Consider the following 64,739-nt stretch of genomic DNA (forward strand, 5'->3'; position numbering starts at 1 on the left):
CATTTTTTGTAAAGGGAGACCTTTCAATGCTTCTTTAAACTTTTCTAACAGATCTGATGCTCTTGATCGTCCCAGAAAAGAGGAATTGAAGTTTCTGTAATATTTTAAAAACTTAGTAAGTAAGAACCGAATGGGATAAATTAGAATATTTAATGATATAAATTTACCGATTAACAACTGTAGTCTTATTCTTATCTTCATCAATGAAACGAATTATGATATCCATTTGCCCTTTTTGTGCGATTTTATTGTGAGCCTCGTCGAAGGCTACAACGAAAGCCAAACATTTCTGTAAAATTTCTTTTCAAGATTGTCTTGAAAATATGGCGCTAACCCATAATGGATGAGATAAGCCATCTTATCAGACCCCAAAGAGAACGTCTGGGTAATGTCGCTGTCTGGAAACATCAATTTAAAAAGAGCACCTTCATTAGCTGCCGAATTCATCGAACGATGGCTGTCCACCAACTTTAGGGCCCAAAGGAGTTCTGACTTTGACACGTCTTTTGAGATAGCACGTAACGAAGGTGTTTGTCGTTGTTGGGCTTGCGGCACATTGACTGTGGTATTGCCGTTCACAACAGGATCACTGGCCGATGTATTGTCGTTGTGGTTTTGATCAGGTTGAGGAACAGTAGCAACGGCCGTTGTTTCAGGAGCATTGACAAAAGTCGTAATAGATGGTAAACTGAGGCTTGCGATTTTCTCTTTGTGTTTTTTTCCACTTGCATGACTATTTAGAGCTCCAATTCCCATATTGCTTAGTTCTTTGTTCACACAACACAATCGACATACAAATCTCTCGTTTGATTTGGGATCTTTTTCCAATCATGGTTTGAACGACGGATGTAGGGACTCATTTAACCACTGTGTCTGAAAATACGTTTTCAATTTCGGCATTCTATCTAATTCCACTTTCCAGTTATATCTAAAGAAATAAAACGGGTTTCGTAAGGAAAATGACCGACATTGAAATACTAATTTTAATGAATAACAAAATAAAATTGATGTACTAACCACCAATTATTTGTACCTGGCCGCAATATTTCCAACTTTTTTTTCAAAATACTGACACGTGAGAAGTTCCTACGTTCAAAAATCAAACAGCCAGAGCCAGATTATTTATTATTAATTTTAAAGTAAAAGGCATTTTTTTTTAGAGACAATTTCCTGCCCCGAGGAAATAGAACCCCGCGCCACCCCTTTGTCCCCTCTTAGTTTCTTCCTTCGTCTCTTCTTTCCATTCTTCCCTCGGGGCAGGAAATGGCGATATTTTTTTGTAAACACGGTAGGGACGTTTACAAAAAAATTAGTAATAAATAAACTACAATGTCCAGTGAAGTCAGAAAAAAATAAGTAACTTACCAGAATGATGACAAATCCTTTAAAAATATTAAACAATAAATAACCTGTTCTTTCACTTTGTATTATTTAATAGAAAATGAAGCTCCATAAGAGGGCTGTGATAATTTCAGGCATGTTGTCCCTAATCGAGATTTTCGACCTTTTCCAGACCTGGCAATTCAGCATCCTTTCGTGGTCTATAGACAGATAGGCTTGTCTTTTATTATTTTTAAGCCGAATTCAAAAATATTAATTCGTTCAGAGATAAAAATAAAAAAACTGAAAATATTTGTGATATAATTTTGTCTTAGGGCAATTTAGTGATTTACATTCTGGGTTACGCGGTTACGCCGTTGCGCAGCCTGTTTCCGATTAAAATTTAAATTGCCAGATTATTTATTATTAATTTTAAAGTAAAAGGCATTTTTTTTTAGAGACAATTTCCTGCCCCGAGGAAATAGAACCCCGCGCCACCCCTTTGTCCCCTCTTAGTTTCTTCCTTCGTCTCTTCTTTCCATTCTTCCCTCGGGGCAGGAAATGGCGATATTTTTTTGTAAACACGGTAGGGACGTTTACAAAAAAATTAGTAATAAATAAACTACAATGTCCAGTGAAGTCAGAAAAAAATAAGTAACTTACCAGAATGATGACAAATCCTTTAAAAATATTAAACAATAAATAACCTGTTCTTTCACTTTGTATTATTTAATAGAAAATGAAGCTCCATAAGAGGGCTGTGATAATTTCAGGCATGTTGTCCCTAATCGAGATTTTCGACCTTTTCCAGACCTGGCAATTCAGCATCCTTTCGTGGTCTATAGACAGATAGGCTTGTCTTTTATTATTTTTAAGCCGAATTCAAAAATATTAATTCGTTCAGAGATAAAAATAAAAAAACTGAAAATATTTGTGATATAATTTTGTCTTAGGGCAATTTAGTGATTTACATTCTGGGTTACGCGGTTACGCCGTTGCGCAGCATGTTTCCGATTAAAATTTAATTTCAATGTAATGATAAAGACGGGATAAAGAATTTTGATATCAACTCTTCTTAGGATGAAGGCTTCTTTGACAAGCTTTGGTTAGGTATAATATAATTTGTAAATTTTTACATTTTTTTTTTTTGTATTTGAATTGTTATATTGAAATAGCCATCTTTAGGCCGAAATTATAATTTTTTCGGCCGAAAGTGGCGTGCCAAGTTCAAAAAGAATTTATTTGGCTATTTTTAATATACTATGCCTACTTAACTTTCTATCCCCACCTTCACCTTACCCAACCAATTCACATTACATTACTTTATTTATCTTGAATGCATGCCCTTGACAGTTTTTAAAAGCTCTTAATTACATGTTCAAGGATTAGAAGCGTTTAGAAGGCAGTTGAGGGTACCGATTTCTGTAGGTTTCGTTAGGCATGACATCGCTCCACGGGTTCCGGACATCTCGTACCCAAAAATTCTCGTACTCATTTTTTCAACCATCTCGTACCAGTACGAGATGGTGGTACGAGGTGGCATCTGGCGGTAGAGAACAGTACCGGCTGGTACGAGGTGGCTGGCATAATCTTCCGGCTGGTACGAGTTGGCTGGCAGAAGTTTCCGGCTGGTACGAGATGACTGGCAGAAATTTCCGGCTGGTACGAGATGGATGGCAGAAATCTCCATTCTAGAAGGAGCCAAAGGTAAGCGCCGAGCTGGATGTCCGGATGAAGTCCGCCTTGAAGAGCGCCTAGCCGGTGACTGATAACTTAGTACGGCCGCGGCGACCCTATATACTGCGGCTCGAGCATGCGCCACCTTGTGGTCAGTACGAGATGGCAGTACGAGATGGCCGATAGAAAGGCAACCGGCTAAGTATCCCAGCAATTATGCCATGGTATAGGATGATTATGCTTGTAATTATTCACCCTTCAATAAACTTTTTAAGAATTTTTTTATTATGTTAGCAGTGTATTTCATATTTTTCCTCAAACTTATTTTAATGCAGGAATTATGGTTGCTGTATGGGTGAACCACACAGCAGACTAAAAAAGATCGGTAAACATTTCGTTAAGAAATGTTTGAAGTGTTTCGTTAAGAAGTGTTTTAAGAAGCTTTGTAAACATTTCGTGTGCTGCATAGAACAGGTAAAGATTGGTCTTAATTTGAATACCAATATTTTCATTAATGCAATACATTTTTCACAGAGCAGGCAACATCCCAATCCATCAGCTTCATGTTATACGGCCTCAAAGCTTGTATATACCAGACCAGGAGGTATTCCTCCAATACCTAATCATTGTACGTAAGCTCATTTTTCAGCTTATTATGGCATTCTTAACATTTCATTTTTACTTTGTTTAGATAAAGACTGAGAAAATGCTAGCCAGAAGCAGAAAAGGCATTATTGCCCTTGATTGTACTACATGCTCTTTCTTGGATTGTTGGTTTTCATTAGTTAACTCGTTGGCTGCCTCCAGTCTAAAAATTTGGTCTCGTTGTCAATTTAGTTTTGGCACCATTAGAAGTGTCAAGTGTGTTAAATTGTTTTTATTTGTCAGAATTCCATTCAACCTAACTAGCTAACTAATTTCTTTCATAGTTGAAATCTGGACTGGCAGAAGTATTTGGAACAGAAATTGTCAAAGGAAAAGTGTACAGTTTTGGTGGTGGTTCCAAGATCGCTGTTTTCACATGGCAAGGTTGTCTTTTAGAACTGAGAGGGAAAACAGAAGCGGCTTATGTGGCAAGAGAAACTCCAATGATTATTTATCTCAATACACATGCTGGATTAGAACAGGTAAAGTTACATGCAGATTGAATTGTATTACTTAAAAGTTTTCCAATATTTTGTTTTGTGTGTATGTTCTTAATTTATTTCTTCCTTAGTTAAGGAAGAAAGCTGATGCTGACAAGACTAAAAGAGGCCCTATAGCCATAATCATTGGTCCAACAGATGTTGGAAAATCAACAGTTGGCAAGTTGCTTTTGAACTATGCAGTGAGAATGGGTAGAAGGTAGACAAATTAAGAAAACACAATAAAACATTTTATATCTAAAGAAATAGAATCAAATTTGTTTATGTTTAAATAGGCCTATATATGTTGATTTAGATGTTGACCAGGGACAACTTTCCATTCCATGCACTATTGGTGCAATGGCAATTGAACGTCCTGCTGATGTTGAAGAAGGATTTTCCCAAGTATGCCCACTAATATACCACTATGGGTACAAAGAACTGGGAGTAATGTAATGCTGTACAATTTACTTGTCACCAAATTAGCCCAAACAGTTGCAGAGAGAATGGAAGCAAATCGACAGAGTAGGAGAGAAAGTAATATTCATTCAATTATTCAAATTATTTAAATTTCTGTGTAGATGCTGTTAGTGGAGTAATAATCAACACCTGTGGCTGGGTAAAGGGCCAAGGGTATCAAATGCTTATTCACGCAGCCAGAGCGTTTGAAGTTGATCTAATAATCGTCCTTGACCAAGAGCGACTTTACAACGAACTAGTGCGTGATTTACCTGAAACCGTGAAAGTTATATTTCAACCCAAAAGTGGCGGAGTATGTTTTCATGCTTGTTAGTTATTTGTGTCATAGCTACAACTCTTAATTCTGGAATTATTTTTTGTGTTAGGTTGTGGAACGGAGTCGGCAGGCAAGAGTAGAATCTCGAGATCAGAAAATTCGCGAATATTTCTACGGATTAGCAGCCCAGTTTTATCCACACTCATTTGAAGTGAGATTTTCAGATGTTAAAATATTTAAAATTGGTGCGCCGGCCTTACCAGATTCATTAATGCCTCTCGGAATGAAAGCAGAAGATCAACTTACGAAATTAGTCACTGTTCAGCCAAGTATAGATTTTTTATTTAATTTAGAGACTGACAAATTTTATTTTTGACGTTCCCTCTATTGCAGGCCAGCAATTATTGCATCATTTGATTTCAATTAGTATGGCTGAATCCGGGGAAGATGATATTATTCAGACCAACGTTACTGGGTTTATTTGTGTGTAAGTTTTGACGTCCTAGATCAGATGTTATTTTATTTATGACATTTCGTGTTTACAACAGGATGCATTTACAACAGGAATAACGTGGATTTAGAACGGCAAATGCTTACGGTGTTGTCACCTCAGCCTCGACCACTACCTCGAACCCGATTGCTTTTATCCGGCATTCAGTATATGGACTCCCACTAACCCTATAAATTGAACGAATAATAAAAATTCTTGACAACCTTGTTATATCTGATCTTGTGTATTGTTCGTTCTGTAGGCCGTATGATTGCTCAAGTCAAACACTCACATATACATACATACAAAATTTCTCTATCACACATATTACACCCCTCACAAAACAGTTAAATAAGCCTCGCAATCGCGCAGGACGAGGTATCCTTTTTTATCTAACCAAAATTTATGTTGAATTAAGAAGTGGACACTTAATAATCCGGGCACTGTTACATTTGACGACACTAGTGAACTATCTCATATTTTCGAGAGGGTAGGAAGAAAAGGTGGAAAAAATATCCTAATGAATAAGATTGTTAAATTTTGCAAAATTCCCGTCGAAGAGACAAAAATATTCGGCAACTGAAGCCAAACACACAGAACGTAAGTTGTGGGTGGCATTCTGTTTGAAATACTTATCGATAAAGAAACGCGCGCAGTACACTGAATACGATCAGCTATCTATATCTATATCGGCCATCTCGTACTGCCATCTCGTACTGACCACAAGGTGGCGCATGCTCGAGCCGCAGTATATAAGGTCGCCGCGGCCGTACTAAGTTATCAGTCACCGGCTAGGCGCTCTTCAAGGCGGACTTCATCCGGACATCCAGCTCGGCGCTCCCCTTTGGCTCCCTCTAGAATGGAGATTTCTGCCGGCCATCTCGTACCAGCCGGAAATTTCTGCCAGTCATCTCGTACCAGCCGGAAACTTCTGCCAGCCAACTCGTACCAGCCGGAAGATTATGCCAGCCACCTCGTACCAGCCGGTACTGTTCTCTACCGCCAGATGCCACCTCGTACCACCATCTCGTACTGGTACGAGATGGTTGAAAAAATGAGTACGAGAATTTTTGGGTACGAGATGTCCGGAACCCCGCTCCACCCCCTATCTGAAGCCAATTATATCTTAACAAAAAAAAATCTTTTTCGATAGCCACCACCCATATTTATACAGCCCATTTATAAATTTTCAGCGCAGTTCTCACTCAGTAACTCAACAGAAAAGTGTTACTTGCGTGCTAAAGCAGTAAAGCTGCGCTAAATTTTTCATATTTTAGTTTAAAGATTGAAGTTGCTGTGCTATCATGCCACAAGTTAAAAGCACCAAGTCTCTGAAAGAATTATGTTTTCATTTCATTTTGGAAAACCAGGATTTTTTAAAAAATATATAAAAATGCGCTTCGAATTTCTGACAACATTCAGAACATAACCGTTCCTTGAGCTGTCGATGATTCCTCAATGTCACACTTTGGATCTCACTAGGATAGAGGTAATCTCGAACATTTGTATATCTCTAACTGTAACTCTGTCACTAAAAACGGAATTGAAATTTTTCTGCAAGAATTGAATCCTTTAAGAGAAATCATTGTGAGTTGCAGTGAGCAATCGGTTTCCAGAATTACACGTGACGATATCGCCAATTGGAACGATACAGCGATTTGGATTAAGAAAAATTGGCGCTTCAATTTTATTCTCAAGAGTTATCGCAGAGAAATATATTTAGGCGGGTACATATGGAAACGCCGGAGAGGCGAATTTTGATCTATTGTTTAAGGCAATTTTAAATAAAAAATAATTTCTCCATTTGACAAGATTTCTCTATTTACTTGTATTTTCGTATCTAGAGGTCCCCCCGGAACTTTTTTTTCAAATGACGATTGAAACGTGCTTCTTAAGAGTACGGAAAGTTCTGAAATCCAATTATCAGCAATTATCAGTGTTTTGCTCCAGATAAAATAAGATAAGATAAGATAACGAAAATTTTATAGCCTATCTTTTTTTTATCTTTTTTTTTTCATGAGATAAAAGAAAATTATACGATATCTATATCTGATCTTTTCCCAACACACTTTATTGATTTTTTGGGTAGGCAATATCGGCCAACTTAGCTTAAGATTGATAGTTGGGAAAAACAAGAAAAAGAATCTTGGTGTACATAGCACCGTCATAACGAAGCTGGTAATTTGATGAAGCTCGCGCCGCTTAAAAATGCTTAAAAAATTTCTTACAATCCTATTATCTAATGGGATTCTATCACCATGAAATAATTATGAATTAAAAATCTCATATTAACTTCCTTTTAAGTTTCACAAGTGAAAGTGACTCCTAGATGGCTTTAACATCTTAACAAATATCTAATTTTCAGAATGCAAAATAAAGGCTATTTACATAACACGTACACACATACATGATAAGAAAGTATTGAAAAACGAAGTCACTGAAGGTTTCTGAGGCTGTTGTAACTGTTATACAATCGGCTCTAGATGACCGACCAACAAGGAAGAAACCACGGCCACTTCTGATGGATAGGCTCCTGTTCGTATGTGAAGTTCTCGCAGAACATCAGAAACAGCGTTTGGTTGAATGATAAATACAGCGGCAGTGATCGCTCCAGCAGCCAGCAAAACTTTGTCAGACTGAACTCGGTGGAAATCATAAATTCCTTTCTCACTATAAAGTAAAGTAACAGGCTAATGAAGAAACAACAAATTTAGTTTCAATTCAGACTGCTACCTTATTAATCCTTTGGCGGATTCATCAAGACGAAGACCAGCAACTATTCGCCCAATAATCACCTGCTGATCAAAGTATATGGCGCGGATGAAATCCATAGATACTTGATGAATCTCGTCAACCTTCAAAAGTAACTGCTTGATCTTTGCCAGTGCTGGTTTCTTTTTTAAAACCCTTATCAACTGACAGATAAAGGTGTCGAGGAAGTCGTTGATTGGTGGAAGGTCAACCTAGTAGATAACTAGCGTTGAATAACAGTACAATAATCCTTAAAATATCAATACTTCGTGATTAAGTGTGACGAGAACTAGGACCTCTGAATTCACAATGGTGGAACGATCGCTGGGTCTTTTGGACTTCTGGAGAAGGTCAACCGCATCCTTCACTGTTACTACCTGCGGAAGGTAAATCTTTGATTAGATATAGTAGTTTTAAATATTATTAGGCGATTAAACCTTGTAACCGTTTTCCAGTTTAGAGGCGATTTGAAGGCAAGAAACGAGGTGCAGTAACGACTGATGCCTAAATGTTGTATGAATTTCTTGAAAGGAAATTTTCTTTGCCGTTACGAATTCTGATTTGTTGACTGCAGTTTTCGGATAAAATGTTTGAGAGCAATAGGATCGGGAAAACCTTTCATAGAGTTCAACGGTGCGATAAGAAACGCCGACAGGTTGCTTCAGTTTTTGGCACCACTTGTAAACAATACCAAAGACAGATGGTGGGGAGAGGTTACTTTCTCCCATAGGATGGGAGGTCCTCAGATCAATCGTCAGGGTGTCATGCCATGAAATTGCCTTGTCATTCTGATAACATAAATATTTTAACCAATCCTTCAATGAAATATCTAACAAATATTTGAGAACATTTAACTAACATGATTAAAGTTAAAGATTGTTTGATGTAAGGTAAAAAATTTTGCTTACCGAGAAACTGAGATTCCCAATGTAATTCAAAATTAGATATAGGTAGATCTTCACAGATCACTTGAACAGCTGTATGTGACTCTTCGAAATCTTTGACTTCTTTTCCCATAATAATGTGTGATCTAGTGCCAGAATCCTAAAAAAAGTGTACATAAATGAATAAACCTACAAACTCAATAAAGCACCGAAATTTGTGGCGTCTTCTTCATCACCTAATAACTTATTTGAATTTTAAATATTATTTGAGAAGAATATTTTTACTTCTTTTCGTTATGATTTCTTGCATTAACTTGCTTCAACTGTAAGGTAAACACGTGGATCAGAAACATTGATATTGATATTGTGATCTGTGAATTCTAATTTCAATTTTCAATTAACGTCAGCGTCGTCTGCATCTTTCTGAATTCTGAATTCTGATTCCCCAGAAGTCGCCGCCACCTGGTGACGAAAATTAATAATTTACGATATATTCAACCCTTCAACTTCAACACTTCAACATGCCTCGACCGTCGACCCTATTCATCACCTAAACATCTTTGTAAGAGTAGAGCAGTAGACACTACTGCCACAAGAAAAATACACACAGCAAAAAGTAGATAGATAGATAGATAAATAATAATAATAAAAAGGGTTTTACAAATTGACGCAAGGATATAAGAAGACATCTCTCCGGGTCTCCGCCTCTCCGGTAATGCTGCCGTTATGACGCATCATAATGTTTCTCCTACTATTGTGAATACAAATACATTATTATTATTGATAAAATCGTGATATTAGTATGCACACGCCAACATATGATTCACATGCGTTTGCAGGTTCAATCGATGATAAAAGCGCATGATTGCGCATGATTGCCACTTGTGCGCCGATGAGATGTTTGGGAATTTTTATTTAGGAACCACTTTTAGGAACCAATTATAAAAAGGGGGATTAGAAAGATAAGATCTGATAAGATTAAGTTAAAAGTCAAATGAAAAGCGGGGCCTTCTTACTGTGATTCTCTTCAAGAAGCGAAGTTGAAGGAAAACGAAATAGAACAAACTGGAATGGACCACGCGGACGCCACCTGGTGGAGCGTGTTGACTGTTCTTTTCCTTCATGGAAGGAAGGCCCGATACTCAAAGAGATCTATGTACGAAGCATATGCGTCTCTCTCCCTCTTCCTAAAAGAAGAATAAGGAATAAATTCGAATGAGAGACAGTTAGGAAGTAGTATAGGTAGAAGTAGTATAGAATACAATTTGCGAGGATTATTGTTATTCGGGTCGATACTAAGCAAAATGGGATGTATTAGCCATAGCTCAATGGCCGAGTAAACCAACTTAGTAGGCCTACAAGTGTGTACAGGTGCAGAAACAAGTAAAAGGGCCTCTCTTATTTAGCTTTGAGAATTTGCCAAGAGAGCCTAGCCGATCTGACCTCGGTTTTACACTTCTTCCATAACCGGCTTGATCAATTTAGTTAAGCTCATTTAAGAAATCTGATGAGTAAACAAAAACTAGGATTATAATCCTTCAGGACGGATCCTGAGGGTATCATAAAAGCAAAAACATAATGCTGGCCTTAATGTAAGTGCTCAAAGCGTTTAAATTTTAACCCAACACCACAAAATTAAAAGCTAAAATAATTTTTTTACGTAACAATTTTTTCAAAAGTGTTATTCTATAAACATTTCCTGTGGTACAAGAAACGAATATCAGGATTGCATGTTCTTTCAATAATCATAATTATTTACAATTCGCAGTCGTTCATTTTGTCAGACGTGTTTTTTTAAGGAGTGTGTACGACTATGAGAACCAACTATGCTAAAGAGCAATCGTATAAAAATTACGGGACTAGGGTGCTTGCGACATTAACTAGGATCAAGGTTAATCTGATGAGTATTTAATATATCGACTGGGGGAGGGGGACTAGTGAAACATAGAGAGAAAATCCAATTTAAACCTAAAAAAAAGTTCAACATAGCCTAGATAAGTGCACGTACAAAAAAATTCTGTACGTTTATATATTTACCTTTTCGGGGATAAAAGGGCTGAAAAACGTTACGCAAGCGGAGGTGAGCTAAATTGGGTGTGACGAAACGACGCATGAGGCCATGAGCCGTTCCATCACTCATTGTGATAGTATGATGTTTATTAAAGATAATTTTATCTTGAATATCAGCGAGACAAAAACTGTAAGATAGGCCAAGATAGAGCGAAATTACATAACCTGTGTAACTAAACCTATTTAGGTAACCATTTTTTCTTATTTCACTTGTTAAGAAAATGTTGACTTACAAAGATGTTGCTACGGCTACCTTCATAGGCATAAGTTTGTTGCTGATATCATCAGCTTCTGGGAATTCAGCACACGGCGCTTCTCTGACTCAGTTAGAAAGTGGTAGAGTATAGTGCATTATTTATTTAATAATTTTTCTATGTAGGCTCTACTTAAGCGAAATTTTAAATTATTGTGTACACAGTCCTACACCAAAAGCCGATTTTTTCTCTTTTTCCTTACGTATGATTATTAGTGTGATTCTGTAATTGAAAACTAATATACTTCACAAATTTTTTGTTGGCAGATTGTCCACCATACTTCCAGGGCAACACTAGCGTACCTTGTTGGTATCTGGGAAACAAATGTTATTGTTTTTCAAGTTTTAGGGTAGGTTGTATAATAGCTATCCGATTAAAAAGAAACGGTTCTTCTCCGTCATATATCAATTTGAAATTTTGAATTACACAGCTGCCTACTTGGATGCGTTGTGACGAATATTGTAAAGGAGGAAACATGACTCTTCTCAGTCTTGAAACGGAAGCGGAAGACATGTTGATCAACAGTCACGTTCAAGCGAACCCAGGTATGTGTAATAACATTCTAAATTACATTCTATTCTAAATTGCAAATCAATCTATCAATCAAAGTGTAACTTTGACATTTTAATCTGTAGAATTGAATTTTTCCGAGTATTGGACTTCAGGCAGATACTCTCAAGAAGGGAACAACAGATGGGAGTGGGCTTCGACCCAACCTTTCCAGCCATTTAATTATACTAATTGGCATCCGATATACAATCAACCTGACGACAACGAGCCAGGGAGTTGCGCTTTACTTTATTTTCTTGATTACACTGGATACTGGGCTGACAACGTTTGCATTTACTCTACAAGATTTGTCTGCGAATCTATTGAATGAAGCTAATATTGCGAACGCAAAATCACATTTCACATGATATTTTATTGTATCGTGTCTTAACAAAACTGCGTTCCGAAATGTTTACAAAAAATTACTACTCTATTCTATGATTTTTTTATTTTTGACACACGAATTTTCTATTTTTTCCGTTGTTGCTTGTATATCCTTTCGTGTGATTTGGATGCGGTTTACATACACGTAGACATAATTAAACTGTGAAATTTAAAACTGGAACTGTATTATTAATAAAAAATTTTGTTTTTAAGTTGCTACCATATCAAGGTTGAGGGCCGGCGTTTAACTGAAGCCATTGAAAGAAAGTAGAAATTCGAGTGTAAGCGGTGAATACATTGCCTGCACATGATGGCTCAACGGTAGATTTGATTCCAATCACCACAGGAGGCGTTCCTTGAACTAACGGAGCTCCATTTTCAAAGCGACACGATCCTACTATCGAAGCGGAAGCGTAGTTGTTAGCTGGGCCAACGCAAATCATCGTTGAAGCGTCGAAATTTGGAACTGAGCCAGCACAATCACTAGTTCTCGCTGACAGATAAGTTAAACCCCATAAGAGATCAAGAGACGGTGTGCATCCACCAACCTGGAAAACATTAAACAGTTTTTTTTTTTTTAAATTTATATACAATGTTACAAAATACACTCGTGTTGTATAGCCTACTTCACTGGATGCCCATCCGACAGCCGTACTTGATGGTTCAGCATAGTTGGCTTGATCAAAACGAATGAATTTGACATCTTCGGTGAATTTAAAAGTTTCGAGCGTCTATAGCAGAAACACAGATATCAAGCCTTTTTACGTGCAGTGCAAACTATACTAATTATTCATAGTAACGTGCATATAGTACTTCAATTAGGGCGATGTCCCCTACGTTGTTGACTACGATGCGTTTAGCGTGGTAAATATAGTCTGTCCCCAGGTTATTTAGTCGCAAGGATCCAGCGATTATAACAGTGGAACCGAGTTCAAGCCTTGAATCAAATTAAGTCATTAAATTCAGTCAACGAATAGAAGATAAAGGCCAAATATTATTAAATAGTGAAGTTACTAGTTGATAACTCACTTATCAGCACAAGAAGCTGTAGTGACTACATAATCAGCATTATAGATGAATCCGGCACATGAATGTATCCCGGATGTAGCATCTCCAACGGCCACAACAAATGGGAACTGCCCAGCACTGGCTTGATTGCAAGTCTGAAAAGACGCTGTCGGAGTTGTCGAAGTTATCGAAGTTGTCGAAGTTGTCGAAGTTGCCGGAGCTGTCGGAGTAGTTTCTGTAGGTTGGCCGCCGATTCCTTGCATCCAGTTCGAATAGGCCGACAAACGGATAAATGCGGTTGGACTATAACAAGAGGTACTGTGCGACACTAGCCCTACTACCATGTAGTTGGCGACAGATGTCCCCAGTACCAATGGACTACTTGCATCACCGTAGCACGCGTTATGTGTAGCTGAATAACCAAAATAAACGTCCTTAATTCAATAATAGCCCAGTCGTATTCCCTGAAAAAATTTCTGCGAAATGAAAAAGCTTTTTACCATTTCCCGCACAAATCATGAAGGTTGGATCCCACAAATTAGGGTCAATCGAAGGGCAGGTTCCATCATTTATAATTGGCACAGAAGTGAACTGAAGATTAGAAGAAATACCTCCCGACTGAGGTGTCATATTGGGATAAGTTACAGCATAAAATAATTTGTCTAGTTATTACAAATTTAGTAGATGCAGCAATTGAAGTATTGTACTTACACCTGAGTTTCCCCAGCCTAATAAAAGACCACTATTCTCTGTCGTTGGGAGGTCTCCGTGGATCACCGCATCTGAATACACTCCCAAATTAATTGCCTTGGAGACCTTTTAAATTGTTGCGTAAACATGTAAGAACCGTGTCACTGTTAGTTATAACGACACAATTTTCGAACACAATACTTGGAGCATGGCGATATTATTTCTCATCCCAATCGCATCATAAAATTCGTGAAAATGATTGGTTATTACACCAATAGTTTCCTCTCCAGGGTCGACAGCAGTTAAAGAAACCTGTCCCACAACTATCTTTAGTTGTGATGTTGTAAAGCTGAGAAGATTTTGTAAAATAAAAAAAAAAATCAGTACACTCATCACTCGGTGCATAAATCTAAACTCGAATCGAAAACGGCTACGTAAGTTACCCGTAGACACAAGCAGCCGTGGTTACAATCCATTTGGCATTGTAAATATAGCCCGCGCATCGATGAGCGCCGTTGGCTTGAATTTGTACCACGAAAGGAAACTGTTTGGAAGCCGCGTTTGTCCCGCCTACGATACGAGAGTTCAACGCCACATCATAATTTCCTTAAGAAAATAAAATCAGTTTTTTAGTTTTCCCAGCGTTCGCTTAAATTATAAGTGTAGCTTCGTGTAATCAGAAAATAGAAAATGTAGTTACTATATATTTATATATCAGACTTACCAGCAATCGCAGTAATTACCGAAGAAAAAGTGACGAGTAAGGCAAGCAACATTTCCAGAATTATTAAGCCAACTTTCTTGTATTTCTAAAGTATGCCGGCATGCAGTTTAAATACTAACACCAAGAAACGCCAGTTATGAAAGAATCAGGTTGTTATCTATATCTAGCAAATGAGACACACTTTGCTGTTAACTCTCCGCATAATTAAATATGCGTCTTCTTATCACATGTCCGCTATCTTTGACATGTCTTATTGGCTAATACCGTCAATAATAATGGCAATAGTTTTAAATGTATTCGCTTGAATTTAGAAACAATTTAGGACAGCGGATCTGGTCCTTTAAATCAAGCAAAAGATATTTTCGCTCTTGCATAAGTCACATATTGGTTTTATAGATAAGGTGGCTAAACAAAAACATCATTATCAATTGTGAAGACTAAAAGGTTTTTCATGTATCTCGTTTTGAACTAAGTCAATAAATAAAAAATGTTGGCCAAAGATTTTTGAAATTATCTTTTAAATTTGTGTTTGCGACATATTACGCTTTACGTAATAAACGTATATTTTATCGTGAGTTTGGTTTTTCCAATATGCCGAGTTTCTTGCGACACGCAATTCACTTCTAGACGCACGTGCAAGTCATAAAAACAGCTGGACGTTCTGAAATAAATTTTACTGTTTATTCAAATCAATTCTACTAATTTGAATCCATTGAAAGTTAATGGTATAATGCAGTTTCAGAAAAATTTCGGCATCGCACGGTACATATGAATTCGTGGTGCAAACACACTAAAATATACGCGTGCAAAAAATGAACCGCGGATTTAAATTTCAAAATTCCGCTGTTACGCAATAAGAGACTAGTAGGGCTGATATCCTGCTACACTGAAAATCCAGTTGAAATAATAGGAAATGCGAGTGTAGACAACGTCGTGCGACGATGCGGAACATCCCTGAAAAAGAGATTTGATTCCCACGACAACAGGAGGATTTCCCTGAATTAACGGAGCTCCACTCTCGAATTCACAACTCCCACTAACCTCTGAATAAAATAATAAAATATAATAAAATATTATTAATATTATTAATGAGCATTTCTGAAGTCCCAATGAATGTTATTAATTAGAATTTAAATAATTTTCTTACTTGCGGTGCAAAGCATGGTGGGTGCATCGAAGGTTGATATCTGCGACTGAGAACAGTCCGCGTTGGATTGGATGATTTCGCTATCATCCCATAAAAGACTTAAGGATCGTACACAATTTTCCTAGACATATTTCTGTTTGTAATCACGCACGAATAATTCACATTTAATTTGAATATGAAGCACTATTGATTTACCACATTTGAAGCCCATCCAGTCACGGAGCACGGATTACCATAACTAACTGAATCGTAGTAAATGTGCTGAACAGCTTCTCCGAATGTCAAACTTCCTGATATCTAAATTACAAAAAAAAAACAGCACATGCAGTTATTCAAATCTACCACCTAATAACTAATAAGTGTTAGGGAGTAAATTAGAACCTCGACAATGGCTATGTTATTAGTTTGATTTGATTCTCGGTATTGTGGGTGAAGCGTGACAGCAGTGACAGGATATGTTTTTTCGGCTGTTTCTGGTCTATCGAATCGGAATTGTCCAACAGTGACGTTAAGCATCGCTCCAGTTTTCCTGTAAGAGATCCCATTCAAAAATAAGCTTACGCTTGGTCACTGCTGCTAAAAAAATTATTATAAAATCACATGACAATTAAATCCCATACCGAATGACACACGAAGCTGTTGTGACGACAAATTTGTCATTGTAGATGAAACCAGCGCAAAGGTGATCTAACGTGGTACTGCTCAAAATAGAAACGATGAATGGAAATTGGCCGACATTGCTGGCTGGAGTACACTGGTGGACATCCGGTGGAACAGATTGGGTTGTAGTAATAGTAACAGATTGGGTTGTAGTAATAGGGACAGATTCGGTTGTAGTAATAGGGACAGATTCGGTTGTAGTACCCTCTGGTATCGGATCTGATGTTGTGATGAGTTGAGATCCTCCTTTGTCTTCCATCCATGTGGAATATGTCAACAGTCGAGTGTAAGCAGTTGGATAAAGTGGGTCACCACACCGAATAGTATGTGACACTAGTCCGACGACACGATAGCCTTCTAAACTCGTCCCTTGTACCAACGGTGTCCCAGCGTCCCCTTGATTGCAAGCATCGTTGGTCACTGTAAATATCATTCAAAAACGTTCAAAAATAATTTGTTTCGTCTTTAACAGAAAAAGAGTTAAGTTAAATTCACACCATTCCCTGCGCAGATCATACGGTCGGGATCCCACTGCAGATCGTAAACCACGGAGCATGAATCGTTTGATCGAATCGGAACAGTTGTCTGTTTAAGATTTCCTAGTTCGCCTGTCTGATGTCGAGTGTTACATTTTACGAAAAATTACGATTACGCGATTACGTCTAATTAAATGGAATTTCGTTTTGCACAAGATTGTGTGATTCAGTACTAACCGATCCATCAACCCAGCCAATGCCAATCGCCTCATTTATACTTGAGTCAAGATTTCCATAGGTAACAGCATTCACATAATTACCTAATATTGCGTCTTTTGACAGCTTGAAAAATTTTGAACATTTACATTGATAAACACTATTATTTTTAATTGCTTTAAAATTTAGCCGACGTCTGGGTACATACCTGTAACATGGCAATGTCATTATAACGAGTATATTGGTCATAATCATTGTGAATGTGTACGGCAGAAACCGAAATGCTTTGTTCCGACGGATCTGTAGCATCGGGATCAATTTGTCCAACAACAACAAGTAGGGCGGCCGGTTGGTGGCGGTATCTATGATGGGCCAAAAAATTGAGAAAACAAAATCTGAATTTGTTTGGTATTGTAAAAGTATGATTTATACTTACCCAATGACACAGGCGGCTGTCGTTACGATCCATTCACTGTTGTATATGAATCCACCACACCAATGTTGGCCATTGACTAGTATCTGTGCCACAAATGGATAATCCCCAGGTTTTGCATTAGAACCACCATTTATTCGGGATTCAAATAATATTTCTGCTGAGACCCACACTAGAAAAAAGTTATGGTTAACCTAACCATATGCAACTAAACTGACAAATAATCGCTAAAAGTCACCTGATCCCAACAGCAGCAAGATCAAACGTACATTTAACATTTGCTAATATCCCTTCAAATCGTTATATTTCTTAACTTACCAATGAACTCGCCAATGAATGTAACAAGACAGTCACATCTGCCATCTGTGTCAACATAAATCTCTTATCGGTGGCGGACGTTATCGCAAACCACGGACTGATGATGATTGCCAACGAGCAGCGCAACTATAGATAAGGTAAAAGAATGCAGGCCAACTAGGATTTCTTAATCAACCCTTCCTAGCATACAATTATAACATTATTAATTGGAAAAATGACTTCCTATCCGATTTGGTGTGAGTCTCCTTAGTCTCTTATTCAACAATGTGGCGATTAATAAGGGGGTGGGGGGTGGGGATCTAAATGAGATCAATTACCTCATTCTTCTACTATGGTAATTACAGGGCAGGTAAATTTAACCCGAAAGTTTTAAAAAATTTAATACGTGAAACTGTGTAACTGTCCATTTTAAAAAACGAACGTATAAGTACCGATTGACACGTTTCCTTTAGCAGTGCCAAGTTTTCTTTACGTGCTACGGGATAATTTGATCATTTATGCGCTATCGTGTGTCGACGCAGCCACCTACATGAAAGTAGAAGCCATTAGTTATTAAATACTGTCTTACACCAAGTTTAAACAATAAAATTCATTTCTTTTGGGGATAAAATACGATTCCTTATCAAATTATTATTTTTTTTCTTTAAGGTAACTTATCAGACGAGAATTTTGACGACCGCATTATTTGCAAGGATATTACTTAATCAAATACTGCCAATTAAGAAATGGCTTTCACTCATACTGTTGATGCTTGGGGTCATTTTAATTCTGGCAAGTACAAAAGATTAAGTAACAGAAGAAACGTAAACTAAATTTTACTTTTGTGGAAAATAATTATCCGAACAGCTTAATTTCAATGAAGAGAGCGGCGATATCAGTTTCCGTTCTGAAAAGGAAGGTTCCGTTTATTTTTGGGGCCTCTTGGCGATTTGCTGTGCCACACTAACCAGTGGTTTCGCCGGAGTCTACAATGAGAAATTAATTAAAAATGGAAAGCAACCTTCCCTGTTAATAAGAAGTATTCAACTTAGTAAGTAATACGTTTTCCCGTTTACTAAAACGCAGTTGGCATTATTATTATTATTATTTTCTAGGTTTGTTCTCTGTTTTCTTCGCCTTTTGGGGCGTCCTGTTAAAAGACGGTGATCTCGTCAGCACACAAGGGTATTTTGATGGATGCAGTCCATTTGTGTGGTTAATAGCAACGATGCAGGTAATCAATTGCAGTAAAATTTCTAAATTTCATTCACTTCTTCAGAAACCTAATAACTGAACTCGATTATAATTTTTTATTCTGAATTTCAAAAGGCCCTCGGAGGAATAATCGTGGCGGGAACTATGAAATTTGTCGACAACTTGTCAATAACATTCTGAAAACATTTGCAACATCTAACTCGATTGTACTGTCGTGCGCTCTTTCCTATTTTGTACTGGAAGACACTAATTTAACGCCGACACGGCACTTTTGCAATCATATTGGCTACTTTCTTGCATACAACTGCCACTGACAAGAAGAATCACCTGTTGCGGTTAACAGGGTTGCATTCAGTGACACCACCGGACACCACTCAAATTTTTATGAAACGATTTTCATGTATAAAAATGTCGTTGTTACAATCTATCAAACCTTTGGAAGGAACCTAGTTCAAACACAGCTTTGGGTTGCAAAAATGGCTTTTCCATGTCTTATACGGACTTAAAATAGTAGGTCTGTGAGACACAGACACTGTTAATGATTTTGTTGTATATACGATAACGATAACACTAAATTAATCAAAAATCGGAATAAGCTCGAAATAACTATGCGCTAGGTTTTTTTCTTACACAAGTGCACATGTAAATTTCAAATTTCTAAAACCAGGATGCAGTTTTAACTCTTAAAAAAAATGTGTTAGGGGATCACGAATTTCTAGAAACACGTTTAATTTATCGCACGGGATATTTGACTGTACTACCATAAATTAATCCTTGCCAACCCAAAAGAAAATGTAATCAACAATTACACGAATTACGATTGTTGTGGGCCGCTCTCAAAGGCAACAACGGATTGGGCGCGCGCAAACTGCTGTCAAATCTAAAATCAACAATATTTCAATGGCAAAAAATGTAGCTTGCTAAATAGAGACAATAAACTCAACAGGCTACTGTTAAGTTTAAACAACGCCATAAATCAGTTTACAAAATGTGATATGAAACGAGAATACCACTTACTTGATGAAGATTTCAATTCAAATTTCGTTTTTTTTTGTTTAATCAAGTCCACTGTGAACAATTTTGATCACATCTAGAAAAGTGGTTATACTTCGTCTGCTACTCTAAGCCATCTAGTGCGAAATCAAGCAACAACTAAAAAAAAGTCACTCAGACTTCAGAACAGAATCAGTCAATCAGCCAGTCTCTTTGGGTAATCATTTAGAAATCTAGAATTTCCAAAGGAAAAGTATCCGTGACCCGAGCAGGCAAACAGTTTATCGATTTAATCAAAACAGCCTGGCATTTTTATAATTAAAAGTTTATTTAGCCCAAAATACCAAGAATATTTGTGTTTTTTTCAACAATTGTTTTGACTTTGAGGAGGTTGATTTCACTTTTAAAAAAACCTCGCCCACGAGACACCTTATGAATGTTGATTTATTGAAGACTATTCCCAAAAATATTTCGTCTTAGTTTTTCCTCGAATGTTTTGCGGATTTCGTTCACAGTTCAGAAGTGTTTCAGAGTGTTTCAGAATGGACTCCACAGTGATAAACTGTATACTCTACTCATATAATGAGTTCTGTGCAACTTTGAATTCCCTTAGTGGTTGCGAAACATTCTTTCCATGCACTATTTTGGAACTGAATGAAAGCAGATTGCATCATCAGTGCCCTTGGTATGCAGCTCGATTAAGACTATAATTGCTGACCTCATTTCCCTGGTTTCTGAGGACATCGCGACATTCAGTTAGTTAAAGTGGAGTTGCGTTTCATCTGATAGCCACAGCTTGAAACAGGAATTATTTTTTATTTCGCCAGTATATTGGACGAAAGTAAGGTAACTAAATGTCTAAAGTCTTTCAACTTCAGCTATTAGCGAGGAGCTTTTTGCTGGTTTGGACATATGTATACCCATACGAGACATTCATTTAGTTGCAGCGATCACTGATGCAGCTTTATTTGTTGTTTTCTCGTATTATAGCTCTTGATTCATTCACTTCGTCATTGCGCTTTTGCTTCACCTGGAACAGCAAAAGTGGTAACCAACGGTTTACAATCAACCCAGCATTTCATCATTTAGATTCGTCAATCGTCCAGGCATTGCTTCCTAGTTCCTACTCACAAATTCAGTTCCAAGTAGGTTCAGTTATTGTTTTTCTGCCTTTTCTGTCGTGTTTTTATGATTTATTTTTTTAAAAGTTGGCGCGAGTTTGTCAAATAGCTTCAGAATTTTTTCAACAGGTGACGCCAGGTGTGCGACTGGCGTCGAAAGAAAAAAAAATCAAATCTTTTTATTTGCTTTTTTATTATCGAGAATCTCAAAGATGGCACGAATTTCGATGGTTTGTAATGAAAGAAAATCGATTTAGTTCCAAGCAACGGAACGAAGAACTTTTTGTTCTACTTTTTTTGGTGATCCCAAATTTTCGTTTGGAACACAATAACTCTTAAAACGAGGAACGATTTGACCAACCAAATGTGTTCGTCCAATTTGAATATAACGCGGACTGTAGGTTTTAAAAAAAGAAGCGGTGCGCGAGCTCATTTAGTTTCGTAATTTTCCTGAATGCCTGAATTAAACCCAACTTGCCAAACAGCGTCGAACCGAATTGGATTTCACCCAGGGGCTGCCGACTCCGATTGGTGTACCCCCAAAATGAAAAAAACTTTTTCTTATTTTTTCGTACCATCCAGACTCGGAAAGATTAAAAACGAAAAACCCAGAAAAATTTCTTTGTTTGAATATTCAAAGGATGTTATTTAGTTTCCTGTCTATATATAGTCCCAGTGTGAGAGAGTGGCCTAGAGTATTATATTTTTCCGCTAACAAAGTGCACTTGCGAGATGGTGCCCCGGACTGGATGAACCAGCAGCACGAAATGAAAATTGACTGCGACTAAGTGGAAGACGCTCAATTCATTCGGGTTATCCCTAATTCTTTTTTCATACCCAAAACCAAATTTTATTTCTAAAAATTTTCTCCATATAGATTTTTTTCATTTTGTCCAGCCATGTCTCATTGTCTCTCCTCAGACCAGTTCAACCCAAAAAACTTGCTTATCTTTCTCCACATTTGAATATTAATGGAGCTACCGGCTTCTTCATCCGCTTTCGTCAAGTTTGACTATGAGTTCATCGACGAACTTGGATTCGACTTTTTCGATGATGTTGGAAACATTTTTTCTTTTATACCAAAAAAAAAAAAAAAATAAGAAAAAGATTCAACTCGTTTGGTCGATTGCAGGGGCGATCTCGTTCGGACGTTTGCGCCATTTTTCACCGACTCTCTTTTTGAATTTGAAAGAAAAAACAAAAAACAAAAAAAATAGCGGAGCCTGGCAATTCGGAGGAAAGAAATAACGCAAAATCATAATAATCGATCAACCGACGACCTTGGAACAGTTTGACTATCAAAATTGACGACGTTTGATGGCTTTCAAAGTTTTCCCTCCTATATTTTTCTCTGCCGTGTGGGCATGTTCTGGTGCACTGATGAAGTGATATTTGCATGGCGGAGGGACCGAGGCGAGCAGCCGAGTAACCCCGCCTTGTATTATTATTGCTATAATAGCTGGTGCAAGCTATAGGAGCGAAGGTGACGTCACTTTCTCCCATGGCCGCATATCTTTACGGCTCTCGCGGGAACTTGTGTCTGTCTCTCTGTCTGCTCTGTGTGAAAATAAGGAGAAAGACGATCTGATTAGATGGCGAATGTTGTCGAAGAAAAAGAAGAAAAAAAAAGCGATTTAGAAATATATTATTAAATTTTTTTACTGGCTGGCCAAACTTCTTTCAATCTTTTTTGTTTTTTTCAGTATAGTTTGCACAGCCAAGCAAACTGTTTTGGGGTTTGAAAGAGACAAAAAATGACGTCAACCTATATCTCTTCTACGATGAATGTCCGATGATTGGATTACAAAAGGCGACAGACGATTTTTTGTTCGGTTGGTCTCGTCCAGATCGACTGGCTGCTAACTGCCGTGATTACTGGCTGTTCCTCTCATGTGAGAAAATCGATTTCTCCTATTTTTGGTGGTGAGGGATTCTTCTCTCCGGTTTGGCGATAATCTCGCTTTGATAGAGCCAGAAAATACTAATACATTACTACTACTACAATACTATCAAGGTTCTTCTCTCTCTCGTGCGTTTATATTTATATTCATACCTCGCGACTCACGCGCGCTGGAGAAACGAAAGAAAAATTTCCCGTTTTCTTTTTCGTTCTTTCTTTTTTCCCCCCTTCAAAATAGACATTTGAGATAGTCGACATCCATAAATGTGAATTGAGGGGAGTTAAGTGATGTTGTTGTTGTTCTTTTGCTTGCGTCTGCGTATAAATGGCGCTGCGTGCACGTATAGAGCTATAGCTACATGCTGCAGCTAGTGTGTGTGTGTGCCTTTGGGATTCCATCTAGTTTATACCACAGGTCTAAGAGTTTTCCTCTTATCCAGATGTCACGATGGAGATAAGCTTGTTGAAATCTATACGACGCCGTTGAATTTCTTCTTCTTCGTCTTCTTCTATCCCGGCTGGAACCCAGAAGAAAATTCTTTTCCACTTGTGTTGGCTTCTTGAATTTTGTTTCTCCCTTCTTTTTTCTTTCTTCTTCAAAGTGACGCCAGCAGAAGAAAGTTTTCCCTTTTAAACGTAATAACATGTCGCGCGTGTGTGCCCCCCAACGGTGTATTTATACCAGAAGAAGAAGAAGAAGAAGAAGAAGCAACAACAACCGAAGAAAAACTACCATGTCGAGCTCGGTCAATTCAAACGACCGAACAAGCTCATAAAGAACGCTTTAAATTGGAATGAGCGCGCGGAAAGGATTAGACTGCTGCTGGCTGCTGCTGCAGAGTCTACAAATGTTTTCCCCTTTTTTTTCTCTCTTTCTCTCTCTTTGCTGGTCGTTGTTGCAGCTGCTGCGAAAGCTGCGAGAGCTGCCGGGATCGCTTGATCAATGATACGAGGCTTTTATTCATAGAGCACCCAGGCTAACGAATTCAAACTAATGACTATACGATCAAAAAACGGATAGATCTTTATATGGCAGAGCCTAGATATAGAGACGTTCGCTTTTTTGGCTTTTTTCTTTCTTCTTTCTTAGCTGAGGATAATGAACGAGCTCATCAAAAGAGATGAAGGATAACCTCCGAAAAAGAAAAAAAAAAAGATTCGACGTAATTGAATATGTGTAGATAGGCCCCCATACAACATCCATTGGATTTTTTGGTTTTTATCCGGTCCGCGGTCTTGTGGCGTCAATTAAGTCTGGACTCTCCTAACGCAGACATCACACGTTAGGTTAGTAAATTTCCGGCCGTGTTGAAGTCGGTCACTTTGAGGTCAGAGGATGTGTAGAAATTCTTGATTGGGCCCATCAGCGACTTTGTGTCTAGTGGAATTCCAATGCAGCCGATCTTTTCTTTTGTTTTTTGTTTTTTTTAAAGAATCGCTTTGGCAATTTTCTCGATCGAGAAATCGAAATGGAGTTTCTCTCTGTGGATATCATAAAAATAAAGAAGAAGACGAAGACGAAGACGAAGAAGAAGAAGAAAAAAGGGTTAGTCGTTCCAATTCCCTCCTGCTCCTTTTTTCTTTCTTTTTCTATAAATATTTTTTTACGAGCAAACGGGCCAATCTTAACAAATCACGTGGTTCTAATTTGATTAGAAAACGACCCCTTCTCGCATCTGAAAGGCCCCTTTTCATTTTTTTCTTATGTGGAGCTGTCGGATTTATATAAAAACAGCCCAGAGAGAGAGAGAGAGACACAGCACAGCAGCCCCACAAACCAAAAGGAGAAAGAAAAAACAAAAAGTGTTTAAATGTTTCCCGGCCCGATTCTGACTTAACGATCCTCGCCGTGGCGCGAGCGCGCGGATGGAATTGCTTTTTTTTTTCTTTTTCTTTTCGAACTAAATATTAACCGCTGCAAGGCTACATCCCTTCATTCTCTTATAGACCGGCATTTATCTTTTTTGTTTTGTTTTTTAAAATGAAAATTCTTTTTGAAAAAAAAAAAAGAAAAAAAAAATTCATCAGGCCTGTTCTAGATCTGAACGACATTATGGCATCAAGTTTCGAGTCCGGCAGTTTCTTGTGGATGACGGCCAGACATGCACCAGCACTTATACATATGTTGATTCAACCTCGGCCCGGCCGAATATTATATGATGTGGAATTTTTTCTTTTTTTTTCTTTTTGCACCTGTGTCTGATGGCCACTTGTCGTCGGGGTTATTTATTCGTTGGATGTCGTCTTATATTCAAATTGCTACATGCCAAGTCTCTCTTCTTCTTCTTAATTCCACAGCCGTGCTGGCCATTAGCTTACATTTTCTCTGAGCCAACAACAAGAGTCCGTCTTTAATTAGCAGGACCAATAACGCTAACTAGATTGCGCATACTTGTTTAGTTAATCTTTCGGATTTTCTTTAATCCGAATTTTTGCTTTTCTCTCTTTCGGTCAAACAATTGAAGACATTCCTTTAATATTATTTTTGTTTTTTCGTATATTTTCCATTGGAAAATGATATCGAATGAAGAATAAATTCTGTCCAGAGTCCGGGGCCATCTGTACGGATCGTATTTCATATATTCCCGTCGGATAGAATATATACGGACCGAGTTGGAATGATAATCGATGGGCTGCTTCAGTAGGAGTATACCAGTCAGAGTCGATATAGCGTTTGCCTTTTTCTTTTCTTCTTCTTCTACATTTCTTTTTTTTTTCTTCTTTCCATCCGAAAAGAAATGACCGAGAAAACGGCTCTTATAGTAAATCTTTTCACACCTGTTGACTGGTTCGAACTGCCTCCCTCCCCTATCCCTCAAGAGATGCGGTCCCGCGTGGGCAGCGTGTGCACACACACACACAGCACACACGCCGTATTGTTTTTCTCGTGCCCACTTTGCATACGGAATAAGCGCCAGTCAGACTTGCCAGATATCCAACTTCCGAAAGGAATTCAATTACTGGAAGCGGAGCGCATTCCACTGGATATTTATTTATATACGACGGGGCGAAAAAAAGCCAATCACACATCGACAAAACACACCCAAAAGGGATAGACGATAGCTTCAACCAGCAAAGAAAAAAGAAAATGATGAGATATATCATTTTATTTGATGTTGAATTTTTTTTTTACAAAATAAAAAAAATTAAAATGGAAGGTATGAATAGATCGTAAATTGCTTGTATATGCAGTACGTATAGATATGCGCTATAGACGGTAGGTATGATATGATGTAAAGCCCCCGCTGCGAGATATCCTTCCAGCGGAGAGGTCAGCACCGATTTCTCTGACTCTTTTTGGATTTATCGAAATCGATTTGATTTTGGGATTTTTTTGTTGTTGTTGCTGTTGTTGCTGTATAAGACCGACTGTGATCTTGTTAGACTCTTTTTTTCTTTTCTTTTTTTTTATCTTTGGAGGGGGGACGAATTTCCACGAATCATTCGTCATTGAAAAAATTGGAACTGCATGAGATGCAGGTCGGTTATTGGGTTAAAAGATATCTGGTCCCGATTTCGCTTGTGTTACAACCGATTGTCGAACAGCTCACAGCGTGGATCCAATCAAAGTTCGATTCCATTTCTTTTTTTCTTCTTCTTGGACAAAGTTTTTATTTAATATTTTTTTATTATTCGGGGGTAGGATGAATCGGATCGATTCCACGGAAAATAATACCGTACGCAATCGAATCAAATTGTTTAATCATAACCTCTCCCCGTTGGAAAAAAGAAAAATTCCGTTTTGGCTGCTGCTGGCTGCTGCTAGAATCGGGCTAGAATTTATTTACTCTCTCGTCTTCCCTTTTGTTTCTTCTTCTTCTTCTTCTTCTTCCTTTTTGATAATCTTGCCCCCGCATCTAGTCCAATGAAATGCCGTTCACTAGCAAAAGAGACACGCGATATATACTATCCCCTCCGCTTGGAAGAGAAAAAGAAACGAAAAAGAAAAAAAATATCCTTATATCCTTCTCGGACTCTGTGTGTGTGTGTGTATGTGTGTGTGGACTCTCCATCCATCCTTTCTCCGGACTGAACTTTGATATCTTCTCGCAGTTGATGCGAGCTTGATATTTTATACAGAAGAAGAAGAAAAGAGACTTGTATCAGCGGCCGTAAATCCTTTTCCCGTATATACACCAGAAGGAAGATGCGCGTGGTGGTGGTGGGTTCTCCTTTCCATGAATGATATGCTGCTCCGGCTAAAGATGGCAACTGCTGTGCTCTGGTCAACTGCCACCTTATAGAAGAAGAAGAAGAAAAAAACTTTTTTTAAAGAAAAAAGAAGTTGATTATCAACAGAGAAAGGAAACACACAGAGCTCGTTATCGCTTAGCGCGCGCTGGCCATAAACCCCCCACCACCGGTCACTTGCAGGTTTTTCTTATAGAACTTGTTTTCTCCTTTTTTTTTTCTTCTTGTGTCGCAGTTTATTTTAGTAGGTTAGACAGTCGACATTATATACGACTGAATCTTTTTTTCTTTAATAAAAAAACAAAAAAAACCGCAACAGCCACTTTTACTTTCCGATCCGCCAGCTTTTTTTTAACAGTATCTCGGATTGTTTTTGGCTACCGAGAGATTTTTTAGCGCATATAAAAACATGTTGTTTTTCAAACGAATCTAATAAAACGAATCATGGAGATATTTTAAAAAACAAGAAATAAGAAAAAAAGGCGGCTAGTTTAAATGGCGGCGGAATTTGTTTTTGTTTTTGTTGTTTCGGATTGAGAAAAGTCATCACCCGGTAGCCCCTTTTCGGTGTTGTTTCTTGACTTCTTTTGGCTGCTGTTGGCTGACTTTGATGTTTTCTTGTAGACGTAGATAGATGTAGCCTAATACCTCCAGCAGCGTTCCACAACACTCCGTCTATATCCACAGCCGAGTCCCTTTTAAGTTTTGTGTCTATACACACCAAACCCAAAATAAAATAAAATAAAAAAACATTGATGTGTATAAAATGGAGAATACGAGGCCGAGTCAATCACTCCCGCATATAGGTAATCGATATTTTATGAAAACAAGAAGCAAAGCAGAGAGAGAGAGAACCTTTTGAAATAACCAAAAAACAAATGCAGTAGTAGTAGTAGTAGTGGGTAGTGGTAGTGGCAATCGGCACTGTCGGAGGGCTACCGTGTTTGTGTCTGTATTTCGCTGTGTAAGCAATCACCGGTCAAGATCTCTTATAAAAAGGCAAACAAGAAATAAAGCGCAGCTTTAGAATACTATAGGCTATATATGCAGGCCGCTGCTGAGCGGCATCTCTCCCCGCAGACACACAATATAATATCTGGAAAAACAAAAACAAAAAACAAAAGAAACACACAACCAAAAGTTATATAGACACACACACACACACAAACACAGTTAAGGAAGGAAAGAGGGGGGTTGATTTATTCATTTTATAGTTAAGCGGGAGCTCTTCTTCTTGTATATATCTATGTGTGTATGTATAAACCCCCCCCCCCCCCCCATTGGTTGTGAGAGAGTCTGAACAACTACCTGTTACTTTCTTCTGGCTACTGCTAAGCTATACTCTTATAACTACCTGCTGGCTGCTGCTGGCTGCTGGAGGAGAGAGAGATGCTTATCGTCGCACTTGACTCCTCTTCTTCTTTTTGGCTGCTGTATATAAAATCGAAATGAAAAAGAAAGAAGAAGAAGAAGAATTTTCAGTTTGCCCCCTCCGCGCGTCATGATGAGCCACGATTTCCCCTTTTTTGAAAGACACTCTGAATATTGACCCCGGTCTATCTCCTATATATCTAGACGCATTTTATGCGGATCAATCGGAATATGAACACAATTCGTGACCTGCACAGCTCGTCCTCTCTCTCTCTTCTCTCGCTCTCTCGCCGGAGCCCTTGTGACTCTACACAAACAGAACATCAAAGCAGCAGCAGGAGCTGAGCGGTTCAACATGGGGAAATCGACGTCCCGCCGAGTCTGTTTGGTCTGGAGAGACTCCGGCAGAGGAGAGAGAGAGAGAGAGAATAATCATCTCAAAAGCTTCCGAATAATGTGTGAAAAACATTCCAACGGGACGGTGGAAAGATCGCAGCCAATTGTCGTTTCTCTAGCTCAGACTCGATGTAGTTCGGAATAAATCATCAAAGTCTATTGGAATAGTTTTTCTCGGAGAAAAATTTATTTTCTCTTTTAAATAAAAAAATATTTCGAGTTTTTTAGAATGGAGAGTGGAGCCACTTGTGTGTTGGTTCTGACATGTTCAAGGAGAGAGAGAGAGAAAGAGAAAGAGGGAAAAAAGAATATTATATAAGAAGATGAAGAGTGTTTGAAGTTGTTGCTACTTCTGGCGCTTCTGGCGTGTTGATGGTTGAAACAAATCGAGAGACACAACAACCGCGTATACCCCACCATTCCACTTTTTTTTTGAATAATATTTAAATTTGTTTCCAAGATAGAGAATAAGAGAAGGGGCCCAGCAGCAGCAGCAGCAGCTTCTAAAGCAGCGCGATGACGGTTTATACCTCTTGGGCTCTCTTTCTTCTTCTTCTTTATTTTTCTTATTTCGTTTTTCTCTCTCTCCTTCTGCTTTTGTTTTGTGCGTCTGTTTCTCTCTTTCTCTCTCGTCTACCACTACTACTACTACTACACTACTGTTATGTAGACTTGTACGTCTAAATATATATTCGGTTTTTTATTATCGCCCTGGCCTATCGAAACGTCGGAGAGACAAGCGCTTTATCCTGACAAGTGCCAAATGCATACATCAACTTGTTATTTCTCCTTCTACTTCTTCTTCTCTCGATGCTCCTCAGAGTCCCTCATCCAATCGAATCAATGCCGAAGATCTCGTCTTGTTCAGTTGTTCCCCAGCACCATGCACAAAAGTGTTTCTTCTTTCCCAGTAAAAAAAAAAATAAATTTGAACGGGCCGAAAACATTCCATTCAAACCCGAAAATTGGTCTAATAATCTTTTCTCATTCAGAAATTCGATTCATAAAATTATTATTATTATTGACTTTTTTCCCTTCCCCGCCGCTTTAGTTGAATTCCGTTCCTGGAAAATGACCCACAGTGTTTTGATTCAGCAGTAAATCAATTCGAAATCATCGCGCGCGCCAGACGAATCTCTCGTAGAGGTTCTAATAATATCGGCAGTTCCCTTTTAGGGTCTTTTGCTCGAGCTGCCGTTTCATCAAACAAACTCGAGCGAACGGCCGGCCGCAAACGGGAGCCCCTTTTGACAGGGGTGTGGGCTGCTGTGCGCCACGTCTCGATGATGTTGACTCGACACAAAACTTTTTTCTTCTTCTTTTTCTCTTTGTCTTGTGCCCCCCGATAATTATACGCGTACAGGATAGCTTATAACTAGGAAGAAAAGGCAGCAGCAGCATTTTCTCTGCTGGACGATCTGATGGCCAACTGGAAATGATCCAATCGACCATGACTTTACGGGAATGTCGATGGGTTTGTTGTCGGCATCTCTCGCTCGCTCGGAATATGTATAAGGAGGGCCGGCAAAAGACCGAAAAGCTGGATTTGTTTATTTATTCTACCGAAATTGGGGAGAGAAAATGAGAGAAAAACAAGAAAGAAAAAAGAAAAAAAAATACGGTGATGATTAATTGGCAATGCACCAAAGTCGACTCGTCATGCGTATTGTTGTCTTTTTGAAACGAGAAAAAATATATAAAAGGGCCAGCAGATCGCTGGATTTGGGCATGCTGTGTTTGTGTATGTTGTCATGGCGACGTTCCCTAAGTATATGCTCACGCGACAAGCGTGTGACGGAATCACTCGACTCCAAATATTATTCGTCACCATTTCAAACGGCAATGATATCGTCAGTTATCGAGAATTTGTTGCATTCAAACGGGAATGAATTTCTTAAAAATGTGTTGATTCCATTTTCATCCATTCCTGTTTGAAATGAAGCGGAATAAATCGGCCTGACAAAAATAAGGGCAGGCAGGGTTGATTCCATTGTTGTTTTTTCTTTAAAATAGACATGTAGAACAACCTGTTTTATAAGGTCTCTCCTGCTATTTCATTCATCTTCTGATATTCCCAATATTTGGCCTACAAGTTTTATTCTTTTTCAAAAAATAAAATCAAATTTCTCGATTGGTTTTTTTTTCTTTTCCCAGTTAGCCTATAGCTCCTCTATAACGTTTGAAAAGAAAAGAAAAAAAAATGAAATTTCTGGCTGGCTAAAAAGAACAGATGATCAAACAGGTAATTAACCTTTTGGGTATATATATTTATATATAAATATCTTTTTGCTGTCTGCTGCTGAGGCTAGCTGCTGCTCCTTTTTCTCTCTCTCTCTCTCTCTCTTCTCCTTGGGTTATTGCGGCGGCGACTCTTGTTGTATGTCTCGTGTCATGTCGCAAGACGAACGAGATTGTAGAAGGCCCTTCCTTCTTTCGATTCACATTTTTATTTATCCTTCATTCCGGAGGCCATCAATAAAAAAAAGAAAGAAGAATATTTTTCTTTTTTTTTCTTTTAGATATTATAGAGAGAGAGAGAGAGAGAGAGAGAGAGACCGGCGGGGTATAGATGTAGAGGGCAATATCAGCAGCGTCATCGCGACTGCACTATAAAAAGCTTACACACAATCATCATATAATCAGACCGAATCATCTCCGTATCGAGACAAGCTCTTTTTTTTCTTTTTGCTCCGCCTTCTTATTCTCCCGAGAGAGAAAGAGAAAAAAAAGGGAAAATTTTATTCCAAAAATATAGATCGGACTTTCGATACATTTGTATATATACTAACTCTATATGCAACAGGTATACACATGTGTGTGCGTGTGTACCCCTCGAACTATATATAGTGGTACACATACGTGACGGACCGATCATCATCTTTAAATGCATTTTTAACCCGGGATCAGACATTTATGACTTTCTATTTTTTTTTCTTCTTCTTTCTTTTGGCTCGTGTTGGACTTTCTTCTAAAGATTTGACCTGCTGGAAAAAAAAAGTCTAAACACCTGTAAAGATTTGCTTCATTTTTTAAAAATTTCTATTGGTCTGGGGGGTTGACTGTTAAATTAAAGGTCTAGCAAAGGTTGTACCGGGGGTATATATATATAGTAGCTAGCTGGCCAACAGACAATAGAGAGATCTGCGATGATGAAAGGCTCACGAGTGAACCATCATTCATGATGATGATGATGAAAAGCCCAGCAGTTGAGGAGGAGGAGGAGTAGGAGGAAAGATCTTGGCTGGAAGAAAAAAAGGGAAAAAATAAATGAGGGAGGATTGACTATCCGCATCCGCTTATTAATTGATGGTATATTCTCGGCGGAATACAGGTGTCAGCCCCCAAACGACAGTTTATTGACACCTGCTGGTATATTTTCCGGCTGGTATTTTTTTTAATTTTCTAAACTAAAAATATTTGAAAAATTGATGAAAAATTGAATTTCAATTGAATTATTTTTTCCCTCTTCTTTTGAATGATGACTCTGCAGAGTTGCAAAGCCAAAAAGTGCCATTCCGACAGATGAGGTCAGTGCGGATAATGTCGCCCGTCGAGATATTACAAAACATGTTCCACTCTCTTTTTTTTTCTTCCTCTTCTATCCTTTTCCAAGACATAAAAGATAAAAGAGATTCGAAAAATGCGATAATTCTTCGTCTTTCTTTCTTTCTTTTTTCTTTTCGTGTGAGCCCCATCAGAAATGACGTGTTATGAGCCGCTCTCAAAAAATAAAATAAACAGCCAAAACTATTGCTCAATTGATTTTCAAAAAGAAACTCTTTTTTTGCGCGCGCTAAAAAAGCATTTGTGTTTGTTCAGCGGAGTTATCTCTCTTTGATTTTTATGATCCCGAAAGAAGAAAAGAAGAAGAAAGAAACGGTCAAATGCGCGTGATTATTGGCACCGTCGTCGTTTAGCTGTCACTCCTTCGACGTGTCGGGGGTTCGACGTTATGGCCGTCCGACAAGCGAGAAAGAAGAAGAAAAATCTATATACAAGTTAAGACATTTTGATGTAGTGTAAGTTTATATATATATATATACCTGGCTGGCTGGGAGGCCTCACAGACTCTTAAATGGGACACAATAGAGAGGAGAGCCACAGCAACAAGAAGTTGTTCCAGGAGAGAGAGAGAGAGAGATGGCAAAAGAAGAGAAGAGCCATTGATTCCCGGTATGTTACTGTGGTGGTATATACCTGGCGCGTTTGTTCGGTGGTTGGGACCCATTATGGGACCCCGGGTCGCCCTCACCAACAACAACAAAAAAATGGTCGTTTTGATGTGTGTGTGTGGGGGGGGGGGAACAACACACACAGAGGGACACCCACCCACCACGTCGCACACCACATCAGCAATTTTTTGGGTTGGAAAGAAGAAAATGGAAAAATATATAGAAGCCCCCCGTGCTCGTCCGTGTGGAGGTCCTTTCGGGTCCAGGTGACATTTGTCTCCTTTTCTTTTCCCTTTTTTTCCTTTTTTTCTTCTTCGTTTGTGAGTCAGTGAATCTCGAAAAAAAAACTACACACAAGTTTCTGAGTGCTGCCGAGGCTGCTGGCCCTTATTGAAATGAAAAAGAATTTTGGAGAAGAAGAAGAAGAAGTCAACCACGCAGGTAGATACAATGGGCAGAGGTTCTCTCTCTTCTATCTGTGTGCGTGTGATTCTTTTCTCGTCTATTTTCCTTCAATATATCATCAAGTGCTCGGCTAATTTGACACCCATCAGCACCTTTTTTTGTGTGTGACCACTGGAGGGCCTGTGTGCCTGGGCGCGCGCAAGTGTTATACTATTTGGGAGGGAAAATAGAGGCGACCCAGGTGACATCTTTTCTCTTGTACACCCCCCATACAGAATGATGATGAGGGTGTGGACCCCTTTTGCCTTTCCTTCAAGAGATCCATCAGGTGCAACAACATTTTCAATTCACACCGCGTATGTATAAACTATAACCCCCCCAAAAAAATACTAAACTGCAACAGTTAAGGAAAATAAGACTTATTTTTTAAGTGGTCGATATTGTTGCGGGGTTAGATATTTGTGTCGAGTGTGTGTCAACATGTCATGTAATTGTGTCCAGTTCAGCAGCACTTTTGATTTATTATTTTTTGTCGACTCAACTTTTTGACATTTGCTGGACACTTGAAAGTTACGAATGTGACAGGGTCTGAAATTTTTGTATTTTCAATTCTTCGGCGGACAATAATTTTTCCGTTGGGTCGACAGTTTAAGACACGCAAGGTCGTGATCGATTTTTGTTTTTCTTCTTTTGGTTTTTGGAGGACTCGTGGGCTATTTTCGGACTCTTGGCCGTCCCTCTCGAGTCATATAATAACGGTGACTCGTGTGAGTTGTTGTTTTATCTAACGCCGTAATCGAGAGAGAGAAGAGAGAAAAAAATGTGTCGTCTTTGTGCTGTTGTGGTTATCTTCTTGAGATAGTTCTTCTTCTTGAAACCCCGAGCTCTATGACTACACGTCGTCGTCTGTATATATAACCTTTTGGCCAGCATCACAAGTCCAGTCCTACGTATTTACGAGGTCTGGTCTACTAGTCAACTTCTCTCCTGGACCGAAAAAGAAGAAGAAAAAAAGTTTCTTTTCGAGAAAAAAAAAGGAAATAAGAAGAAGAAAAAAAGGTTATGCACATAAACTTGGGCCAACTTATTTTGGAGAGACGCGCTTGTCATGACCTTCTTAAATATCCAACCTCTTGTGTGTGTGTGTGTAGATATAAACGAATTAAATTTTTTTTTTTCCAAAATATTTTTCAATCGAAAGAAATTTGTTTTGGGTTATTTTATTTTTTATAATCAAAACAACAATGGCAGACACTTTTTTTTTCTTCTGGAAAATTGAAACCAATTGCCTTTTGAGAAAAGAAAAAGTCTGGTCGGCGAAATCCCGTTTGGAGTAGTAGAATCTTTGATCTCAAACCGAGGCGCTCTCTTGGTCCGTTCGTTTGGTTAGTTTTTCTTTCTTTTTTTTTTCCTTTTCTTTTTATGGTTATTATAATGTACCATCAATATAATAGGAGAAGAAGAAGAAGAAGAACGGAGAAGAAGAAAAGGATAAAGTCGTAAATCAATCGGCGCTAGAGAGATCTGATTATATTGTGACCAGGGGAAATTGTGATGAATACATTTCACAAGTGAAACAACCCGCAAATGGGACGAAAAAGAAAATATGAAACAACACAACAGCCATTGAACGGAATCTACTCTTCTCGATGAAATGAGACGATTATGATTTCGATTCCAAGGAAATCAAACCATTTTCCAAGTTCAATCCTGCGGTCCGGTCCCGACAAGTTTTTTGTGTTATTTTCTTTTTTTTTTAAATTGTCAAACGCGTACGGTGCCAAACTTGGACAGACACACACGGAACTGAAGGAGAAAAAATGAGAGATATAGACGCGCCGTTGTGTATTGCCCTAACGTGTCAAATACAACACAAACACACACTGACTATATTATCATTTTTGGTTGGGTTGCACCCCGCAGCGCTTTTGATACCTTCATGATATCTTTTTATATATAATTTCTTCTTAAGAAAAAAAAACTAAATTATTTCTCCCGAAACAAAATTTTTTGTATTTTTTGAATCGACCGCCACCAGATGGCTTGGCCAGATGATCTCATCAAAACCCATAGCCTACACACAGCACACACACACAAGTTAGGACCTTCGTATATTCTGTTGACTATCCTAACCACCGCGCCACCATCAACCACCGGCCCGTTTCTTCTTCTTTTTCTTCTTTTTTCCCCCTTTCCAACCTGACGACGAAAGAAAGAAAGAGATTTATCTACGCCAGCGCTGTGTTTAGACAGGGCAGAGACAAGTCACAAATCACGTGACCGGAGCTTTTTTTTTCTTCTTCTTCGTCTTCGCTTCTGCTCAGCTTCTCTTTTTTTTTCTTTTTTTTCGTCCATAATATTTCACGTTATTTATCATCTTATAGGTGGTAACGCGATATGCGAGCGTGTGCACACACACACACAGCGACCAAAAGGGAAACTGTTGATGTTGTTTGGCGTCCCCTACTTATTTATTTCCATCCGCCCCGTTCTTATTGTCTCTTGGATATTTTATCCAATAATAATAATCATCAGGAATGTGACAATGTGTTTAATTTCCTTTTTGTATTTTTTGGCTTTTTTTTTTGTCTTTTTGGCCGGGATATATAATCTGCTTATCAAACACATTTTTGTTTTTTTCTTTCAAGAAAAACAGCGCCCCGCATTATTAATATTATGATTATTGATGATTTTACGACGTGTACGCTTCGATAGGCTTATTTTTTTTTTTTTTGAATAAAAATTTATTGATGGCAAAGTGTGAAACATCGATGCAAATGCGGAGCTAGGCGCTATATAGCCCGTCCGACCCACACAAGGACTAACAGACATGACCGGCATGATGGATTCACAACTGATAAGACTCTGTAAGCTGTTCTCAATCAAGATCTGGTTTCTTTCATTCTCTTTTCCTTTTTTTTTTCTTTTTTACTACGTTTTATTTTGTCGTTATCCGTTTGGATAGGGAAAAAAAGACAAAATCGGGTCCGCCTGTGTAGCGGTTCGTCTGCAATTCGCTCATCTTCGTCACCCTGGAATAATCAACCAACAACAACCCAAAAAAATGAAATCAAATGATTTTTTCGAATCAGAAATTGTGCGTTGAAATGGTCGGCTGATTTCATTGTGCTGTTCCTGTTTCCAAACAAAAGAGAGAGAGAGAGAGAGAGAGATAGAAGGGGGCCGGATATGTAAGCCCGGGCTAAAGAGGATGGTAGATATTCTCTCACTGCTGATTGGCCGGCCCTGACGTCAACGGAGGTATGTGCAGACGTGAGTCTCTCAATCGGCTCACGTTGGAGGGACCCTCCTCCAGAGTTCCAAAAGTTCCGTCCCCAGGTGTCTGACTAGCCCCAGAGGGCTCCGCCGGTTAGCTCCAACCTTCTCTCTCTCTGTTCTCTCTCTGTTCTCTCTCCCACTCTTGACTCCTCTCCTTTTGGGCTCCAGCGGACCGGGCACCCTTTTTCAGGTTTTAAGACGAGTGGCTCAGGTAGTTGGACGAGTCATTCACAAGGTGAAGCTCTTGGCCGACACATCACACACAACTTTACCTTCTTCTTTTTCTTAGAAAAAGCAAAACAAAATACACTATTTTTTTTTTTAACTCCTCCGTAAAAATCAAGTGGGCGAACGACAGTGTCTGGAAGAACAAGTTGAAAAAGTGACAATCACTTCAGCGAGTGCGCGTTTTCTTCTGTTTGTTTTGTTTTTTTGGTTTTTTTGACTTGACTTGATTGTTTGCGCTCAGAGAAGAATTGATCAAACAAAACAATTTTAAGTGACTTCATTTGGGTGAACTGCGATTTTGTTCAATTTGAAAATACGCGCCAAGATTTCGACGGCGAAAATGTCCGACTTTCAGGAGGTAAGGCAATTGTTGAATTGAAAAAAAAATAGTTGATTGAATCGATTTAAATAACAATCAAAGAACAAAGAGTTAATTGGATCAACATTTTTGAATTGGCAGATTTGGCAAGATATCGAAACGGTTCTGTTGGGATCGGCTCCGGCGGGCGCCCACGCCGTCAATCCGTCGGTTTACGCCAGCAATCGGCTGGAATTGGCCGAACAACATTGCGCCTATCCAGGCCAGCAGCAACTGCAACAGCCGACGGTCGGAACGGCCGCTTATTCGTCGCTGGAAACCTCAGCAGCGACGGCCGCCGCCCAGCAATTGCGCGGCACTTCAGCGCTGGCCGTCGAGGCCCCGTTCCAGCACCACCCGTCGGCCGTCAACCAACAACAGCCGCAACAACAACAACAACAACAGCAACCGCAACAATACGCTGGCGAAACGATGGCCTACAACTACCACGGCCAGCATTACCACCACCACCAGTCTGAGTGTTCGGCCAGCGGCTCGGCTTCGTACCCGCCGTTTTACAACTACCGGAAGGAAGGCGGCGTGGCCGTTCCATCCGCTTCGGCCGCCGTGGCAGTCACGGGGGGCGCTAGCTCGGCGTATCCGGTCATCAAACAGGAACTCCAAGACGTCGCAACTCCGTCAGCCGCAACAGCAGCAGCAGCAGCAGCCCAGGCCGAGAGCGGAGGCTATTCCGGCGCTGCGGCTCATCATCACCAGGCCCCTTACTTCCTCCATCCGCAGCGGACGAGCGGAGTCAATCCCCACCACCACCACCACCACCGGATCATGGCCGCCGCTGCGGCGTCGCAATCCAATTATTACCCCTACCATTCGGAGGCCGGATACAACGGAGTCCAGCCAGCACAGCAGCAACAACAGCAGCAACAACAACAAGCACAACACCCTGGCTACCACCACTACCATCACCACCACCAGCAACAACAGGGTCAAATGTCACCGCCCACCACTCCGGACAGCGTCTACGGTCACCAGCAAACGACGCCGTCGGCCTCGATGAGTCGACTCATCCAGCAGCAGCAGACTCAGGTCCTCATTGCGGAGGAGTTCCAGCATCCGCACTACTACCACCAGCAGCAGAGTCACCTGCACCACCACCAGCAGCAGCAGCAACAACAACAGCAACAACAGCAGCAACAACTTCAACAGAGCCTACAGGGCCAGATTCCGCGACTGGTTCCCGCCCTGACCCCGCCGTCCTCTCCGCATTTGAAGGGTCAAGTGTCGTCGGCTCCTTCCGGCGGCTCCGCAACCGCTGCCGGAGCGACGGGAGCCGTCCGCCCACGTCGCCGACGGACCTGGGGCAAACGACGGGTGATTATTCACACCTGCTCGCACTCGGGATGCGCCAAGACTTACACGAAGTCGTCGCACCTGAAGGCCCACCTGCGGACGCACACGGGCGAGAAGCCGTACCAGTGCTCCTGGAAGGGATGCGGATGGAAATTCGCCCGCTCCGACGAGCTCACCCGCCACTACCGCAAACACACCGGCGACCGGCCCTTCCAGTGCCGACTCTGCGAACGGGCATTCTCCAGATCCGACCATCTTGCCCTCCACATGAAACGGCACATTAGCGTTTAAATTCCGCCCAATCATTATTATTATTCCCTCCCAAAATTTTTGGTGTTTCTAGTCAAAATTTTTCTTTCTCCTTTTTACAAACAAACAGAAATATTTTTCGCATATTTTTATTTTTCCAACTAATTCTCCAACTCAATTTCTATTTTTGAATCATTCCGGATTTTCCGAAAGATTTTTTTTTTAAATTCTCCAAATGATGTAGCCCATAGAAACATATATTTGTTTTCTTGCACACCTGTTCTATAGGCCTATACGCCAAAATAGCCCAACCCTTCCCTCTTTTTTTTTTGATGAGCGAAAAAGAAAACAAAAAAATAATTTTATTATTATGAATGTACTACGTATGCAAAAATAGACCATTTTGAATGATCGCAATTTTTCTGGTTTCTCCGTCGTCCAACGCGCACACATATTATTATATAATCATCCCCCCCACCCCCCGATTGAAAAATAATTTTGTCCGCTGTTTTTTCTTTTCTGAATCGACATGTTCTGGTTGTGCTGCTGTGCTCTGCTCTTTTTTTTGAATTATTATCAAATAGAAATTTTTTTTTTGATTGAAAATGTTTATTTCCGTGTTCCGCCTATATATGTACTGCTGTACAGTTTCTTTGAATTTCTCGCTATATTACAAAACAAAAAAATCAAGATCCTAAATATGAATTGTTTTATCTGATTTATTTTTCAAGCCCTTTTTAATTTTCCCCAGTAAGTCAAAACAATTTCTCTCCGGTTCTATCTGGAATCAGCCAATTAACCCGTTAAAAAAGGGGTTCAAGGGGGGTCGACTGATGGCTGGGGTCATCCAAATGAGTGTTGGGGGGGGCCTAGCAAAATATCGAGATATCATCTTCTTTATATTCTCCTCTTAACGGCCATCAGGAAAGAGAATAGTCCAACATTTTTATTTTTTTCCTTGTGCCGATTCTTTCATTTCATATTTCAACAGGTCGAGAATCTTCCGAGTCAAAAGAGTCTTTTGTGATTGATGTGTTTATTTGTGGGTCTCTCCATACTACACACACTATACAGAGAGGACCGTGACCCTTGAAGTTGTCCATTGATTAGAACTCACCCTGGAAAAAAAAAAGAAAAAAGATGAAGTCCGGCTGCATTAGTACTATGTGCCCTTTTTATAAGTCACAGAGGTGCAAATGGATAGACCTGGGGGTGGTCCGTCGTCAAAAAAGAAAGAAAAACAGAACAAAAATCTATATGTGAACTGTATCCGTCGCCGGACAGAGCCCCAGACCAAGTGCTGTGTGGTTCTACTCACTCTGTTTGTTTGTACCGTGTGTTGTGTGAAAGGCTTTGACAACAGTCGGCCATTTGGGCCATCGTCTCGCCACTTTTGGCGGATGTATGTCTATATGTGTATATCTACTTCCCCCTCCGCCAGCCAGAGACCCAGAAACATTTTATTTTTTTCCCGGAATAGTTATTCGATTCCCATCAGAAAAGGAAAAAAAACGAGTTGTGATTGACTTTGATTTCAGTGTCATTCACTGGATGTGTTGGATGTTAAGTTATTCCTTATAGGGACACATTTGATGAATTGGTGATGATGAGTCGATCGAAGAAGAGAGGGCCTATACATCCAACAACTTATTGGGTTATTGTTTAGTGACACGAAATGATCCGGCTGGATGGAGCTTTTTGTGTCGTCATTAACGAAGTGGTTTCTCCTATATTTGGGATATATATGTCTAGCTCTATAATAGATAATAAGCTATAGTTATATTAGAGATATCTCTCGCCCGTCAATGTCATATCAGGAGAGGGAGAGAGAGGGGGGGGACCGCGGGTCCTACATCAGCAGCAGAGCGGCGCTGCTGCTGCTGTTGATGATGATGATGAGGAGTCTGAAAAAATCGTGTTCATTTCTCATCATCATCATCGATATATCGTTTGTTGTATTCTGATTATAGAGGACTCGAACTCCCGTATCATTTAATGAGCGTCGATGAGGAAAAGGACCCTTTTATGGAGTGGGGGGGGGGGGGGGGGACCTTTTCGGCTCATTTTTTTTGAAATAATAATTTTCCTCTTACTATAGGCCTAAAGAGTCACGACGACTTTCATTCAAATAATTTCCGCTCGTTCAATTTTCCTGAAGGGAAATTTTGATGATTAAAAATTGTGAAATTTCCATATGATGAAAACTGGAATTTGATTCACGAGAGATGAGGACGAAATGAACGTGTATAGTGAAAGAGCAGGACGACACAACAGCCGGGCCATTGTGCTGAAGAAGAAGAATCTTCTTTGTGGTGACAGTTGCTCCTGATGTTTGTTCCTCCTGTTATGTTATTCGTTTTTGAGAGTTTCAGAGCTATATAAGACGCTCATCTCTCTCTCAGTCTCTCCGAATGAAAGAGACTCATGTCGCCTTACGTTTGTCGTTGAGATTCATCGGCGTTGACTAATCGACTTCTTCCCTCGCCCGGTTTTTCTTCTTTTCGCTGCTGCTGTCATTAATTTCCTTTTGGCCCCTCAACAGCAGCAGCAGCAGCAGCACCAGAAGCGGCCGGGCTCCTCTTCTATATACAACATTTATTCTTTTATTTTATTTTATTTTATTTTTTTGTTAAAGAAGAGTCTGGGCGCTCCTGTCGTCCGTCGTGTGGCACGCTATAATGCCCGGCGTGTTGTTAGAGCCTCCTATCGTCAGTCACACACGCAAAGCATCCAGCGCGAGAGAAAGACCCTGGCCTACACACACACACACACACACACAATGGTGTTGAACAAGAAGAATCACCTTTCCTTCTTTTCTTATTTCTTTTCTTTTCTCTTCTCGTCGTCTACTTGAACAGCTAAAAGCTCTTGCCCACCAAAAAAGTGTTGAGAGGTTCTTCTTTTCTTTCTTATAGCCTTCGTGGCTGCTGGTCGGAGAGGAATCCATGGCTGGACTGCTGGGCGCGTATATACTATATAGGCGAATGCTATTAGATTCTATACACATACACTTACAGGTGCGCTTTTTAGCACCTGGATGTGTTCTTCTTCTTCTTCTACTCCTCCGCCGTGTGTATGTCCATCTCTTTTCTCGCACTTTGCGCCTCGTTTGCCAAACACTAAACAAATCACACGCAGTCTCTATTCGACATCTCAATAACTTTGAATTTTCTTTCCGATCATCTCTCGTCGAGCTGGAAACAAAATTAAAGTTAAAAATAATATTAAGGAACGTCAAGAATGTTGACGCTATACTCCTACTGAAATAAGCCCCGGCTATTATACAGCATACAGCTCTCTTTCTGCTGGTGATGTTGACTTTGGTGTTGACTTCTCTCATCTGCTGCTGCTCACCGTGTCTTCTACAAGACTTATTGAACAAAATAGAACTGCTGCTGGCCGAAAAGAGAGGCGCTCGTTCAAAACCATCAGGTCAGGGAGCCAACTCAAATATCTTTTTTCTTCTTCTTCTTCTTCTTCTTTTTCCTTCTGTTGTTGTTCGGTTCCGGAACACACAGACACACCACAGCACAGCACAGGAGAAGATTGGAATGTTCTTCTTCTTCTTCTTCAAACAAGTGTCGTCTTTTTGACTTGTGTTATATTGACTCGACTATTATATTATAGCCGTCGCTGTGTGGTTCTCTCTCCTCTCTCTCTCTCTCTAAGCTCAAAAGAATAAGAAGAAATGCGATACTCGAAACAGGAGAAATTTGGATATTTGATTTTCGACTATACAACCAGCCGAGAGCTGCTCCTGTGAGCACAGATATTTTTATTGACTTTACTTACACATAGGCCTATATAGACTATAATACCTGCCGGAAAAAAAAAATGTGGATTTAAAAATAAAAACCGCTGTGGAAGGGGGCGAAAAAAAAATGGCGATAGTTTCCGGGGGGGAACTAGAAGTTTGTGACCGGTCCATTGATGGTGCGGATGATGATATTCTTTTCCCCGTGTTCTCTCTCTCTCTCTCTCCGCCCTTGTAGTTGTAGCTCTGACCTTTTTGAACTTGAAAAAGTAAAAAAGAATGTGACATATATATATATGTACAAGGAAAAGTTGAAAAGAGGAAGAACGTGACTAGAAGCCGGTATGGCGCATCTATATTATTTCCAAAATGTCTTTTTTTTTTCTATTTATTTCTATTTCTTCTATATATTCCTATTCAAACAGATAAATTCTCTACATCTCTCTTTCTTTTTCTCTTTTTTTCTTTCGTTTGGTGTGAGTATTTATAGAGTATTGAGAGCCCCTTCTATGCGAAAAGGGAAACGAATGTAACAAGATTTCCCCCCCTTTGAGGAATAGAGAGAGAGAATACCATCCGAGATGGAGAATTTGAGTGCGTATAAGACAATATGTGTGTGCCGTAACCTTTTTTTCTCTCTGAGGAGCTAAACTTTTTTTTTTGAGAGAGAGAAAATCGAGACGGAGCTGCTGTGGCGATAAATCACTTAAAACTAAGTCTTGTATCTTTATTTCTATTCGAGATAGTGATGGCTATATATGCGACGCCGCGCGCTAGCTATAGTTCTTGCTGCTAGAGCTCTTTTCCCTTAGACTGCTGCGTTTCGTTTCGGCCATCTTGGTGCGTGGATGATGCTGGACTTGTATTATAATCTCTATAGCCGGGGACCAAAGGGTCTCTCTCTCGTCGCTAGCTCAAGAAAAAAAAAAAAAAAACCGGTCGGCTCTTCTGATATCTTACAGCTCGAGCGCGTGACACGACAAAACAATCGAAGACGACATCATCATCATCATCATCACCTGCTGTACTATAACAATGCGCCTGTATTATGTGTGATACTCTGCGGAATTGTGGAAAAAGGTTTTTCTCTTGTTTCTCTTGAAGCTTTTTAACTCTTTTTTCATCGATAAGAAGAAGAAGAAGAAGGAGGAAGAAGTTAAGAAGAGTATTATACTCTCAGTGTCATTTTCAGCCACTTTGACAACAATTTCTTGTTGCCTTTTCCCCTCAATTTTTACTGCCCACTCTCTGCCGGGGCTCGTAAAAATCAAGACAAGAGAAGAGAGAGAGAAAAAAAACTCAAATAAAAGACAAAAGGATATTAGAAAAACAGGTTCAGCAAAGAGTGTCCGAAAAACTCAATATTTTATTTAGTTGAAAGGAATTAATTTTTGGGTTTTCTATATATTATATAAACACAGGAGTTGACCAGCAGAGATTAGGCTACTAGGGCGGCACGTGCCTATATAATAGTGGTCGATTGCAATAACGAAAAAAAAAAATAAAATACAATCAATTGAAAATCTGCTGGACCAGCTCTCTCCACATTTGGGCGACGTCATCATTTTCTTCTCTTTTTTTTCACACAACTGGTTCTTTTTTTTTATTATTATTGTTTTCTTTTTGTTTTGAGGGGGTTTGTGTGGGTACCTGATTAATGACACAGAAAACAACTGTCGAATAAAGAAAAAACACAAGAAATTTTACAATGTGAGTCACTTTTGAGTGTACAGAAATGGCGTCGCAATGCGCCTGCGTCCCGCCAAATGAGGTTTCAAGACGAAAAAAAAATGAAATAAAATAAAACATTAGTGTTTGTCTCTCTTGCTTGGCCTTAGAAGAAGAAGAAGAAAAAAATCGTTTCTTTGTAAATGCAACGCCCTTAAATAAATCAATAAATAAATATACTATAGAAATATTATATGATTTCTTCAAAAAGGCCGGTCCGATTTTATTTTTCGGTCTAATGATGACTGTGTGTCTTTCTCCCGGCCCATTTTTGAATAATTTTCTACTTCATTCATTGGGAAAATATTCATTCAGAAATAAGTTTGATTTTTTTTTCTTTTTTCTTTCTTTCTTTCTTTATTTAAATAAATTATTTAATTTGGAGCGACGCAGAGAGAAATGGAAAAGAAACTGACCCAACTTCTTTTTTGGAGAGCCAAAGCAGCTATAGCTTATTATCAGGTCGTCGTGTTGTTTGAATAATAGGCAGCCCATCACTTGATTCATCTAATTGGACGATATCGTGTCGTCCAGTTTCGTCCATAACTTTTCATATATTTATGAGCTCCAACACAACACTTTGTTTGTCTTTGTGGTTGCTGCATGGCTGGATGGGGTCTCAAGTTTCTTTTCTCCTCGTCTGCATGAAAGAAAATGATTTGCACCTGGGGACCGCGCGCGCACCCTCCACACGGTCATAGTAGTTTAGTTTTTTGGTCATTGGTTAATTTTATTTCAAAGAAAAAAGAAGAAAGAAAAGCTCAAACTACAAATGGCTGCTGGTGCTGTTGTGTTGTTGTGTGAAGCTGATGGATCGACTCGTGTCGCCTGACAACTCCAAAAATAACAAAAATAAAAAAAATATTTTCTTCTTTTTTCTTTTTTCTCGTTTCAATATTGTGTGGGTGAATCATCCGGACGACTTGTTCTATAATTGGTAATTCCAAAAGAGAAACAGCCACACGGACAGGAGATATAGACAAGAAAGTTACAAACAACTCGTTCGAAAGAAAAAAGAAATAAAAAAAGTTTTCTTTAAAAAAACTTATTTGGTCATTTGAAACAAAATTCAAACATTTCTGAACGTATTCGAAATTAAATGGGGTTGAAGAAATATTGTAAATATATATTATTGTTTTTGTTTTTTTCCCAGAGTCACGCTTTAAATAAATATTTAATACGGTATATTTATATTCCGTGTAGGTGGGAAAAATATGGACTGCCGGGTAGTTATAGAAAAACCATAGTGTTCTTCTCTCTCTCTCTCTGTCTCTCTCGGCCTGTTGCTTTTATTTCTTTCGAGTTAGTTTGTTGGTTGTTGTGTTTGTTTCTCTCTCGGCGCGCTCTAGATTTGCATCGATGTTTCACCGCGGGACCTTTTAAGGGGCTCCGTGTGTAAAGGTAAAACACAAAACAATGGGAGAGCTTCATTACTCATGCAAGTCGCATTTCAATAAACGCAACGCAAACAGCACAGCAGCAGACCACAAAACACACAACGTTTTTATCGGGAAATTCAACATTTTTCACCCCTGCAGCCGCCGCCGCTGATGCCGCTGCCTGGCCGCTGCAGGAATGAGAAAAACGTTTTCTAGTTCATTTTCATAATTCTATTCAGATATTTTTTTTTCTTTTCTCTCTCTCTCTCTATGATGCAGGGCTATATAATAATATATTTATATACCTTATCTATCGCCTTGTGGTGTTTTATCGTCTGGTAGACACGAGCGCATCTCAGGAGGAATCCGCTAAACGGCATCAAAACCGAACCAATTTCACACCGTGAAACATTGAAATATATTTTTTGAGTGAAATTTTTATTTTTGTATTTTTATTTACTTATTTATTTTAAAAATAAATAAATACGATAGATTTATTCAAATCTAATACATGTATTTGGCGTCATTCATCATACGGCACGACTTTGATTCATTCAAATAAAAAACAAAAAAACAAAAAACAATAATCCGATGCTATATAAATTTTATCTGTTATATTAGATTCAGTTAAACTTTCACTCCATCACTTTTGTGGTGTATAGATGATTGGGGGCCGCCAACATAATCTATCACTTGTATATTTTTTGTGTGTGACCCTCGATGAGGAATAACTCGGAGCAGCAGCGGGAGGCCATTAGGAATGGACAGGCCGGGAGAAGAGAAGAAAAGAAACGGAGGGGGTGATGCTGCTATGTGCTGTTGTGTGTTTCAAACTTGTTACGCAACCGCGCCGGGGCCGCTGTGGAAAAAAAAACAATGTTACAACTCACCGAGTCACGAGCCAAACGTTCACAGTTTTGTCGTTTTTTGTCTTCGAGTTGGGAAACCGACAGGGAGCCATCACCATCGGCTCGTGTCGCGCTTCAACGCACTCTGGGGGTTGCCTCTTTCTTTCTTTTTTCTATTTCGTCATAAATATTTTTGGTGGCCTGTTATCTCTGTCTGGAAATCATTTGCATGGAAATCCATCTCCATCAGCAGGGATATGTGAAACAAAAAAGAAATGCGCAACAGAATATTATTATCATCCGGCCATCCATTTCCAAAAAGCCGATTGAGACGGATCGGTTCTATCCCTTTTTCTTTTTTCTTTAAATTCTTACGTAAGAGAATAAAAGATGGGAGAGTATACTATATGTTACTACAAATTTTGTGATATAAATCAATTTGCGTTTATTTGTCACACACGAAATTCAGAATCAAAGCCAAAATTCTCATTTTATTTTTATACGGCAGACACGCCCCTCATCATCGATTCTAAATGAATTAGCTCAGAATATGTTACGTCTTAAAAATGAGTTGGCCTTTTAATATATATTAAAAATATTTCCCCTCATCTCCATAAAGCACGGCTCTTCTTCGGGAGTCGACCGGCGTGAGTTTTAAAAACCGCGATGGGGCTTCTTCTTCTTCTTCTTCTTGTTAAGTTGTTGCTGTTGTTCTCTGCTGGTCTCTCCCGAGACGAGAGCTTTGAATAATGTTTATGATGTTTAGCTGCTGGGCTATATGTGGTTCTGGCAGTTCTCGTCCACCCCGTAGAAGGGTATATGTATATACTACACATGGTAAGATTCTCCTTCTTATTTTTCAATAAATTCCCGATATAATTTCTCTCCTCTTTTTTTTTCGTTCCCATCGGCCACCGCGTCGGGGGGGTTTGCGCGTTCAATAGGCGGCACCGCCTTCTCTTGTCTAAATAAATAAATGTCTTGTCTTCTTCTTCTTTTCCCTCCGTCAAAAAAACAGTCGGTCGCAGTCGGGTTTTTTTTTTCTCAACCATCATATACCATAGTCTTTTCAAAACCAGGGGTTTTTATAGGGGCCTTTATACAACCACTAACAGACTCACGCGGGAGCCCACCCTTTTTCTTCTTCTTCTTCTTCTTCTTCATCAGATATAGAATAGGCGTAGGAGTATTTGGGGAAAGACAAAAAACGAAAAAAAAAGAAAACAAGAAAAATACGGGAAATCTCCTGAAATGTCTACAAGAAGAACAACTTTCACAAATGGGTTGGATATGCTAATGGATCGAGCTATATGCGCGTCTGCGTGTTGGCGGTCTGCGGGAGATGAGAGAGACGAACGCGTTCATCAGCAGGGGGAGAACAACACAACACAACAACACACAAACACAATGATGTCGTCCTCCTCCGGTGTGCCTTCCATTTGAATTTCCCGGTAACGGTATAACCGGGAAACAAACCAAATTGAATATTGAACGACTATTGTATAGCATCAGCCCATATTGACCAATTTGGGATTAAAAGGTTTGTTTTGGGGAATGCCGGTTTTCTTCAAATGTTAATACACAATGTCCAAAATTTTTCTTTTATGAGCTGAGGCTGATTTATTATTCACATATCTTTTTTTTTCGAAATTAGTACCTTTACCGCAACGGAAGAAAAAGAATAATACAATCTAACCCAAAGGGAAACAATGAGCCCATACATCTCAATGGGCGGATATATATCGAACGTAATATAACATTTGGAAATATGAAAAGAAGAAAAAAACAAGTTTGTCTTGTGTGCTGTTGCTGTTGCTGTTGCTGTTGCCAAACAGAATCAAAAGGAGCGCAGCAGAGATATATAATACAAAAATGTTTGTGAATATCAATACAAAAATGTTTGTGAATATCAATAGAGCGCAGCGAAACAAACAGCCCGAAGAAGAATATCTTTTAAAGAAAAGAATGAGGGGGGTATATATACAACTACAATGTTAATGGATTAGGATGCGGATATATAAACACTAGGGGTTATGGGGCCTGTGCGAGCTGTACTATATGTATTCTGAAGATGTGGAATATGTGGAATGTTGTCGATGTGGAATGTTCCCTTTTTTCTTCTTCTTTTTCTTTTGAATGCGGGGGAGGTTAGTTATAAGGAGGAGGAGGGGGTTTTCCTTTAAGAGCGTGAAAATTCGTCTGTCATGAACTCCCGCCGAGTGTCTGTTTCTCTCCCCCACCCGATCTATCGCTCGCCATAGTTCCTCCATGTCTAAACAAATTTCCTATATTTTTTTTTTCACTTTGGTGCCGTTCTATATAACCTCCGTAACCTTTTCTCTTCATCTATTTATTTCCTCCCTTTCAGATTCGCCGTTTTTTTGTTTTTCAAATCTCCCGCCTTTGATTTTTTTTTTCGGGAACGAATAGTGTTCCACCTTCGATTATAAAGGTGACGTCTACTTATTATTAATAAGTCGTCGATTGAAATTCCCATTGTTCCATTTTCAATTGATCATACATCATCTCGTCTCTCTCACCCCTCCACTCCTATAAGTATATCAATTATCTATTTTCCAACATCCCCTAATTTGTATTTTTTCTTTCCTTTCTTATATGTACATATACCGGTATACATGTTCCGACGTTGGGTATGTTTATAATATCCCGTCGGGACACGGGCATTGACATGTATAGTGCCGCAAATCCGTCATCATTTCCCCCCGCTGTCCACTTTTCGGTTCCGTGAACCCGCGAGCTGTCTATAACAATAGACTCCGTAATGTATGTGTGTGTGTATGTGCATGGACACATTCCAAAACCGAATACTAGCTCTGCTGCTGCTGCTGCTGCTGCAGTCACAGTCAGAAGAAGAAGAAGAAAAAAACATCCGTATTTTATGATGGAGGATGATGGTCGATGGAGCGTGCTTCCGGAATACGGGGGTCTGTAACAAACAACAATAGAACTATATTGCAACACGCATAGCTATAGAGAGAGAGAGAAATAACTCTGCGGATCAAGTCAAACGAGTAGTAGACGAGTAGGGGATGATCGTATAAATAAGGCAAAAGAGTTGGAATATAATATAAAGATATCCAATCGAAAAAGGATCGCGTGAAAATGACACTAGATTATATAACAAATATATCTGTATAGAATAGAAGACAGCATATATATATCCGGAAATCTAAAAAAAAAGTTCTTTCTCTCACATATAATATAGCCAGTGCGGTAGGTAGATACATAATGGACTCTGTCCATCGCAGAGAGAGAGATAGAGAGAGAGAGAATATTATTACCTATACGTCCGGAAGTCATTTGGAATTCAACCGGCCGTGATGTCGATGATGATGATGATGTGACGTGAGCTCTCCAGCAATATGTAATGTTGTAGTCGCTCTTTTCCTTTTCATGTTTCTAATGCAAATTCCATCAGAATGTATTATATCCCCCCCCCCCACCTTCCCCCACTATGCAGATGGGCCAAAGGGGTGAAACGAATCGAATCGATTTCACGGCTTCCGCACGGATGTATTTAAAAGGGGGGAGAGAATCTTATTTCCATTTTAAAAAACCGGACATGGAACAGTTCCATTTCGGTCAATGTCGCGTGATGGATCTCGTTATATGAAATTTAAATCAAAAATCGTATCACAAATTCAAACCCCATTAAACAATTTCATATTTTTTGTTTGTTTTTTTGCGCTGTCCTTCTACGCATAATAAGTTTCTTGTTATATACGTCGACACAACAACAACAACAACAACAACAAAAAGTAACTTTCTTGCATATTGGCGGTGTCTTTGAATCGTCAAAGAGGCGCCAAAGTTGGGCCGCCGCCGCCGCCATAAGAAGAAGAAGAAGAAGAAGAAGGAGAAAAAAAAGACAATTTTTATTTGGGGTTTGTTTGTGCTGATGCGCTCGGGCCCCTTTGAGACCGCGCGTCAGTGCGCAAAATCATCAAAAAGGGCGGGTGTATAAACACACAACATTTTCGGGGCCTGGTCAAGATCCGAATAATATAATACACACAAGGGGTTGAGAATAGAGAGAGAGAGAGAGATTTTCTTTAGATTCCACCCTATAACTCCCCCCCTGTTGCGCGCAGATGATGATGATGATGACTTTTGTATATAATAGACCAGCGGCTTGTGTGTGTGTCTGTGTGTACACATGAAACATTTTTTTTTTTTCTTTTGAAAAAAAAAAGGGGGGCAAAAGTTGTCAAGGCGCTTGTTAAAAGAAGATTATCAACGTATTATATAACACAGCAGCAGCAGCAGTTATGTTCGTCCGCGCCTTTTGTCCAGCGTCATTAATTTGAAGGACCCGCGCGCTATTTTTTGAAGAGCTCGGACAACCATCAGCGCCGCCACCGCATGGATCATGTCATTTCAATTTTTTGTGCGGTTCTTGTTGTTGTGTTTGTTTGAGCGGGATAGAGCTCCTGGTCTATCCACACGACATTTACGCGGTTGTTGTTGTTGTGTATGAAATCGTTTCTTATTTTTTTTTGTTGGGGGAAGATCTAACGCTGCAAGAAGAAGGAGAAGAAGAAGCCGACGGAAGATGATGATGGAGAAAAATGATGACGGTCATGATGATGATGATGACACAAGACTCGCCTTTTCATCGCGCGCATATCGTTCATCCAGCACCGTCTTTTTTTGTCCCATTCAAGGACTAGACTAGTCCTATACAGTGCGGAGGACATAGAGTGAAAGAAGAAGAAAAAAATGTTGGGGCGAAACCCCAACATGTTTCTTCTTTTTGTTGGCGCAAGTTGTGTCGGTATAAAAATTCAATTGGCCTCTTTTCACGCCGCGCTTATTCTTTTTTGTTTGTTTTGCTTTTTTAGACGTGAATATATAAAATATTTAGAAGGAAAAATGCAGAGGGCCGGAGATAGACCGGGGCATATCCATCAAGTTAAATCATCTTTTAAAAAAAGATCCAGTGATCAAACAATAAAAGTAGCTTAGAGATGAGATGAATATAATAAATATATATTCTACGTATGAATCTCAAGGATATATCTAATGTGTGTTATAATACGTGACTGATGACGTTGATGGTTAGTTCTGACTGAGAGACTAGATGCCCAAATTCAAACGGGTGCTACTGTGCCGCGACCAATCAGACACAAACACTTTTGATTGATGGATTATTGTTAGATGTATGTGTTGATAACAGAGATTTTGATGTTATCACTCAAGATACTACGCTACATACTTCAAAGTGTGGTTTTGAAATATATGACCGGAAGGTCTCTGCTGGATAGATTCCTAATTGATATTCAAATTCACGTTATACATACAAATCAAATAAATCCCGAAATGTTTCCCCATTTTTTTTTCTTTGGCGGTAGATATGAAAAGTTATAAACGCGGTGGTACATAAAGACAAAAAAAAAAGGCCAGAGTCCCTTTTTTTGATTGAAAAGGTCATCGCGGGTCAAAAGCCGGCGGTACTTTTAACCCTTTTTTTTTCTTTTCGTGACTCCATCACGTCAAAAATTCCTTTTTTCTTCTTCTTTTGAATCCATTATGACGGTCAGATGGTTATACAACTGTTTGCACTATATGAAATAAACCCAGCTCAAATATTTAATAAATTCAGATGATGTTTGATTATTACAATATTACAATTCGTGCTCACGGAACGCACTGGTGAATTCGTCGGTTCGCCACATACGTCAGGGCCGCCGGGCGCGGTACATTTCTTTTTTTCAGACAAATGTTTTTTTGTTTTGTTTTTTTCCCCCCAAAATATTAATAAATGTGTGGCAGGTTAGGTTACTTCATGACTGTAAGCCAGGCAGCAAGGTAAAGAATTATACACAGGAGAAATAAAGAATCTATGTGTGTGTAATCATTTCCATCGTGATTTGACGTCACGATCTTTGAATCGCCCATTTAGTAATACGTGCGGCTGATGGGGAATCGTTAGAGTCGTGATAAATGGCCGTCATTTAATAACGATAAATTAATAATCACAATAACAAGGAAAAAGAAAAGAAAAGGGAAAAACAATTTCCAAGGAATTCTCTTCACTTCATTTCACGCTTCGTTAAATATTTTCCCGGCCCTCGTCAATTGATTTCCATTTGGCAGTTGAGAAATCACCACCGAAAATTGAAATCATATTATTTGACCGTCGTTGCTGTTATATTTCGACTCACGTTTCATTATTAGAAATATAGACGGTCAAATCTTAAGGCATAACACTACTCTCTATCTGCGTAGAGTTGCCATTATAATATCTGCCAACGAGCTTTCTACCTTGATGTTGTTATACAGCGTTGGACCCGATTGTTACGCAACGTTGCGCCCTTCTATTATATTTATAACACACGTATATATAATACACATCTAGAGTGGGCAAGTAAAAGGAAAATAACCAGCGGCCCAACGGGCATCATCATCATCATCGCACTTGTCTATGTACTTTCTTGAATGGTGCGGATAGCTCCTAATGATATATATATTTATTTTGTGTGTATGCTCATAGGGCCGCGCGGCTATATAGACATACGGTCCACTTGGAAGTGGTTTGGACGTAATCAAGTAATTGAGAGAGCGGGAGGAAAGTCAAAAATAAAAAAAAGAGAAGGGAATTGCTGGTATCATTTTTCCGTCCAGTCCAGCAGCGCGTTATATATCTCTTTTTTATGATGATTTGTTGAAATTTTTTTTCACGCGGGACTGTCTACAGCAGACATCGTTTTGGTGTGGAACGGTACCGCAGCACTGGTCCCCTCTCATTAAATTTCAATTATATGCATATACAGCTGCAGCTATACTCTCCCGGGATAAGAAAAAAAAATGAAATGAAATTTTTTTGTGGTAGTTAACTATCACTGCGCTCGTTGAGCTCACTCAGTGACTCAACAGCGGCACACTTTCCTTCTTTTGTAACAGCAGCAGCTGACTTTTCCCGTGATGAATTCATCATTTGAATTTTTTTTGAAGGGGAGTTTAAATTGCGGGAAATTTAAATAAAAGTTAATTTGATTAAGCTTCAAATCTGCTTTACTTTAGTAAATACACGACCGGATATAGGTAAAATGCTAACCCTATCTCCACCCTAGAATAAATAAAAGTGGAGAATTTTAGCGCGCGGATTTTGAAACTAATCGATCAAGCGATTAAATATTCCAACCCGCCCAACCCTTTTCCCTCTCCATTTGTTTGGTTCTCATTTGTGTTTGTATATTTCTACATAGAAATAACACACACACAGAGCACATACGTGGAAAATCACGCCCAAAGATCGTAGAGACACTCTCTCTGCAATGGATATATATACAACACAGGAGGAACATGTTGAAACTGCGATGGAACAGATCAGCAAAGTATCGAAAAACTTTTTCTTTCTTTCTCTTTTGGCTGCTCGCATATAGATCGAGAACAAGTCGAATAAAGAGACAAGAATAGCTGCTAGCTAGGTATAGATATCCATGGGCGTTTTTCCTCTTCTTCTTCTTCAAAATGAGAATCTTCTTTTTTTCTCTCCTCTGCTATGGTATTGTACTCTGTTCTGAGTGTTCTCTGTGCCGTATTTATATGTTTGACCTTTGCATTATTCAGAAAAAAACATCATTTTCTATACAGATATATACACAAGTGTGCTGGCACATATATTAGCCGGTGAACAGACACTACAATGGAGGGCTTGACCCGTTCCGTTTTTCTCAATTTTGTGGCTATCAGAAAGAAAAAGGAGAAAATTTTTCACTGAATCGGAAAATTACTAAAATTACTGAAACTGATTTAGTCACCTCCCACGTACACACATATAGGTGAGGCTCACGACTCGTGCTCTATACCGCTATGGTATATAAGAAAAAAGGGATATGAATGATTAGAGTCTCATCTATTTGGCTGGCCGGAAAAAAATAAAATCAGCAGCCCACCAAAATGTCCACCCCATGGTGGCAAACTTTTTTTATTTATTCTCTAATGAGAGCCACAGCAGTTGAGTACAGGTACTCTTGTGTATGTCTTTACCTGCAGCACACGTGTTTTCTTGGCCAGGAGGGCGCACAAGTGTGTTCATATAAATAGTGGCACGGATGATTAGAATATAAAGGTACACACACACACACACACACACACAGAAGAAGAAAAAGAATAGAGAAAATAGACACAATCAGAAAATGGGGAGGAGGGATTTATCACACTTGACGCCATAAATCGATCAAACTCTACACTCCAACTCCCAGGTGTGCTGTGTGGGGTCTGCTGCGTGTGTGTGTGTGTACAATGGAAGATGCGGGGGCTGATATATTTGCCCCCTCCAGCCGGATATGCCCAGCACAGACCTCTGATGCCATATAACTCGTCATCATTTATAGGCTCAACCTGTCCGGCTATATAGCCTGATCCAGCCTATAGGCATATAAAAGGATAAGCCTTTTGGAAATCCGATCTATAACTCTTTGATTCTTGTTTTCCAATTTCTTGCGTTTAAAATTCCACAAAGGAAGAAGAAGAAGAAGAAGAAGAGAAAGAAGATTTGTTACACAATTTCTAACCGCGGCATCAACCGGCCCAGCAGCCACCGGTGTGTATTCGGGGAGGTCTAGTGGTCCAGCCAACGGAAAGAGATAAATGAAGCTGTCGCAAAGAAAACTCTACAGCAGCCAGCCAGCAGCCAGCAGCAAGCATCAGCCTCTCTCTTCGGAAACTTCTTTTCATTTATTCCATTGCTCCAAAAGCCATTTGTTATAACGTCCACTGCAATTAATATTTATCATCACAAGGAGAGCTGGAAGAAGAATATAACCATTCACAACGGGGTAAAAAGAAAAGAAACTTTTTTTTGTTTTCAGATGTTGACTAATCTCTTCTTACATAATAAATACGAGAATAAAAACTCGAAACATTCTTTCGCCTGATTGAATTGGTTACGGTACGTCCAAACCTCTCAGATATTATTCAGAGTGTTGAAAACGTTACATAAGAAATAAACTGTCAAACATTGATCAATGATTTAAAAAAATACGATGATGAAAGATAAATTCGTCCTTCCTTGGTGGTCCCGCGTGAATCTCAACCGAACAAAAAATAATTTTATTTCCTTTTTCGAAATGTTTTTTTCGTGTCGTGTATCATCTCTCAATCACCCCCCCCCCCTTTTTCGGAGTTTAGGGGATGAAGAAATCATTCACGTAACAAAATACGTACAAGGGATAGTGCACACACCATTTCCTTGTCGGACATCATTTCCCCTCAGCCTCGCGCATCTGAAATCTCAATGGATACTGCAGTATGTGAAGAAGATCTATAAAACAACCCACAGGATCGGTTTGATTGATTCAATAATATTTTCTAAACGTTTCCCATGTTCAGTTTCTTTTCTTTTTTCCCCCTTTAAAAAAAATACTTTCACGGTTTTTAGTTTTTATTATTTCTCTCCTAAGAGGTGAGTGGGTTGACGCTCTCTAGGTGTGTGTTAAAGAAGAGTGTGTGTAGGAGTCGACTGTTAAAAAACGAAACATAAGGGCCGACCGCCCAGCGCGTCTCCCTCCAACAGGTATACAGCACACACAAGACGGTCAGAACTATATACATATAAGAGAGGACATGCCATCATCTGAAGGGGGTTATGCGCGCATTCTTCGACACTTCTTTCTTTCTTTTCTTTTTTTCATTCTTAACATTTTGTGTGGCGAGAGACTAGATTCTCCGCAGCACCAAGAAAATCATTTCAATAAATCTGTCGTTTCGATGCGCCCCGTTATCTCCGTTCAAATGTTTGTTTATCCCTTTTTTCCAACACAGCACAGCCGAGGAAAAAATTTCAAACTTGTCCGCGCGGCTCAATTATCATAATCGATCCCCTTTTACTTTTTTGGGGTTTCACTAGACCCCCGAGTTCACACCGTTTTGTCGATCTGGAAATAATAATAAAAAAGCCAAAATATTTGTTTTTTTGTTTTTTCTTATTCTTCCACGGCTTTAAATACATGATTTAATTGTTATTCATTTTTGCTCTGTTTTATTTCAGCCCGCCAGCTGGGCCGTTTTTTGACGTGATGAACAACATACTATACTATGTAGACGCTGTTATTACACCACACACAAAGATATTCTCTCCTTCTCGGCTTGTGTGTAGATATTTGAAAATGTAACGAAAAATAGAAAATCAAATCTAGCGCGCGGAGAGAGAAACATACACACAAGAACAACATTTTCATTCTTTTCAGCTGCCGGCCTCTGGATGAAGCCGCGCTAGACATTTTTTGACTTCAAAGCGCGCTTCTTAGGAATAAAGGAAAAATATACAAGTTATACGAGCAACTCGTAAATTATCTGACTCTGCAGCAGTGAACTATATGGCCTTTTTTTTTTCTTTTCCCTTTTACCTTTTCTCTCTTCGGTGAAAGAGCGGACCTCCTGGACAAGAGGGAAAAAAGTAGCGGAATAATTTAATGTGAAAAAAGAAAGAAATATTTTTAGTTTTTTTTTTACAAATGGTGTTGCATCACATAGATGTGTGCAGACCCGGGTGGCACTAAGCCAACAAAACCAGCGGGCAACATCTTTTCAGGATGTATAATTAAAAAAAGTTATGTGAGCCCATATTCTGTGCGTGCTGCTCATCCTCATTCTATTCTAAATTTGACAAAAAAAGGCTTAAAAATGGACAATATTGGCCGGACTTTAGTGACACTCTAATCTCTTTGACTTTGAGGACTTGGTTGTCCGTAAAGATAAATACGGAAAGGTTAAAGACGACAGACCATTTGAATCTATATGAAAGAAACACAAGAAGAAACAATAGACTTTTGGGTTTGGGATTTATCAGGTCCGACTGATCGGCACCGAAAGGCGGCCCACTGGAAATGTCCAGCCCATCAGACCACACGGACTCGGAATTAGAACTGATGTCTCGACTTGATTTCAATTCAGCCTACAATCCCCCACGGCACATATTAACTCTTCTCGGTGCCTCATTAAAAATCATATTCATCACCGAATATTATCTATCTAATATCTGACGAGTCTATTTGGAAATGAATGGCCAATCCATCAAACTAGATGCATAATAATAATCAGACAAAGGAAAGAAAACAGTTTCGATGAGTTTATTTATAAAGAGCTGAGAGGCTGACTGTATCTATTCGAATGCCCAATCTTGGACATTAATAGATATTTAATGATATTTGTGTGCGCCGTCAGCCAAAGTGTATGGAAATTCAAAAATATACGAGAGAAAAAAAGGACGGTCAGATGAGCTGTTTGATTCATTATGCGTCATATACTCTCATCTCTGGGATTATTATATATGAATTTCAATTTTGAATAATTTTCGGTCTACATTTTGTCTAACATTTCGGTCGTGATAATTTATACGTAACCAGCACCGTCTAGTCTATAGCTGCGCGTTTCTTGCCTGTGTATGTGACGGCTGGGAAAAATGAATAAGATGGAAGAAGATTTAAGAGAAAACCTCCGCGAGAGACAAGGAACAACCAAAGCGAACACGATTCATTGAATTTATGCAAATGGAGAAATTCGACCCCCCGCACTATAAGAAGATAATAATCAACACAAACGATTGGAGAGAGAGGAGGAGGGGGAGGTACAAAGGGGTTAGGTGATATCTCCCCACCGGAGGAAAAGTCCGGTTGAAACTTTGTCCGTGAAAAAGATCGATGGATGAAATTTTGATATCAACATTTTTTTTTTCCAGTTTGTGATGTACACCGAAGAGTTACAGCACAAGACCCCCGCCCACACGTCCCAGCAAGTGGAACCTTATGGACGCTCAGTAATTGGGCGACAATTTCATCGTCCCCCCCCAAGGATAGAAGAAGAATTTTCTCGACTTGTCGTTCACCAATTGTTTCTTCATTGAAACAACCTACGCGCGGTAATCAGCGATTTCTGTTACAAGGTTTTCTTGTCTATTTCATAAGAAAAAAACAAAACAAAACATAACGAACAAAATTATTATTTTTTTTTCGGGGGAAAAAAAAACAAAATGGAAAGAGATCCATCACCTCTTTCTCTCTCTCTCTCTCTTTTTCTTTTCTTTTTCTTATACTACACCACCAGGCCCGGGGGATGCTGTCTGCGTGTTCACGGACCCTCTGCAGTAATTAAGGACGCGAGGCTTTGATTGCTCAGCGCTTGCGTCTAACTGCTACAGCACGCCGCGACTCTGCTGATGCTGCTGCTGCCTTTTTAACTTTTCTCTCTCTCTCTCTCTCTCTCTCTCTATCTCCATCGCTCTTTTGCTCGTTCCCCCAATTCCATCCCTAATCGGCTGATTATATGATGATGATTTTCTTTTGGTTTTTTGTTTTCCATTTTTTTTACCTTTAAAAAAGAAAATGAAATGACAGTTGAAGAAGAAGAATCTTTGCATGTTCTTGTTATGTTCGTCGTGACCGTTTTGGCCGAGCTGCTCACGGACAGGACGCGTTATACATTTTTCGAATGGCGCAATTCAACAAACACAGGAGAGAGAGAAAAAAAAAACCCCAAAAAGATTTGTTAAAGTAGAATCCTTTTTTTGAAATAATTTACAGCGCGTAATAATGATTAGTTTCACGCTGACCGATATTTAACTATACGGCTACTGCGCTGGGTCCTTTTTTTTCTTCTTTTTCCTTCTGCTAACATGAACTGAGTCATCATCATTATCAACTTTTGTTTAACTTACCAGTCTTAGATTTCCTTCGCTTCTGTCCAAAGCACACAGCAACTTAATATGTTCTATACTCGACTACACTCGGCGTGATAACTTGCGTGCCGTCCGGCAGTTAAACTCACGAAAATTTGACTTTTCTTTTTTTACTTTTTTTCTCCTTTCAACCTGGTCTAAATAATAATTCGATCAAGAAACTAACAGCGCATCAACGCAATTACGTCAGAGGTCGACGTAAATCTAAATCATTCTCCCCTCCAGCTCCCCTCCCCCCTCCACGAAAAACAAAAATGTCCGATTCAATTTCAAATTTTCATTTAAATATATCGAAAAGAGAGAGAGAGAAAGACAAAATGAATGATAAATAACGAGTCGATCGCATGGCATATCTCTCTGATTAAGGTCGTTTGATGTGATATGTGTCCCTTTCTAACTTCTCTCTCTCGGCCAAACTTGTTTCCACTTTTTCCGAAATAATTTTTGTGCGTGTTTTTCTTTTTTATTCTTTTTTCTTGAGAAATTATATCGGACGCGCTCGCGCGCCAATATGCGCACGTAATAATCACCGGCGTGAATCAATGATGACGGGACCGGTTCCTCCCCTCGAGGCTTTTAGCACCTGGTGCTGTGAAGGCAGACTGGCGAGAGAGAGGATGATGTCACACGTATATACCAATTATAGATGACGGGCCAAAAAGAAAAAAAAACAAGAAAAGAAAATAGTCATAATAATATGGACCCATACGCAGATTCTCTCTCTTCAGCAGCACCCAACCGATAGGTTAACTGGTTTGACTGCTGGGCCGCGGTTTGTTGGGTTCGAAAGAATAAGAAGAAGAAGAAAAGAAAAATGACTCGATGATGATGAGACGAGAGTTTAGAACAGTATTTATTCAAATTGCTCTTTGTAGTGTGTTGCGGATGGGAGTCCTTTTTGTGGCTGATGTGGCCAACTATTTAGATTTTTGCCCGGCCCCGTTAGAGCTGGTCCAGCATGAGCACAGCCAGCAGAGAGGCTACCGTCTGAAATTACGACACCAATTGAAGATTACCTTATATAGAATTCCCTTCTTCAAATCTCTCTTTCTTTCACTTTCTCTCTACGCACCACAAAACCAAAAGAAAAAAAAATCAAATTCTCTCTACGAAAAAATTCCATGGAAAATCACTTTGGATTAATATCGGATTAAAAGTCTGATTATTTTGGCGTTGCCCAGATATATATTTATTCACTCGCGCGTTCGACGACGTTTTGATTAGCGACGATATAAGAAACATTTTTAAAGAAATTCTTTTCTCATCTAAAATATTGAAAAAGAAAAAAATTGGAAACAAAAAGAAAAATTTAACGCAGCAGGAAGAAAAAAAAAGAACAAGGACCGGAGCCGGAGCTTTGCGTTTTTTGTTGCGTGCGGTTATATTGATGACGGTTATTAAGAGCGCGCTTCACACTGTGAGCACACACAGTGAACGTTCTCTATTTTTTTCTTTTTTTTTAAAGGCTGCTGATCTTTTTGTGGAACTTTTTTTTCTTTTTCTTTCACGGAGGACCCGGGGTTCCCGAGATGGCCGCCTCTATACCACTGCTCGCTGTCTGCAACTTATAGCGCTACACGCATTTGCATATCTAATTACAAGGTCCCGTGCGCCTTGCCCACAACGCAGTCTAAATGCTACAAGAGCATCGCAGCTCTACAGTCAGGCCGGAGCGAAATATTATAGAAGCTTATATACATATATACTGAAATGCTCTAATGTTTATCATGCAAATCACTTTCGAGGTGGGTTTCAATAATATTTTAATGCGTTTACATCGGCTATGCCAGACTATACTATAGCCATCATCGGCTGGGTGATGCTGAACGAAGAAGAATCGGTGAAGAATTAAGGAGAGTCAACAATCAATATACGACTGCTTGTCTAAATATTCATTTCTATTCTTGTTAGATTTTTTTTTCTTCTGTCAATAACAATGGCAAGCAAATTAGTCGGTAGGTTTTCAAATGACCCGCGCCGCACTATACTCAACAATAAAAAAAAAAGAAAAATACAAATCCCCCTCTGAAAAAATTGAAATTCATTTTTTTGTTGCTGTTGTACCTTAAAAAAATCTTCTTTTTTATTTCGTAAATGAAATGGGCGTAATAAAAGCAAATTACAGCATTCCCCCAACTCTTTTTTTCTTCTTCTTCTTTTCTTTTCCCACCAGCAATTAACTCTCGATCCATTTCGAGAGTTTGGCGCGAGCTACGATATAATTCGTAGGAATTAGGTAATTTCGCCCTGGTTTCGATCCAGCGCACTGGCGCTGTGATCCATCCGTGTGCTTTAGTTAATTGATTACACATATACGCAGGGCTCGAATCTGTTAGTGGTGGCGCTAGCTGCTATGCCGCACACTTCCACCATGGGTGGTTTTGGGATATTCGACGATGGCGTTTGATATATCAACAAGACTGATGGCTTTAGATCCGTCATCAGTTAACGTTAATAACGTAACATTATAAGTTTTTTTTTCGTAAATTAATCGGGCCACAGACGAGCAGAGAAGAACCGGTACACCAATCAGGAGCAAAACATAAGAAAGAGAAAAGATAAGAAAACCGAGCAACAACACCGAAATTCTGTTTTCAATCAAATTTTTTATTTATTTTTTTTTATTTTTCTACTCAAGGCTGATGGGAGAACACCCCGATGTATAATTGCTAATTTATAGTTAATCGAGTTGATTATTCTTTTTTCATAAAAAAAAAAAATAATTTTTTTTATATTTTCGAATTCCCGGCCACTTTAATTTGTTGTAATATTCAAACCCGCCGCCGCCGTGTGATTATATTTTTACAGTCATTCATGACGTGATCAGAGAAACCGACGGTTTGATTGAAACACGGCCGACCCGTCTCGTCCGAGATGGAGAATATATCCAGCCGAACGAGTGTGAAGTGATGGACGTTGTGTTGTTTTTTCCTTCTGGTTTTTCTTCTTCTTCGTTCTGTTGGCGGCGGCAATTTCAGTAGCTTCAAAAATCAAATTGAAATTTGAGATTTCTCCGTTTCTTGTTTTGTTTCTCCTGATGGGGACTCGTGACGAGTTGTTTCTGATTCTTCCCCCCGTCCGTCTACCAATCTATCCCTCATCCTTGTGTGTAATAATCATAACCGAACACGGCAGCTATTGCATCCAACTATCGTTCGGCGCAAGTCTCAGAATGAAAAGGATGCCGCTTACATATCTGTCTAACCGGCGGCGAGAATAAAAAATATGATATCCATTTCAATTGTTTCTCTATTTCATTCCGATTTATATTCCTTCATCTTTGATGGACTGATGCTGCTGCTGCTGCCTTTGCCGGTGGTCCCTGATGATGGCTCATGGGCTCTCTCATCTCTCCGATGGATAGCGCTGCTGATGACCACAAACAGCAACTGTATTACAACTATCAATTGCTATAGAGCTAATACGCTGCTGGCACTCCGGTTGCGACTCTTCTCTCTATCTAACATATCCAGCACAATAATGGATTGTGTAATATTACCATGATGAACGACGGGCTATCAGAATAATTCAGAATAAAATATTTTATTAATTTTTTCTTTTTTGGTATAACGAAATCAGACGTCCATCACTTACGGTCATGTTCTTATTTTTCCTGTCTATATATGCACCCATGCTGGCACCTTATCAATGTAATTACAAGTCGCTCGGCTTCGGCCAAATAACCACAACGGAGAAAAAAAAAAAAACAACGCGGAATCATGAATATATCAAATCCAATGAAAAATTGGTTAATTCCTTCTTCTTCTCGGGGTATGTATAATATATAGAATATACACAAGAGTTGCTGTCTATAAATATTAAATAGCGCCAAGACGATCATGTGCTGTTCAAACCAATCCATTTGGCGGACATCAGCTCCTCTAACGTATTCACGTCGTGAATATTAAGGGGGAAAAAAAAGAAAAGAAAGAAAAGATAGATATATTTATACCTAAAAACCCCGCGTGGGTCGCCGATCTGAGCTCGCTGGAGAGAAGAAAAAAAAACGAACATGGCTGCCGACTATTATGGGTAAATTACACGCGATGATAAGAGACGAGAGAGTCTCAAACGCTGCGGTTAAACGGTCCCGCGGTATTATATAGTAGACGATGCGGCAGCGCGCGGCGGGTACACGTATTCAAATCAGGACCGCGCGCGAGATGACGGAAATATTTTTATTTTATTAAAAAAGAAGAAGAGAGAGAGAGAAAAAAATTTTGTTGTTGTGATGTTGTTGTTGTTGTTATACGCCATGTTACACATAAAGGGGAATGCGCGGCGCGGTTTATTTTGACCACGGCGCGCGCGCTCACGGATTCCAACACGATAGACACACATAATAGTAGATTATGTATGTAGAACAAAATATATTATAAGATAGGCTACAAGTCAGTTCTCCCACCCCCCCCTCTTCCGACTGTATTACGACGTCATTTCCCCCTCCTTTCAAATTGAATATGAATGGACTTGTGTGTGCGGTTTCTCTTTTATTTTCTCCCTATAAGAAAAAGAAGAAAAAAAAGTTCTTTTTTAGGGAAATAATAACGCCGTAATAAATCTACATGCACACCTCCGCATAGATGTATACCTGGGCACCTGTGTGATGAAAGATGAAGGTCCACCGCTCTTGTTGAGACCAACAACCGCCGGAGAAAAACGCGGACCGAAAACAAGTTGGAAATATGTAGAAGAGATAAATCTAATAATACAAGCTCCTCTCTACTGATGGTGTGTGTGTGTGTGTTATAGCTCTCTGCTACATACAGACAGTATACGATTGCAAGACAACCGAAAAAAAACCACCCACCAGGTATAGACTAATGATCGCCCGACGTTCCAACAACTCGGACACACATACCAACGTGTTGTTTCTAACGGCAAAAAGTCATCGATAGTGAAAATGTTCGATTTCTTTTAAGAAAATAAAAACATTTTTATTAGTGAAATATTATGGAGAAAAGGGACTACAACCCAGCAGTTCGCCCCCTATAGTATAAACGTATAAGCCCTCAGACGCGCTTTTATTATAATACCCGACTTATAGAATTGAAGAGTTGGATAGATTTTCTATATATATACCCCCCCCCCCCCCCCCTGTATAACAACACACATAACATCCTTCATCATAATCACATAGGGAAAATATGGCCGATGCTCTTCGGTGTGGCTCCCTCCCTTATTTCCCCTTCATCATCATCATCTAAAATAAAAGAAAAGAAAAAAAAGTTTTTTTTTTTCGGGAACTGCA

The 64,739-nt window shown here is 39.3% G+C and overlaps 6 protein-coding genes and 1 long non-coding RNA gene across 11 annotated transcripts; 4 read left to right on the forward strand and 3 right to left on the reverse strand.

Annotated features, from left to right (window-relative positions):
* The first annotated feature begins 3,159 nt into the window (after nt 1-3,159).
* LOC124342672 (protein CLP1 homolog) lies at nt 3,160-5,533 on the forward strand. The gene is given in 9 exon segments (XM_046795805.1): nt 3,160-3,165; nt 3,927-4,124; nt 4,214-4,341; nt 4,418-4,551; nt 4,554-4,646; nt 4,703-4,893; nt 4,967-5,186; nt 5,251-5,344; nt 5,422-5,533. Coding segments are annotated over 9 exon segments (1,176 nt in total).
* Nucleotides 5,534-7,681: 2,148 nt separating this feature from the next.
* Nucleotides 7,682-11,058, reverse strand: LOC124320736 (cyclin N-terminal domain-containing protein 1-like). Of its 3 annotated transcripts, none has more exons than XR_006914028.1 (9): nt 11,020-11,058; nt 9,999-10,169; nt 9,268-9,907; nt 9,007-9,142; nt 8,790-8,927; nt 8,536-8,713; nt 8,365-8,475; nt 8,081-8,310; nt 7,682-8,017 (listed from the first exon to the last, which is right to left on the reverse strand). XR_006914028.1 is itself a non-coding variant. In XM_046783613.1 (9 exons), the coding sequence occupies exons 3-9, from the start codon at nt 9,333-9,335 to the stop codon at nt 7,813-7,815; spliced, it is 1,104 nt and encodes a 367-aa protein (XP_046639569.1). In that variant the 5' UTR covers nt 9,336-9,733; nt 9,810-9,907; nt 9,999-10,169; the 3' UTR covers nt 7,682-7,812. The 3 variants fall into 3 exon arrangements, 2 of the variants coding, with proteins under 2 accessions (XP_046639569.1, XP_046639570.1); XM_046783613.1 differs by lacking the exon at nt 11,020-11,058 and having other exon boundaries at nt 8,536-8,927; nt 9,007-9,039; nt 9,078-9,142; nt 9,268-9,733; nt 9,810-9,907; XM_046783614.1 differs by lacking the exons at nt 9,999-10,169; nt 11,020-11,058 and having other exon boundaries at nt 8,536-8,927; nt 9,007-9,039; nt 9,078-9,142; nt 9,268-9,911.
* A 200-nt stretch (nt 11,059-11,258) lies between these two features.
* Nucleotides 11,259-12,414, forward strand: LOC124328280 (asialoglycoprotein receptor 2-like). Of its 2 annotated transcripts, XM_046786991.1 has the most exons (5): nt 11,259-11,377; nt 11,432-11,508; nt 11,573-11,655; nt 11,737-11,851; nt 11,942-12,414. In XM_046786991.1, exons 1-5 carry the CDS (start codon nt 11,274-11,276, stop codon nt 12,184-12,186), a joined length of 624 nt encoding a protein of 207 aa, XP_046642947.1. In that variant the 5' UTR covers nt 11,259-11,273; the 3' UTR covers nt 12,187-12,414. The 2 variants fall into 2 exon arrangements, with proteins under 2 accessions (XP_046642947.1, XP_046642955.1); XM_046786999.1 differs by lacking the exon at nt 11,432-11,508 and having other exon boundaries at nt 11,259-11,388.
* Nucleotides 12,209-14,834, reverse strand: LOC124328264 (transmembrane protease serine 9-like). 2 transcript variants are annotated; one of them, XM_046786981.1, is made up of 10 exons: nt 14,662-14,834; nt 14,381-14,543; nt 14,139-14,286; nt 13,959-14,063; nt 13,748-13,865; nt 13,269-13,659; nt 13,053-13,176; nt 12,866-12,970; nt 12,460-12,787; nt 12,209-12,399 (listed from the first exon to the last, which is right to left on the reverse strand). In XM_046786981.1, exons 1-9 carry the CDS (start codon nt 14,711-14,713, stop codon nt 12,464-12,466), a joined length of 1,530 nt encoding a protein of 509 aa, XP_046642937.1. In that variant the 5' UTR covers nt 14,714-14,834; the 3' UTR covers nt 12,209-12,399; nt 12,460-12,463. The 2 variants fall into 2 exon arrangements, with proteins under 2 accessions (XP_046642937.1, XP_046642933.1); XM_046786977.1 differs by having other exon boundaries at nt 12,209-12,787.
* Nucleotides 14,835-15,341: 507 nt separating this feature from the next.
* LOC124328923 (prostasin-like) lies at nt 15,342-18,175 on the reverse strand. The gene is made up of 10 exons (XM_046787760.1): nt 17,832-18,175; nt 17,597-17,765; nt 17,369-17,522; nt 17,182-17,286; nt 16,966-17,080; nt 16,429-16,888; nt 16,190-16,337; nt 16,004-16,105; nt 15,809-15,929; nt 15,342-15,704 (listed from the first exon to the last, which is right to left on the reverse strand). The coding sequence occupies exons 1-10, from the start codon at nt 17,869-17,871 to the stop codon at nt 15,523-15,525; spliced, it is 1,596 nt and encodes a 531-aa protein (XP_046643716.1). The 5' UTR covers nt 17,872-18,175; the 3' UTR covers nt 15,342-15,522.
* A 556-nt stretch (nt 18,176-18,731) lies between these two features.
* Nucleotides 18,732-19,245, forward strand: LOC124328930. The gene is made up of 3 exons (XR_006916553.1): nt 18,732-18,941; nt 19,006-19,124; nt 19,220-19,245. It is a non-coding gene; the product is annotated as an uncharacterized LOC124328930 (long non-coding RNA).
* A 16,983-nt stretch (nt 19,246-36,228) lies between these two features.
* LOC124326042 (Kruppel-like factor 2) lies at nt 36,229-39,774 on the forward strand. The gene is made up of 2 exons (XM_046784628.1): nt 36,229-37,519; nt 37,622-39,774. The coding sequence occupies exons 1-2, from the start codon at nt 37,502-37,504 to the stop codon at nt 39,119-39,121; spliced, it is 1,518 nt and encodes a 505-aa protein (XP_046640584.1). The 5' UTR covers nt 36,229-37,501; the 3' UTR covers nt 39,122-39,774.
* Nucleotides 39,775-64,739: the final 24,965 nt, after the last annotated feature.

The sequence above is a fragment of the Daphnia pulicaria genome, chromosome 1 (assembly GCF_021234035.1).
Source record: "Daphnia pulicaria isolate SC F1-1A chromosome 1, SC_F0-13Bv2, whole genome shotgun sequence".
NCBI lineage: Eukaryota > Metazoa > Arthropoda > Branchiopoda > Diplostraca > Daphniidae > Daphnia > Daphnia pulicaria.

Bases quoted from the DNA above. Each gene is read 5' to 3' on its own strand.
- LOC124320736 (XM_046783613.1), bottom strand. From the start codon at position 9,335: ATGTTTCTGATCCACGTGTTTACCTTACAGTTGAAGCAAGTTAATGCA. The intron at 8,476-8,535 runs GTTTAATCGCCT...TACCTTCCGCAG, and splicing joins AACTGGAAAACGGTTACAAG to GTAGTAACAGTGAAGGATGC. The intron at 8,311-8,364 runs GTATTGATATTT...GTTATCTACTAG, and splicing joins TCGTCACACTTAATCACGAA to GTTGACCTTCCACCAATCAA.
- LOC124328280 (XM_046786991.1), top strand. From the start codon at position 11,274: ATGTTGACTTACAAAGATGTTGCTACGGCTACCTTCATAGGCATAAGT. The intron at 11,509-11,572 runs GTATGATTATTA...TTTTGTTGGCAG, and splicing joins TTTTTTCTCTTTTTCCTTAC to ATTGTCCACCATACTTCCAG. The intron at 11,656-11,736 runs GTAGGTTGTATA...TGAATTACACAG, and splicing joins ATTGTTTTTCAAGTTTTAGG to CTGCCTACTTGGATGCGTTG.
- LOC124328264 (XM_046786981.1), bottom strand. From the start codon at position 14,713: ATGTTGCTTGCCTTACTCGTCACTTTTTCTTCGGTAATTACTGCGATT. The intron at 14,544-14,661 runs GTAAGTCTGATA...TATTTTCTTAAG, and splicing joins GGTAATTACTGCGATTGCTG to GAAATTATGATGTGGCGTTG. The intron at 13,177-13,268 runs GTGAGTTATCAA...ATTTGATTCAAG, and splicing joins ACAGCTTCTTGTGCTGATAA to GCTTGAACTCGGTTCCACTG.
- LOC124328923 (XM_046787760.1), bottom strand. From the start codon at position 17,871: ATGTTAAATGTACGTTTGATCTTGCTGCTGTTGGGATCAG. The intron at 17,523-17,596 runs GTAAGTATAAAT...GGCCCATCATAG, and splicing joins ACAGCCGCCTGTGTCATTGG to ATACCGCCACCAACCGGCCG. The intron at 16,889-16,965 runs GTGTGAATTTAA...TGATATTTACAG, and splicing joins TATGATCTGCGCAGGGAATG to TGACCAACGATGCTTGCAAT.